General features: G+C 37.2%; 2 protein-coding genes, 2 long non-coding RNA genes and 1 other non-coding gene across 6 annotated transcripts; all 5 read left to right on the forward strand.

Annotated features, from left to right (window-relative positions):
- The first annotated feature begins 15066 nt into the window (after positions 1 to 15066).
- Positions 15067 to 32474, forward strand: SNURF (SNRPN upstream open reading frame). Its single transcript, XM_043921407.1, has 4 exons — positions 15067 to 15223; positions 21333 to 21428; positions 24711 to 24836; positions 32338 to 32474. Exons 1-3 carry the CDS (start codon positions 15210 to 15212, stop codon positions 24814 to 24816), a joined length of 216 nt encoding a protein of 71 aa, XP_043777342.1. The 5' UTR covers positions 15067 to 15209; the 3' UTR covers positions 24817 to 24836; positions 32338 to 32474.
- SNRPN (small nuclear ribonucleoprotein polypeptide N) lies at positions 24819 to 38508 on the forward strand. 2 transcript variants are annotated; one of them, XM_043921405.1, is made up of 8 exons: positions 24819 to 24836; positions 32415 to 32483; positions 33693 to 33844; positions 36455 to 36566; positions 37016 to 37168; positions 37614 to 37752; positions 38106 to 38231; positions 38338 to 38508. In XM_043921405.1, exons 2-8 carry the CDS (start codon positions 32481 to 32483, stop codon positions 38373 to 38375), a joined length of 723 nt encoding a protein of 240 aa, XP_043777340.1. In that variant the 5' UTR covers positions 24819 to 24836; positions 32415 to 32480; the 3' UTR covers positions 38376 to 38508. The 2 variants fall into 2 exon arrangements, with proteins under 2 accessions (XP_043777340.1, XP_043777339.1); XM_043921404.1 differs by lacking the exon at positions 24819 to 24836 and having other exon boundaries at positions 32345 to 32483.
- A 3285-nt stretch (positions 38509 to 41793) lies between these two features.
- On the forward strand, positions 41794 to 47441 carry LOC122706293. Its single transcript, XR_006344365.1, has 2 exons — positions 41794 to 42661; positions 44798 to 47441. It is a non-coding gene; the product is annotated as an uncharacterized LOC122706293 (long non-coding RNA).
- Positions 42140 to 42213, forward strand: LOC122707267. The gene has a single exon (XR_006344781.1). It is a non-coding gene; the product is annotated as a small nucleolar RNA SNORD107 (small nucleolar RNA).
- A 5398-nt stretch (positions 47442 to 52839) lies between the features above and the next one.
- LOC122706292 lies at positions 52840 to 59983 on the forward strand. The gene is made up of 4 exons (XR_006344364.1): positions 52840 to 55133; positions 55618 to 55833; positions 56587 to 56736; positions 58911 to 59983. It is a non-coding gene; the product is annotated as an uncharacterized LOC122706292 (long non-coding RNA).
- The last annotated feature ends 10799 nt before the right edge of the window (positions 59984 to 70782 follow it).

The following is a 70782-nucleotide window of genomic DNA, read 5'->3' on the forward strand; positions in this document are numbered from 1 at the left end:
GGCCATCTGCTCAGTGGCTCTATGGTGGGTCACACTGGGTGACCCAGTTCTGCTTCAGGAAGAGCCCCTGTCCCTGTGGCAGGCCACTGTTGATCCTTGCCTCCACAGGAGACACTCAAACACTCAAAGGCGGGCCTGGCTCAGTCTCTGTGGGGCCTCTGGATCCTGGAGCACCCAAGGTTTTGTTTGAGCCTGCCCAGAGTCTCTGGCAGTTATGGGATTTGATTCTTAAACATGATTTTGCCACTCCTGTCATCTTTTGGGGCTTCTCCTTTCCCCTTGGATGTGGAGTATCATTTTTTGGTGGGATCCAACATTCTCCTCTTGATAGTTGTTCAGCCATGAGTTGCAACTTTGGAGTTCTCACAGGAGAAGATGACTGCATATCCTTCTACTTTGCCATTTTGTGAGTTTGGCTCATAGTCTATGTGGTTGCAAAGAGTCAGACACGACTGAGCACTTGTGTATTGTATTGGCCTTTTCCACTATATGTAAATGTTTGGTTTTTTTTTTCTTATGACCAATCTGAAAGAAGGTTGCAAACATCATACCATATATACTTCCTAAGAACAGGAAGTACATTTAGGTAGTGATAATACAGTTGTTAATTCAGAAAATTTAACATTTATGCAATTCTTTAATCTATAGTCTATATTGCAATTTCTTCAGTGGTCTCAATAATTTCCTTTATAGTTTTTGTTTTTTCTTGTTACAGATCTAATTCAGGACTATAGATCCAATTAAGCTGCCATGCTTGCCATGATTACCAGGACCTTCACAATTAGTCTTGCTTGCACTTTGTTGCTTAGTTTTGTTTTTGGTTTGCTTGTTTATTTTTTTTCATTTATTTATTTGGCTGTGCTACATGGTTTACAGGATCTTAGTTCTCTGACTGGGTATCAAACCCAGTCCCCTGCAGTAAAAGCACTGAGTCTTAACCACTGTGCCACCAAGGAGGCCCCTGTTTTTGTTCTTCCTTATTCATTAACTCGACTGTGCCAGGTGTTACTTGTGGCATGTAGGCTCTTTGTTGCTGCATGTGGGCTCTTAGTTGTGGTATGTGGGATCTAGCTCCCCCACCAAGGATCACACCTGTCCCCCTGCATTAAGAGCTAGAAGTTTTAACCACTGGACCACTAGGGAAGTCTGTTTTTCTTTTTAAATTAGAGAGTTTTATTTACAGAAAACTCATGGAAGATTAATACAATTTTATGAACACACGAAATTAAAAGACGCTTACTCCTTGGAAGGAAAGTTATGACCAATTTAGGCAGCATATTAAAAAGCAGAGACATTACTTTGTCAACAAAGGTCCGTCTAGTCAAGGCTATGGTTTTCCCAGTGGTCATGTATGGATGTGAGAGTTGGACTATAAAGAAAGCTGAGTGCCGAAGAATTAATGTTTCTGAACTGTGGTGTTGGAGAAGACTATTGAGAGTCCCTTGGATACAGAGTGCAAGGTCCTGAGCAAAGGGACTCTGTCCCTGTGGAGAATGGGCCCAGCACTGCGGTGTATGAAATTTTTCTAGTTTACAAACCTGGAAGTTCTCCAAACCCCATCCTTTTGTTTTTAATGGAATCTTCATTACCTAGGTACAATTGATTAAATCCCTGGCCACTGAAGACTGATTTCATTTTCAGCCTTCTCTGCTCCTCAGAGGTCTGGGGATGGGATTGAAAGTGCCACCTCTCTTATCACTTGCTTATCTTGGCAACCAAGCCAGCCCTCATCCTTCCCTACCTTCTAAAATCACCTTATTAGCATAACAAAAAATACCATTTTTACTCTCAGCACAAGAAATTGCAAGGGTTTTAGGAGCTCTGCACCAGAAAAAGGGAGATATATTCTAAGTTGCAATATCACAAGTATCCAGTTCCCTAGTGACGCAGGAAAGAGAGTAGGACTGGAGAGCATGATCACATCCCAGGTTATGTCTAAGTCCCTGGGACAGCCGCCAAATGTGGGTTCTGGGCTTCTTACAGGAAAGAATTCAAGAGTGAGCCACAGTAGGGGGAAAGAAGATTTATTCAGGGAAATAAACACTCCATAGACCATGAAGTGTGGACCATCTTCAAAGGCAAGAGTCACCAGGGTATGGCGTTATGGGGCTATTAGTTTTTATAGGGTTGAGTAATTTTATAGGCTAATGAGTAAGAAGATTATTCTAACTATTTGGGGGAAGAGATGGGGATTTCTAGAAATTGGGGCACTATCCACTTTTTGGCCTTTTATAGTGTTGACTAAAAGAGATGCACAATGTGAGAGCTGCAAGTGTTGTTTGTTTTGATATATTTATTTCTAATTGATTGATGATTGCTTTACAATATTGCTTTGATTTCTTTCACACATCAATATGAATTAACCGTAGGTGTACATATGCCCCCTCCCTCTTGAATCCCCCTCCCACCTCATGCCCATTCCCACCCCTCTAGTTTACTGTAGAGTCCCAGTTTAAGTTCTCTGAGTAATACAGCAAATTCCCATTGGCTCTCTATTTACATATGTTAGTGTGTATGCACCCATGCTATTCTCTTCATTTATTGCACTCTCTCCCTCATGTCCTCCACCCTTGTCCATAAGACTGCTGCTCTCTGAAAAGTTTTGTCAGTAACATCCGTTTGGATTCCAAATACATGCATTAATATATGATACTTCTTTTCTCTTTCTGACTTACTTCACTCTGTATAATAGGCTCTAGGTTCATTCACCTCATTAGAACGGACTCAAATGTATTCATTTTTATGGCTGAGTACTATTTCATTGGATATATGTACCACATCTTCTTTATCCATTCATCTTCCCGGCCTTGGCTATTCTAAATAGTGTTGCAAAGATACCCCAATGCATCTTTTTCAGTTTTGCTTTCTTCAGGGTATATGCCTAGAAGTGGAATTGCTGGGTCATATGGTTTTATTTATAGTTTTTTAAGGAATCTCCATACTGTCTTCCATAGTGACTGTATCAACTTACATTCCTACCAGCAGTGTAGGAGAGTTCCCTTTTCTCCACACCCTCTCCAGCACTTGTTGTTTGTGGATTATTTGGTTATGCCCATTCTGCCTGGTGCAAGGATTCTTTAATATATGCAGATCAATCAGTGTGATATACCATATTAGCAACTTGAAAGATAAAAACCATACGATAATTTCAATAGATGCAGAAAAAGCTTTTGAAAAAATTCAGCATCTATTTATGATAAAAGCTCTTCAAAAAACTGGCATAGCATATGACCCAGCAATCCCACTCCTGGGCACACACACCGAGGAAACCAGATCTGAAAGAGACACATGCACCCCAATGTTCATTGCAGCACTGTTTATAATAGCCAAGACATGGAAGCAACCTAGATGCTCATCAGCAGACGAATGGATAAGGAAGCTATGGTACATATACACCATGGAATATTACTCAGCCATTAAAAAGAATTCATTTGAATCAGTTCTAATGAGATGGATGAAACTGGAGCCCATTATACAGAGTGAAGTAAGCCAGAAAGATAAACACCAATACAGTATACTGACGCATATATATGGAATTTAGAAAGATGGTAATGATAACCCTATATGCAAGACAGAAAAAGTGACTCAGATGTACAGAACAGACTTTTGGACTCTATGGGAGAAGGCAAGGGTGGGAGGATCTGAGAGAACAGCATCGAAACATGTATATTATCAAGTGTGAAACAGATTGCCAGTCCAGGTTGGATGCATGAGACAAGTGCTCGGGGCTGGTGCACTGGGATGACCCAGAGGGATGGGATGGGGAGGGAGGTAGAAGGGGGATTCAGGATGGGGAACACATGTACACCCATGGCTGATTCATGTCAATGTATGGCAAAAACCACTACAATATTATAAAGTAATTAGCCTCCAACTAATAAAAATAATTGGGAAACAAACAAACAAACAAACAAAAAACTGGCATAGAAGGAACCTACTTTAACATAATAAAAGCCATATACAACAAGCCCAGAGCAAATATTACTCTAAATGGTGAAAAACTGAAAACGTTCCCTCTAAGATCAGGAATAAGACAAGGGTACCCACTCTCACCACAATTATTCAATATAGTTTTGGAAGTCCTAGCTGTGGCAATCAGAGAAGAGAAAGAAATAAAAGGAATCCAGATTGAAAAGGAGGAAGTAGAACTCTCACTATTTGCAGATGACATGATATTTTGCTTAGAAAACCCTACAGATACTATCAGAAAATTGTGTTAAGTTTTGTTTGGGCCAAAATGAGGACTGCAGCTTAGGAGGCAACACCTCAGATAGCTCTGAGAGACTGCTCCAAAGAGGCAGTGGAAAGAAAGTCAATATGTAAGGTTTTGGTGAAGGTGGAGTTCAATACAATTAAGGCCTCACCTCATTTTACAAAAGTTTTTCTGCTAGTCATGAGGGTCTGATGTCACCATGAAGAGAATTAGTGCTTTTCTAGATATCAGTCAGTTCACCTGTGCAGTCGTGTCTGACTCTTTGTGACCCCATGGACTGCAACACGCCAGGTTTCCCTGTCCATCACCAACTCCCGGAATTTGCTCAAATTCATGTCCATTGAGTCAGTGATGCCATCCAACCATCTTACCCTCTATCATCCCCTTCTCTTCCTGCCTATAATGTTTTCCAGCATGAGGGTCTTTTCCAGTGAATCACTTCTTTGCATCAGCTGGCCAAAGTATTGAAGTTTCAGCTTCAGCATCAGTTCTTCCAATTAATATTCAGGACTGGTTGGATCTCCTTGCAATTCAAGGAACTCTGAGGAGTCTTCTCCAACACCACAGTTCAGAAGCATCAATTCTTTGGCACTCAGCTTTCTTTATAGTTCAACTCTCATGGCTACTGGAAAAACCAAATATGATGGTTTTTAGATGAACCTTTTCATCTAATAGATGAACCTTTGTTGACAGAGTGATATCTCTGCTTTTTAATATGCTGTCTAGGTTGGTCATAGCTTTTCTTCTAAGGAGCAAGCATCTTTTGATTTCACAGCTGCAGTCACCACCTGCAAAGATTTGGGAGTCAAAAAAACATAAAGTCTGTCACTGTTTCCATTGTTTCCCCATCTATTTGTCATGAAGAGATGGGACCAGATGCCATGATCTTAGTTTTTTGAATGTTGAGTTTTAAGCCAATTTTTTCACTCCAGTTTCATCAAGAGGCTCTTCAGTTCCTCTTTGCTTTCTGCCATAAGGGTGGTGTCATCTGTATATGTGATGTTACTGATATTTCTCCCGGCAATCTTGATTCTGGCTTGCACTTCATCCAACCTGGGATTTCTCATGATGTACTCTGCATATAAGTTAAATAAGCAGGGTGACAATAAGCAGGGTGACATACTCCTTTCCCAATTTGGAACGAGTCTGTTGTTCCATGTCCAGTTCTAACTGTCGCTTCTTGACCTGCATACAGACTTCTCAGGATGCAGGTCAGGTAGTCTGGTATTCCCATCTCTTTCAGAATTTTCCAGAATTTGTTGTGATCCCATAGTCAAAGGCTTTGGCATAGTCAATAAAGCAGAAGTAGATGTTTTTCTGGAACTCTCTTGGTTTGTCTATAATCCAACGGATGTTGGCAATTTGATCTCTGGTTCAGTGCAATGGTTTATTAGGTTTGTGGTATGGTGGCTCAGAGGTTAAAGCATCTGCCTGCAATGCAGGAGACCCGGGTTCAATCCCTGGGTCGGGAAGATCCCCTGGAGAAGGAAATGGCAACCCACTCCAGTATTCTTGCATGGAGAATCCCATTGAGAGAGGAAACTGGTAGGCTACAGTCCACGGGGTTGAAAAGAGTCGGACATGACTGAGTGACTTCACTTTCACTTTCAGTGCAGTGGTATCTGAAAATTTGCCCCCAAATAAGGTTAGGTATTAGAAAGCTCATTTTGCTTTTGAGAAAAGTATACTATGAGTTTTCACTCTTTGGGACTAAGGCAAAGATATATTATAAATTGTGTGGTTTATATTCTTTCTCCCTTTTGCACTCTTCCTGCTCTTTCCCACTCAAGATTCTCATCGGTAGACTCTAAGTTGTGTAATTAATGAACATTTTGCTGAAAGATACATTTACTTATATTCTATGATTTTGCGTGAAACGTCTCTAGGAATCAGGTACAACTTAATATGCCTTTTGGCATCAAGATCTTGGAGGCCAAGTTTGGTGCCTTATAAATTAGACCCCTGGAGGAAGGAATGGAAGCCCAGTCCAGTATTCTTTCCTGATGAATCCCATGGACAGAGGAACCTAGCGGATGATGGTCCTTAGGGTTGCAAAGAGTCAGACATGACTGAAGTTACTTGGCACAGCCCAGCACAAACTTTCAGGAGCTCTGATTCTTGATATCTGGTAAGAATGTGGTGCTGAACTTGTGAAGGTGTCGAGAATCAGTGTCTCAATTGAGGGGAGATGAATTTGCTGATAGTGCAAGTTTGGACCAACGGAGTAATGATGGTTGGTGCCACGGTAGTTCAGCTCAGTTGCTCAGTCGTGTCTGACTCTTTGCAACCCCATGAATCGCCACAGTAGTAGAGACCAAAGAAATATTTTACTTACTTTAAATTATCAACAGAATTTATTGTTGATGTAAAAATTATTTAAATGTATTTTGCAAATAACTTATAAAGCAATTAACAGAACCAAAACAATTTCCCTGGAAACCTATAATATATAGACATTTTTGGTATTTTTAAAAAATTTGCATCTGGGCTTTCTTTTCATGAACCTAATAATTTGCTTAGTCATCATAGTGCTTTGTACTGTTTTTTTGTACTGTGGTAAAATTCGTGTTAAGTAAAATTCACCATTTTAAACATACAGCTCAGTGGCATTTTCTGTCACACTGTTCTGCAACCATCAGCCATGCATCTCCAGAACTCATTTCATTTTGAGTAACTGAAACAGTGCCCACTAAACAACAGTTCCCCATTTCTCCCTACTCCCAGCCCCTAGCAATGACCATTCTACTTTATGTCTCTGTGAATCTGACTACTCCAGGTATCTCATGTAAGTAGAATCATATAATATTTGTCCTTTGCTGTCTGCCATACTTCTTTCACATAATGCCCTGAAATTTCATCCATGTTGTTGCTATATGTCAGCATGATGGTTTCATTTACATATATTGTAAAAGGAAGATTGTTAATCACACTATTCTGACTAGGAATTCCTGACAACTTTTGTGATAAAAGTGACTAAGATAGAGATCAGCAAACTTTTTCTCTAAAGGGCCAATTTGTTGGACAAATAGAGATTTATTTTTAGAAACTGACTTATGTGAGCCTGGTAGGCTGCAGTCCATGGGGTCTCTAAGAGTCGGACATTACTGGGCGACTTCATTTTCACTTTTCACTTTCATGCATTGGAGAAGGAAATGGCCACCCACTCCAGTGTTCTTGCCTGGAGAATCCCAGGAACAGGGGAACCTGGTGGGCTGCCATCTATGGGGTTGTGCAGAGTTGGACACGACTGAACAGATTTAGCAGCAGCTGCAGCAGCATGTCCTAGTCAATTTGACACATAAAATCACCATCACAGTCAGATAGTAAATGTTTTTGGCTTTGTGAACCAAATAGTTTCTGCTGTTTAGTGCAGGAAAAAACTCTCCTCAACCCTTTCCTGGCGGGGTTTGAAAATTGAACTTACAAAGATAAACAAATTTATTTATGACTTTTTTTCTTTTGCCAGCTCTGGGTGGCTGGTGGGGTCCAATTCCCCAACCAAGGATCACACCCTGGATCCTCAGCAGTGAGCACATGGAGTCCTAACCACTGTACCACTGAGGAATTCCCCATGCAAATTTAATTAATGTGAGTTGTATGTGACATAAAAGCCTTCATTCCTAAGGAAAATTAGAATTCCTAAGTTCTATATTTAGAATTCTAAATTCTATAGAATTCTAAATTCCTATAGAAGCAGACCTTGAGTATTTTTATGCCAAGTTTGTACAGAAATGTCAGAGAGGATGAGGTTAGTGAAGAAAACTGGATGAAATTTATTAAAACTTATTTTTCTTATTCTTCTTGGCATCCTTTGTCTTTGGAAATAAGAATGATCTTTCCCCCTGGGTATAGGACAGGCACCTCTCACAGGAGACTTTTATGACTTATCTCAGAGGAGGGTTGGGAGAAGATCACAGTGACCTTCCTGCTTCTTCTATTTTCTCCTAACTTTCAGCTTAAAATATTCAATGAAGCATATGTTGGGATGCAGGCATGAGTGTGTGCGTGCGTGTGTGCTCAGTCCTGTCCAACTCCTTTGTGACCTCATGGACTTTAGCTTGCCAGACTCCAGTGTCCATGAAATTCTCAGGCAAGAATACTCGAGCAGTTTGCCATTTTCTTCTCCAGGGGATCTTCCTGAGTTAGGGATGGAACCCACGTCTCTTGAGTCTCCTGCACTGGTAGGAGAGTTCTTCACCACCTGAGTCATTGGGGAAGCCCCTATGTTGGGGCTATGTGTGTTAGTCCCTCAGTAGTGTGTGACTCTTTTTGACCTGATGGACTGTAGCTCACCAGGCACCTCTGTCCTTGGGATTTCCAGGCAAGAATACTGGAATGAGTCACTATTCCCTTCTCCAAGGGATCATCCCAACCTAGGGATTGAACCCAGGCCTCCCACCTTGCAGGCAGATTCTTTACCATCTGAGCCACCAGAGGCAGTATGTCTTTAACCCTGTCAGTTGTAACTACTCAGCTCTGCAGTTGTAACCATAGATAATATATAAGCAAATGTACAAAGCTATTGTGAGATAACAGGAAAAAAAATTATATGCCAGTCTCTGCTCCCAGTTCCAGCCACAGAGTTCCTAAAACCTTATAAATTCCTAAGTAATAAGAACACTTGTCTTAAAACTCAACATTCAAAAAACTAAGATCATGGCATCCAGTCCCATCACTTCATGGCAAATAGATGGGGAAACAGTGGAAACAGTGACAGATGTTATTCTCTTGGGAGCCAAAATCACTGCAGATAGTGACTGTAGCCATGAAATTAAAACATGCTTCCTCCTTGGAAGAAAAGGTTTGACCAACCTAGACAGCATATTAAAAAGCAGAGACATTACTTTGCCAACAAAGGTCCATCTAGTCAAAGCTGTGGTTTTTCCAGGAGTCATGTATGAATGTGAGAATTGGATCATAAGAAGGCTGAGTGCCAAGGAATTGATGCTTTTGAACTGCGGTGTTGGAGAAGACTCTTGAGAGTCCCTTGAACTGCAAGGAGATCAAACCATTCAATCCTAAAGGAAATCAACCCTGGATATTCACTGGAAGGACTGATGCTGAAGCTCCAACACTTTGGCCATCTTTTGCGAAGAACTCACTCATTGGGAAAGACCCTGATCCTGGGAAGGATTGAAGGCAGGAGGAGAAGGGGATGACTGAGGATAAGATGGTTGGATGGCATCACCAACTCAATGGACATGAGTTTGAGCAAGCTCCAGGAGATGGTGATGGACAGGGAAGCCTGGTGTACTGCAGCCCATGGGGTCTCAAAAAGTTAAACACAATGGAGTGACTGAAAAATAAGAACACTAGCGGCATCTCTGGTTTAATATTTGTATCTGACCTCATCCTTAACACAGGGCTCCTAAATCTTTTGTAAGTTGCGAAGTGAGAAGAATATTTGGAGCATCTTCTGTTCTAATGAGGTGACTGGGTGGGCTACTCAATGACTCTTGAACATCAGAAAGACAGAGCCATGCTTAGAAGCCTGGAATTTTTCAGTTCCACCCGTCACTTTTCTAGAGAGGATAGAGGGGCTGTAAATGGAGTTAATAATTGAACATGCCTATATGAGGAAGGCTGCACAAAAATTCCCAAAATATGACATTTAGGAAAATTGTAGGTTGGTGATCTATCTGTGTACTGGGAGGATATTGATGCACCCCAGGTTCACAGGACAAAACCTCCTATGCTTGTTCACAGGACAACTCTCCCAGACCTCACCCTAAGCATCACTTCAGGCTGTTCAGCTGTTTCATTTATCATATCCTTTAATAAGCTAGGAAATGTAGGTAAAGGTTTCCCTAAATTCTGTGAGTTGCTGTAGCAAATAAGTTGAGGAGATCATAGGAGCCTCCAAACTGCAGAGAAGTGTTGACTGGGGGAAAAAAAGCACAACCTAAAAGTTGATAATTCAGTTTTATTTGGCAGATTTTCTGAGGACTGAAGCCCATGAGATAACCCCTCAGTCCTGAGGGACTGTTTCCCAGAGGTAAAGAAGGAGCCAAGATATTTAGGAGCTTTTACAAAAAAACAATCAACCAACGTCCCACCCAACAGCCAGGTGGTGGGAACATTAAAAGTCTGCTGTTAACTAGAGAAAAACCAGGTATCTCGTTAATGAACTTACCACTTTTTCTATGTTTGGGAAGATGCGAGAGTCTGGGCTCACTGAAATCATTCCTTTGATGTGCACCTTTACCATATAGGGTCAACATCCTGTTTTTCTCCATCCTGAATCCCCTCAGGGTGCATAGCTGGGGGTGGCTGCAGAGGGTGATGGCTTGATGGTGGCGACCTCCTTTGTTTACTGCTATGGCAGGCTACACTCTTTGTCCACAGAAGTTACGGGTAACGTGGCGAGTATTCCTTGCACTTGGCATCTGACGCAGGGCAGGAGTAGTCTCGTAGAACTGAGCTGTGGCCTCTGACCTGTGTTATCTGACACTATATCCAGGTAGATAATATTAGAATTGAGTTAAATTGTAAGACATTCAGCTGGTGTAATGGATAATTGCTTGGTTTAGAGAAAACCCAACACATATTTGGTGATGGAAATGTCGAAGTGAAATATTCTATGTGAGGGTGATAATTGTGTAAGGCTAAAGGGACCTGTATTTTTCCTTACTTGGGAAAAGTCTGGGTTTTTCTATTCAGCTATGTTCTGCATGCACTTTATTCCTGGATACTGAAATTTGAACTTCATATAATTTTTGTATCACAAAATATTCTTTCTTTTGATTCCCCAACCATTAAAAAATGCATAAGTTGTAGGTGGGATGTGATGTGGTCATTTGACCACATCAAGAGAATTCTTGCCCCCAAATCTGGAGATACAGTGAGAATGTATATAGAATCTGTGGGTGGAAAAGTATCTTTTTATTGTGTGTGTTTTGTTTCTAAACAAGTAGGTACTTTCTTCCCCTGATCAGCCTCTTCCTGAGTTGGTCCCGGGACTTTCCAAGAAGGCTGCTAGTAGGAGACTCTCCCTCCTGCTGTTCCCAAGGTGGGGGAGGGGGCCTGCAGCAAATATTTCTCTCTCCTGTTGAGCTTCTTGTGAACCAGCTGTGCCTGTAGTGAAAGACTGCCACCCAGTGCCTTCAGTTCAGTTCAGTCACTCAGACGTGTCCGACTCTGTGACCCCACGCACTGCAGCACGCCAGGCTTCCCTGTCCATCACCAACTCCTGGAGCCTACTCAGACTCATGTCCATCGCATCAGTGATGCCATCCAACCATTTCATCCTCTGTCATCCCCTTCAGTTCAGCTCAGTTCAGTTCAGTCACTCAATCTTGTCTGACTCTTTACAACCCCATGGACTGTGGCATGCCAGGCCTCCCTCCCAGTGCCTTAAGTAAGGAGAATAAGGGGGCACTTTTGGGTTTTTCTGTTGTTTTCTCTTTTCACCCAGCTTTCTGCTTGAGCTTAAGGGTCTTATATGTGGATTTGTGCACATCAGTTGTGGAATTAAAATTATAATGAACAGAGCCATTACCCCTACAAGATGGTTAGGCCATTACAGATGGTTAAGAGTAGTGGTTAAGAGCACAGGGGTATTGGAGCCAGGGTGCTGGGCTTGAATCTGAGCTCAACCACCTATGAGTTGGATGACTTTGCGTGTGGATTTTTGCTGCTCTGTGTCTCAATTTCCTAACTTGTAAAAGAGATGGAGATTTGAAATTTGTCATATGGTTGTTATCTGAACTAGTGTTAAAGTACCTGGAAGATACTTCATAATGATTGGGCATCCTTGCACTTTTTTCTTTGAGGTTCCCTTTTCCTTATTGATTTCTATACATTCTGGCTGTAGTGATAACTAATGACAATTAATGATTCATTAATGACACAGAATTAATGATAATTCATTATCTAAGTATATAGTAAACGAGTTCTCTTGTGTTTTCCCTTTTAACTTTATTGTCTTTTGCCAGACAAGTTTCTTTGAACAACTTTTTCTGTTCCCTTTACTTTTTACTTCATATAGTTCATAAATTCAAATTACAGAAAAAACTTTCAAATTAGAGAGTTTTTTTTTCAGTAGAAAATCTCCCTTCTTCCCTTGTATGTGAGCCTACTTCTCCTTTATAGGTGACCATGTTAGAACATTTTTGCATATCATTTTCTGATCAGGTTTATTCCCTTAACCAAATTTAACTTCAGAATACTTTTATATTTACATAATTATTTTGAAGGTAGAACAGAGAGTTCCCCTATATCTCATACATATATTCCCCTATTATCAATATGTTACATTTGTATGGTACATTCATTACAATAATGAACCAATATTGGTACATTATTATTAACAGAAGTTTATGGTTTATTCAGATGTCCTCAGTTTCTCCATAATGTCCAAGATCTCATTCAGGATGATATATTACATTTAGTACTCCTGTCTCAAGGCTCTTCTTGGTTAAGATAAGACTCAGAAAGTTTCTCAGCCTTTGTTTTTGATGCTCTTGACAGTTTTGGTGATTACTAGTCAGGTATTTTGTAGACTGTCCCTCAATTGGGATTAAAAAGAAATTAATTTATAATGCACATACAAGAAAATCTTTTAAAAATTGCACAATTCAGTGCTTTTTAATGTATTCACAATGTTTTAAAAACCCTCCCAACTATCCAAATCCAGAACATTTCATCATTCTGTAAAGAAACACTTTAACAATTAGCAGTCCATCTCCATTTTTTTCTTTCATTTCCTGGCAATCACTAATTAGTTTTCCAACGTTATGGATTTTGCTATTTTGAACAATTCATTTAATGGACACATAAAAGAATGCAGCCTTTCACTTAACATATTCAGGGTTCATCAATTTTGTAGCATGAATCAATACTTCATTCCTTTTAATGACCAAATGCTATTCTTTTGTACAGTTACACCATACCATATATTTTGCTTATCCATTCACCAGTTGATAGACATTTGGGTTATTTCCACTTCTGACTATTATAGCAGGGTTGCTATGAAAATTCATGTACAACTTTTTGCAGATGTGTGTTTTCATTTATTTTGGGTTACATACTTAGGAACAGAACTCTAGAGGGGAACATAGGGTAACTTCATGGTTAAAATTTTAGGTACTCCCAAACTCTTCCTAAGTGACTACACTATTTTACATTCCTATGAGCTGTGTTGAAAGGTTCCAATTTCTCCACATCCTCCTTAACACTTGTTATTGTCTTTCTGATTATAGCCCTCCTAGTGAGTGTGAATTCATATTTCAGGAAGCCATTCATTTGCATTTCTCTAAGAATTAATGATTCTGAGCATCCTTTCATGTGGTGATTGGCCATTTGTTTGCCAGTTTGGGTAAATTATCAAATTCAAATCCTTTGCCCATTAAACTTTTTGTCTTTTTTAGTTTTGAATTGTAAGTCTTCCTTTATCAGATAGCATTATGATTTGCAAATTTTTTTTTTACTATTATGCTGGCTGTCTTTTCATTTTTTTAATCTTTCAAATAAAATGTACTTGTGATGAAGTCCAATTTATTTATTTATTTATTAATTTATTTATTTATTTAGGGTGCTTGTGCATTTGGTGTATCTAAGAAACGATTCCTTCAGTCAGAATCACAGATTTACGTCTTCGTTTCCTCCTAAGAAATTTGCATTTTACTCTTACAAACGAACTTTCATCCATATTCATTTTGAGTTCATTTTTGTATATTGTGTGATGTAGGAGCTCTGATCACTTTTTGCAGACTCCAGTTTCAGTTGCATAGAGAATAATTATAGTCTAGATTTGATGTCTTTTAAGTTCATATCTGAGTGTTTGAATTGTGATGCCTACACTTAAAAAAAAAAAGGGTTGTTTGGGCGACATCATTTTGCTGGAAAGTCTCCTTTTCTGTATATTCAGTTGCTAATTGCAGGACATGATCACCCCTACAAAGTGATTTTAAATATTCTCTTTCAATAAATGAGTGAGCCAAAATGGCCACTCTCTCTGTGTCACTTGTAATGTCGGGATCCTATCATGCCTTTCCCGCCATCCAAAGCCAGGTTCTTAACTATAGTACTTAGTTGCTCAGTCATGTCCGACTCTTTGTGACCCCCATGGACTGTATCCAGCTAGGCTCTCTATCCATGGGATTCTCCAGGCAAGAATACTGGAGTAGGTTGTATGCCCTCCTCCAGGAGAACCTCCCAACCCAGGGATCAAACCCAGGTCTCCAGCATTGCAGGCAGATTCTTTACTGTCTTAGCCACCAGGGAATATTGAGCAGCCACAAAATTAGGAGTCTGGGCAGACTGGCAGAAAGAGCAGGCTAGAAAACGGTGAAGATGGGTCAAGGAAATTGACAGCAAGTACATTAGAGCTTAGAATTAAGGTTAATTTTGTTTTATCTTAGTAATACTTTAATTCTGAAAGTTTGTAAAAATACACAGTAAAAAATTTTTAAATAGATTAAAATCTAAAATGTCACAGTAAAGAATTTAACGAAATCATGACTTGCTTTATATGTGTATATAAGACATATAAATGTAACATAATATCTGTGTTACCTTGCAACAGGATAAGCTCACCAGAGGAAAACCTGAGGAAACCTGAATAAGGTACGGACTTTACAAATGTTCATAAAAAGGAAATACCCAGTTTCCACTCCACTGGGAGGTACCACTCTGGGTCGAAATACTACTGTTAACATTTGGTGCGATTGGAAGAGCCATTAACTGTCGGTTCGTGGTGGTCCCTAGAGCTCCCCCACCCCAAAGGCCGTAGGACTTTGACCACCGGGGTGGGGTAGACACCAACCCCGATCTCCCTGCCTGGGAAGGCCCGCGTCACCTGCAGTGCCGCAGAGCCTCGCCACTGCGGCAAACAGACTGCGCAGGCGCGGCAGAGTCTGGCCGCGGGGAGCGGAGCGGCTTGCCGCGCCAGCGCAGGCGGAGTCCGCGGAGCGGTGCCGTGGCGGCAGAGGAGCGCAGCGCTGTCTGCCAGCCGGAGATGCGTGACGTTCTGTTCTGAGGAGCGGCCAGCGGCGCAATGGAGCGGGCCAGGTCAGCCGTGTGGTGGGCAACAATTTTTTTTTTAATCATCCTGAGCTTCCAGAACGAGAAGTATTTTGGTATTTACTAGAGATCTGGGCCCTCAAGTTCTTTGTCCAGTGGCTGGATGGAGCAACTTCTGGAGGCTTGGGGCTGGAGTGACTCTCCCGACCGTGTCTTATCAGGTCTCGGGGGTATCTGCACCGTCATGTTGCGCCCCCTCAGATTCTCTGGGGTGGCCCTTTGTTCCTGTGGTTGAGGCCGTGACCACGATGCGACAGTCAGGGGAGGGCGGGGTCAGCGGTATCCACAGCGGCCGTGAGGCGGCAGCAGGTGCCATGTCCGCAGAGGCGCTGATGTGTGGCATCCGCGGGAGGGAGTGGTTGGCGTGGTCCCCGCGGCAGTGATGAGGAGGGGGGACGGGGTGGCCGTGGTGGCGGCTATTGAGGGGGCGGCCGAGAGACCGCGCTGCTCGTGGGGGGTGAAGTGGGCCACGAGAGTGTGGTGGGGTCCCTCTGTGGCCTCGGTATGTGGGGGTGGTGGGGTGCCAGCGTCATTGGGGGCGCGAGAAAGCAGTCTTGCGGCGTGGTCGTCTTGGACACTGCTAAGAGAGAGGGTGAGCAGGTGCGGGCACGCGGGTAGAGGAGGCCATCTGTTTGAAGACAAGGGAGAAAACTGTTCAGTGTTCTCGTGACCAGCAGTGCTTTATTTATTTATTTATTTTTTATTTTTTTAATTTCTTTTTTTCTTTCCTTTTTTTTTTTTTTTTAAATTAGTTGGAGGCTAATTACTTCACAACATTTCAGTGGGTTTTGTCATACATTGACATGAATCAGCCATGGAGTTACATGTATTCCCCATCCCGATCCCCCCTCCCACCTCCGTCTCCACCCGATTCCTCTCGGTCTTCCCAGTGCACCAGGCAGTGCCTTTACAGTTTGAATAGCATGGCAAAACTACCCAGTCCCTAAATTGAAGGGGTGGCTGCAAAAATGTCTAGTCCTTATGTACTTGATTCCTTTAACTATCTCACATTTGTGAGCTTGGTGTAAGAGGAGGGATGTGTTATTCACAGCCCATCTAATGCATCTTTTGGGGGACCTGCCAGGTTCTGGTATGTGACAGCCAGAGGCGTTTCTCGTTCACATGCATGTTCACATGCGTTTTCCCTGCGTTTGGAATGAGTTTCGAAGGCCAGCTCAGGAGCGTGGCGGTCGGTGTCGCGTCACAACCTTTGTGCGGCTCTGTGAAGATGGCGGCCGCCGCAGCTGTGCGGTTCTGGGCAGGCGCGGAGTGGGAGCGCGGCCCTCCCCGCGGTACCGCAGTGGGGGAGGAGCGGTCCTGCCGACTCCAGGCGGGGGGTCGGCCGCGCCCTGGAGAGCTGTGCGCCAAGGGGGAGAGGCGGACCGGGGAGTCGGGGGCGGCTGCCGCACCCCGGTGCTGCAGTACGGAAGGTGTGGGCTCGGGGTGCGCAGGCGCGTCAGTGATGACACCGCCTCTGACGTGCACTAGGGGAGGGGATTTGTGCAGTTGCCACTGGGCGGGGCGGCCCTCCACCGCCTACACTTATGTGCCCGGTCCCTGTCCCTTCCCTGCTCTGCTGGAGTGAACTCGGGAGAGGAAGGACACAGGTTTGCGCAGCCTCTGGCTTGTAAGTCACCCCTTCCCTGTAGTGCTGTGATGGAGTGGAGCAGGTAGGCCAGAGAGTTGCACAATTTTTCCATCCTGTGCCTGCCTGAAATGTCAGGGCAGCTGCACTGTGTCCTTGGCCTTCTCCTACCTCTTAAGGGAGAGGTGAGGGCTTGGAGGCCAAGAGAGGTGAGTGCATTTCAGGATTCACTACGCTACTTAAAAGACAGCCTCCATCACTGGTGCAGGAGCTTTTTCAGTTTTGCTCATTTGCCCTAGGTGGTGCTGTGAGCAGTCTTAATTATTTGCTGTATTAAGTGGATTCAGTTAGCCTTTTAGACAACTCTCATTCCTTTAATCTCTGATTTCAGTTTTCTAGATTATATAATTCTATAGCTACATTTTCCTTACCTGTCTGTCCTATTTCTTGATCGCTAGATAATCCATTGGTGATGTTACCTTTATAATTTCCTTAAATCAGGGGATCAAGGCTCCTCTAAGACTCTTTGGAACTGAGGTCTATGAGTTGTTTGTTCAAGGAGAACGGCAGAGAAAAATGTAGAATGTGAGTCCTAGGTTTATCTGGGATTAGTGAATTCTTGCCCTTGATTGGACTTTTAAAAATTTGGAATATATTTGCTTTATAATACTGTGCTAGTTTCTGCTGTACAGCAACTTCACAGTTGCTCATGTGTACAGCTATATGTGTGCATATCTCCTTCCTCTTGATTTTTTAATTATTATTTTTGTTCCATTATTTTTTTGAAGTTGGAGCTGCTATGAATATTCGCTGAGAAGGGGTAATTAACAAAGTAACTATTCCTGTATCATGATTATTGTATTACTATTCCCATACTTTGATTTTGGGGGACATTTTTAAGGATTTTCCTTGCAGAATTTTGATGTGCTTGCCTTTTTTACTCATTTATCATAAACAGTACGCCTGCTTGTGTGCCCAGTTAGAATGTAATTAAGGGAAATGTAAATTAAGCTTTGGAAGCTTTGTTCTGGAATTGTTTATTTTCTAGTAGCTTGAAAAATAGCAGGACTCTGGTATTTTGTGATACTTATGATTTGCATTTTTTTTTTTTCTGCTTGTAGGAAGATACTGCTTCAAATATGAACATCTGATCATTTGGCCCTTTGCGAGATGAGAGTGCATCATCCTGGTCCGCCATTTTGTAGTCTTGCCCTCTGACTTAGGACCTCAATATGGCGGACCCTGTGGAAAGACCTGAAGTTTGAAGGTCTCTGTCCTGCCTTGTGGAATATTTGGCATAGTACCACAGCTTTTTAAGAATGGGAAAGGAATATGAGCCCTGTCTGAAGTTTAGAGCAAGGACTATGTGTTGTTTTCTAAGGCAAGGTACTTTGAACAGGAGTTGTTGATGGTTAAGGCATCATACTTCACTAATAAAGGTGGGCAGAGAAGTTTTATTTTCTGGTTCCTGGGTGCTGGCTGGCTCAGAATTCTCTTTGATTCTAAAGGTTTTGTTTTTGGAGGCACTGATTTGCATGTTAGTGGGGAATTCATACCCTGGGATTACCTCACACTATCTTTTTATTTCTCATTCTTGAGGTCTTAGTCATTGAATTATTACTTTTTGCAGGAGTAGGGGGGGGCCTGTGTAAGGAATCCTGAATATTTGATAGAATATTATACAGGAAAAAACCCTATCATATCTCATCATCATTTGCTTTTTCAGTATATTTTCAAATTTGTTGTTGTTTTAGTTGCTAACTCATGTCTTGACTTTTTTGGGACTCCACGGATGATAGCCAGGCTCCTCTGTCCATGGGATTTATTAGGCAAGAATACTGGAGTTGGTTGCCATTTTCTTCTCCTGGGGATCTTCTCAGGGATTGAACCAGAGTCTCCTGCTTGACAGGTGGCCTCTTTACCATGGAGCCATCTGAGAAGCCCATATTTCCAGATTAGTATTAATTTTTTAGTGAAAGGGATTTTGGAGTGAAAAATTAACATTGTGTACATGTAACATTTTTTTCTCCTTAAGTGCTGGATTTTCTGAAATGTTGGCTTCTGAGTTGGAAATGCAGTTAGGGACATTACAAATGTACATATGTGTGTTTAGAACAAAGTTCAAAATAAAGCTACTCATCACTGATTTTGCATGTAGCTTTAAAAATCTTTGAAAATTAAAAAAAAATACCTTTATATACTGATTCTTTTCTCAATTGAACACAGACCTTCAGGTTACATAAAGGAACTGAAGATTTTTTCCGAGGGGTGGGATGGATAATGGGGTGTTCTCAGTTGAGCTTCCATTAATCATAATGGGTGGTCTATGATAAAGCAGAGGTCTATGGCAAAGCAGAGATTTATAATTCCTTTTACTGTATTAATGTATTAGTAACTATATTTGAAACTACCATCTTGTGTATCAGTATTTCATCCTTTTTTATGACTGAATGGCATTCCATTGTGTGATATACCATACCACACCATATTTTGTTTATGCATTCATCATTTATACTTTGGGTTATTTCTATTTTTGGCTATTACAACTAACACTGCTAGGAACTTTCATGTTCAAGTTTGAGTTTTTATTTCACTCCAAGCTTGGAGTGGAAATACTGGGTCACATGTTAATATGCTCAACATTTTTAAGAAGTGCCAGGGTTGTATAATTTTTCATTTCTCCAGTTTCTCCACATCCTACTCCTGTGGTGTGAAGTGGTGTTTGTGGTTTTGATTTGTGTTTTCCTAATGGCCCTCATATTGAGCATCTTTTCTTGTGTTAAGGGAAATTTTTATGCTTTTGGAAAGCGATCTGTTTGAACCCTTTACTCATTTTATGTTTTTGTAATTCATTTATTTATTTTATAGCTGTGCTGGGTCTTCGTTGTTGCACAGGCTTTTCTCTACTTGTGGTGAGCTGGGGCTGTTCTCTTAAGTTGCAGTGAAAGGTCTTCTCTTTCCTGTGGCTTCTCTTGTTGTGGAGGCTGGCTCTAGGGCATCTGGGCTTCAGTTGTTTCTGTTCCTAGGCTCTAAAGCACAGGCTCAAAAGTTGTGGTGTAGGGACTTAGCAGCTTCATGGTCTGTATGTGGGATCTTCCCATACCAAGTATGGAACTTGTGTTTTCTGCATTGGTGGATTCTTTACCACTGAGCCATCAGTGACGCCCCCTTTACTCATTTTAAAGTTGAGTTTTGTTACTATATTATTGAGTTGTAACAGTTCTTTATATCTCTCTAGAGTTCTTTATATCTGGAGGAGGAAATGGCGACCCACTCCAGTATTTTTGCCTAGAGAATCCCATGGACAGAGGAGCCTGGTGGGCTACATGTAGTCCATGGGGTCACAAAAAATCGAACACGACTGAGTGACTTAATACTAATACTTGACATATTCTGGATAAAAGACTTTCATCCCATATATAATTTGCATATATTTTCTCCCATGCTTCTAATTGTTTTTCTAAGTGTCTTTTGAAGCAGACTTTTCACTTTTGGTGAAATCCTATGAATTCCTTTCTCCATTAGGTACTTTAGGTGTCATAATCTAAGAAAGTATTACCTAATCAAAGGTCCAAAGGTCAAGGAGATTAGCAAAGGTATTTTTTTTTAAATGACCTTTTCTACTGCTTGATTAGAACATTAAAGTTTTGGAAGCAAATCAGGATTATTGGTAAACTATTTTGTTTATTTTGCATAATCTAATATGAAACATAAAATAGCATGGGTTCAGGAAATAATCTTTTGGAATGTGTCCTTTGAAATCTGCCTGTGAATTATTATATTGCTTGAGCTGTGTAAAATGCATTTCCTTATCTCTGTTTTGAGTTGACATTTTGAAATTTCAGTTCCTGTAGTTTCTAATCTGTGACCCAAGTGCTGAACAGATTTCCTGTTCAGATCCCTTGAGCAGCCATTTTGTGAGCTATTCTGCAGATTATACTGTCAGTGGCTATGTTTTTTTTTTTCTTAAGCATTTTAAAATATTTCTTGTTTCTCATGCTAAGAAGGAAGCATTCACACAAGAGATTCCTTAAATAGACATTTTGTAATTTAAATTTTATACTTTATTCCACTATATAGAAGGATAATAAAATATTTTTCAAATCATTTTTGTCATTTTTTCAGGGGTATGTATATTTATTTGTATGTAAATATATATGTAAATATATAGTGTTATATCTATATATGTGAGTATATGTAGGAATACACAGATTTGCTTACTTTTTTGATATTTTTCCTTTGAAGTTTTCTGATGTCAAGGGGAATCTAAAGGGAGAAAGTAGTTTGGGGCTAGATTCTGATCATTGATGGATAAAGATCTTCTAATATTTAATTCTACCTTTGTCTGTTTTATTGATTTGTAATTGACATATATCACCATACCTTGCTTTAATTAGATTAGATTAGATGGAGTTTAAAAATTCCATTTTACTAGATATATGTATAATCTTTAAGTAAGTGGTATTTCAGAAATTGATGAAGTCTGTAAAACAAATCCTCTTTGTACCTCAGGGACCGTTTACACTTGAGACGGACTACAGAACAGCACGTGCCAGAGGTGGAAGTCCAAGTCAAACGTAGAAGGACAGCCTCACTGAGCAACCAGGAGTGAGTACAGTCAGGCCCTGAGAACCAATTTAGGGTGTTTTCAAATTGGAACAAAATATGCTGCCACAGGGAATTTAAATGAATTTAATTAATGAAAGAAGCTTGTGCATGTTATATTGATACAGTAAAAAAGCAATTAAATCATCCATAACCATGTTGTCCTAACTTAACTTTTGCTAAAATTTTAGTGACATGTATTTCCTTTTTTCTATGCATGTGTAGGTAACATGGTATGTTCATAAAGTTCTACCTCCTTCAACATATTTATATTAAAATGTTTCTGCTTTATTATCTGTTACACTTTTGTTGTGCTTGCCAAATGTTCTATGCTTTGAAGAGATGTAAATTTATGTGTTCATGTTTGCTCTGCAATCTTTAGAATTTTTTTAGTTAGTGCATTTGAAATGTATACATTTTCCTCTTAATTTAGGATATGAATGTGTTTCTAGAAGGAGCATTTCAATTAAAACTATATTAACATTTCTAAATAGTCACAACTTAGCAGCTAAAACAATAACAACAACATGACACATACTGAATCTACATTGGGTCTTGTGCGTTTTGTTGTTACTACAAATCTTGATAGTTATCAGTGGTAAAATTGTTTTTCTTTCCTAAAGCAGTAATTTTTCAAATTGTATTGCTGTTACTAATATATGAATATAATTTTCTCATAAAACATGTAATTTTGAGATACACAGTGAGTATCAAATATCACTAGTCCATTCCCCTCCCTGTGTCTCTTCAAAGATAAATCCTCAGGTACTTTGATCTATTATCATTTCAGACCTTTTAATATGCATTCATGTCTACATATATGGAGTGTGTGTATGTGTGGGGAGGCATGTTTGTTTATATACATAAGATTTATTCTGTAACAATATGCCTTAGGAGTCTTTCCATGTCAGGTGTTCTATAATAACATTTATCATTATCTTACTAATGGGTAGTTAGGTTGTTTTCTTAGTTATTGCTGTGAAGAAAGGAGCGGTCAATCTGAAAATTAATATTACCGTTGTCTCTTGAATAATGAAGGAGTTAGGTTGCAATCCCCCACATAGGCAAAAATCCCCATGTATCTTTTGAGTCCCCCCAAATTGAACTATAAATGGCCTCTTGTTGACTAGAAGTCTATATTGACAGTTGACTGACAACATTTTTATATTAAATGTATATCTGCATATATTTTATGTGTTCATGACATACCTAACTTTGTTTCTTTGATATTTCTAGGCTCTGGTTTGTCTGCAAGTTTTTCCAAATTGTCAAAAATTTCCAAAAAAAAAAAATCCCTAATATATTTATTGGGGAAAAAAACACATATAAGTAGACCCACACAATTCAAACTTTTGTTTAAGGGTCAACTGTTACTAATATTTATTTGTATTTTATTTCACTTCTTCAAATATGAAGTTTTTTACAGAAATTATTATACAACGTGGGTAGCATTTTATATCTTATTTTTGTTATTTGCTCGTTTAATATATGGAAAAATTTCAGTATTTTGCATATTTAAAATTATTGGCAAGGCAAAAGATTTCTCCATTTTCCCATGTCTGTTTTACTTTACTTATTCTGCAGAGTTCATTATTCTTTCCTTTGTTAAATTTTGAAAAGGAATACTTTGAATGAATATTTTATATAATTTATCATTTATGATAGGCATTTGCCTGTCTTCTTTTATATGGTAATGCCATTTTTTTTCCTTCCCAGAATCTGTAGAAATAACTTGAAATAGATTAGAGACTGTGGCAGAGGTACGGGTGGAGGAGATTTCTTGGAAGAGGATCTTTGTTAGTGAGTGAAGGTTCTATTACATTTGTTATATTTTATTAGAGCCTTTATCCAGTGTAACATCAGTGTGAATCATCAGTATAACAGGTGGTCATATGCTAATATTCTAAAAGCCTGCTTTAGGTTTCATTAATTTGTCCATATCTATGGAAATATTTTATTGCTTTTGAAGAAGAGACAACTTCATTTTCCTGATGTCTGTTGTATATGTTATCTATAAATACTAGGAGGTGCTGAACTAGAATCTGAGGGTAATTTTGAGTTAGAAAAATAATATAATTTCCCCAACCACCTTTGTCCACTTTGATAATAGTTGGATTATAGGAACAGGTAAGCAGTATAAATATTCTGTTCTCTAAGCCCAGCTTTTAACCTGAGCCATCTAGTTATCTTTAACTCTGGTGTGATCCCAGAGGCCCACCAAGAATAACAAAGACACTCCTATCACTTGTTAAACTCAAAGGATTAGAGATTACCTCCTAGGAACCATGAACAAAGTCTAGCCTGATTCTTTATGTTGTTGTTCAGTTGCTTAGTCATGCCCCACTCTTTGCAACCCCATGAACTGCAGTTAAAAATCTTATTTTAAAAGTATAGAAATAGTGGAAAACCATTTATCACAGTCCCATTTTCAATTCTAGCTGTTACTGAATATTTTCATACATATGTACTTATCAACTGCCTGCTAGTGTAGTAAGAGAAGTGGATTCCATCCCTGGAAGATCCCTTGGAGGAGGACACGGCAACCCACTCCAGTATTCTTGCCTGGAGAATCCCATGAACAGAGGAGCCTGGTGGGCTGAGGTCCACAGGGTCACAAAAAGTTGAACACAACTAGTGACTTAGCATGCAAGCACATACTTAGCAACGAAGGCAGTTTGTTGGCTGGTGATTTATTTATGCTTGTCTTGTTAGCCAGCAACCCTGTGTAATTTCCTGTATCTCATCCTCAGGATGAGATTCACGGCCAGATAGAGTCCTACTCATAGGTAGGAATATGTTGAGTATTTTTCTAGAATTCCCTGATAACTAAAGGATGGTAGATTTACATAGTCTGAGAACCTAAGTAGCTTGGAAATTCTTTGTTTCAGTTAGTAACTTCTTGTCAGCATAAATAACTATATTAAAATGTCTCACTGGAAATGCCTTAACCCTTCCTACCCCCTACCTCCCTAGGGGTTAAAGAGTTGTTTCCAGATTAGAAATGGTTATTATACTGTTGGTTCTTTTATAAGGCATTTTAAACCAGAAGAACTCTTTTTTTTTTCTTTTTTTAAGTTCCTTGGTAATATCACCAAAGAGGGTAAGTATCCATCAGTTCTTATACATTCCTATGTGCAGAGAGTCTCCTCTTTTATAATTTATTCATAATGTAATGGTATGCTCTGAACCTTGATGAGGATTAAATGTAAGGGTATTTTTATGTTCACATTGTTAACTATTTAGGCAAATGTCTTTTCATTTATGTGTTTTGTGCTCTTGTTTTAGGTGTCACCTGTACCTGAGGCGATCTCAGCAGCAGCAAGTACCTGTGGTGGATTTCCAGGCAGAACTGAGACAGGCATTCTTAGCTGAGACACCAAGAGGTGGTTAAAGCAGTATTGGAACACCAAGGTAGCTGATTTCAAGAGAAAAATAAAAACAGGTTATAGCTGATGAAATCATGATCAGGGTTAAACAACTAATTAAAGGGTAGGATGTTTGGAGGTCATTTAATTATTTTGGATATATTCAATTATTTTTCCTTAAAGGCTTCATACAAATATAAACACATAGCAGAATGTTTAAAAAAGTAAAGGCAGTACCTTAATGCTTTCACTCTGAAAGACTTTTGTCGTGAGTTACTTTCTAGACAATGTAGTCTTTGCTTTTTAGTTAGTTTTATTCATATTTAACTTGTACTGCATTTCACCTTAACATAAGAAAAGTATTTCATTATAAATAGTTGCTGAATATCCTGCTAATATGTTTTATAATTCCTTTCTGAGAGAACTTTATTTTTTCTGCTGGTAGTTTGAAATGAAGCTTCAGTGAATTGCTTTTTGTAAAACATTAGATAGGATCATTTCCTTGGATATGCAGATGTAAAAATAAGTCAAGGAATTTGAATTAAGGTTCATGTTCTAAATTACATTACGAATTATTTGTCTTTATTGCCATGAGAAAGTATAGTGCTAGGTACACTTTCATCTGCGTTAATTATGTCAATTACATATAATTTATTTCTATTAAATTAGAAATACACATCACATCCATTAACAGATGAGAAGCTAAATACTTTCCCAGGCTTATTTACTAGTTATTTTTTGTTTTCTTTTCTCATATTTTGTTACTCATTTGTTTGAATCATCTGACAGTGTAACAAAACTATTAACCCATGATTTGTCAGTGTTACGTAGATTTATTTACAGTGTCTTTTTGTGTTAGTTGCTTAGATTTTTAGGAAATTGCAATTAGTTTTGATTAAATACTTTATTTTTCCTTTCTTTTTTTTAAGTTTAAGATTTGAATGACCTAAATTCAAAGGGTTTAATATGTACTTTTCAGAAGCTAAGAGAGGAAAGAAGTTTATAGATGAGTTTTCTTCTAGATTTTCTTTATTTCTATTTCAAAGTATAACCCCGCAACTCAAATTTATTAGGCTTGTTTATGGCCATCATTTCAAAAGGAAAAATCCTCCCCTACTGAATTCTTTACCCAGCATTCTCCAGTAATTGCCTGGACTTGATTGTAAGATAGTAGAATTGATTTCAGACAGTGGAATCTGGCAATTATCCTCAGCTGTCCCCCAGAGTAAGAACATTTTTACATGAATAAGTGTGCATCATTGATCTTTTAACCAAGAATTTTTTGGCCCTTATAGTTTAGATACTCTTGAAAGTTCCTGTATAGTATTATTTAAATCATAATTATGATCTGCAAGTAGAGTAATCTAATTTTCTAAGTTTTAAGTGCTAGTTTCATCTAAATAGTACTAGTTACTAGAATTATTTTACAGCAGGAGTTGATTGCCAGTCTTTGTAAATAAAATATTGTTAGCACAGAGCCATATCCATTTATTTACATATGACCTGTGGATATTATTGACAGTACAGTGGCAGATGGGAGTATTCATGACAGATTGAATGGCAGGCAAAGCCTACAATATTTATTATCTTTCCCTTTAAAAGAAGAAGTCTGCTAGTCTCTTAGAGAACCACTTTCAAAGATGAAAACATAAGGTGGAGCCAGTAGTGGAGTGTTGGTACCTTAGAATGTGGCAAAGGGAAAGGCATGATAAGGAGAGGAGATGAAGTAACAGTGCAGAGTGGAGAATCCGATGAATTTGGCGATAAGGGTCTTGTTCAAGTCTGCTATACATGTAAGTGGGTAAAGACATTTAAACAATTAATATGTTTTCTTTTTCATTATAAAAATGTAAAGCATATGAGTGATATCCTAGAAAAATGGGAAAGTAAACCACAGATTTTAAATAGCCATGTTGGAACCATAGTGGCCTTTTTTAGAATTTTCTTTCATTTTACCCATTTGCTTTTCTTTTGAAAACATAGTTGTAATCATGCTTTTAAACTATTCTACTTATGTATACCATTAATGTTCCTTCATTTTATTACATAATCCTCAATAGCATTTGTAATGAATAAATGATGGTCCCTTCATGATTTACTTTTCCTTTGTATTTGTGTTTTTTTTCCCCCTAGTTTGCTATGCTATTATGAATATTCTGCATTTTTAAGATACTGTATATTAGGTATTTTAAAGTTATTAGGATGATGATTCAGTTTGGGTATGCAGGGTATAAAAATTAGTAAGTTCTTAAATGTTTTGTTATGTTCCTTTCTAATAACATCATAAGCAGTATTGATTACCATCGAGAATAATTCAGTTCAGTTCAGTCACTCAGTGATGTCTTGACTCTTTGCGACCCTGTGGATTGCAGCACGCCAGGCTTACCTGTCCACCAACTCCGGGAGTCCACTCAAACTCAGGTCCGTTGAGTCAGTGATGCCATATAACCATCTCATCCTCTGTCATCTCCTTCTCCTGCCTTCAATCTTTCCCAGCAGCAGGGTCTTTTCCAATAAGTCAGTTCTTCTCATCAGGTGACCAAAGTATTGGAGTTTCAGCTTCAGCATCAGTCCTTCCATTGAATATTCAGGACTGATTTCCTTTAGGATTGACTGGTTGGATCTCCTTACAGTCCAAGGGACTCTCAAGAGTCTTCTCCAACACCACAGTTCAAAAGTTCAAGAATAATTACTACAGTGGTAATTTCTTAGTACCACCTTTGATGTCTCTTTTCGCCCCTTTGATAAGTAAACACTTTCCAAAATGGAAAAATTGTTTTCCTCTGGTTTAACTGGCATTGCTTTGTGGTTAATAGTGTCCACTTACTTGTGTTTCTCATGTTAGACTTTTTGCATTTTTTTTTTTTCTGTGAAAGGTCTATTTTACCAGGTGAATGGGAACTAATACTATACCATTATTCTGTGACTTCTCATTTTTTGTATGTTATTTGGCCAAGTCTGACCATCAGATCTTTTGATTTAAGGAAGCTTTACATATTTACGTAGTTTAATCATTTCAAAGTCCACCGTTTTCAAAAGTTTGAGAACGCTTCTTCCTGAGAAGTCCCAGGATATAGTCAGGCCCCCGGACCATTTATTTGTTTATGTACACTTTCACCAGGAAATTTATGGTAACTGCTAATTCCTTAGTGAATTGTAACATTGCTGCTCTTGTTTTTTTCCCTCTTAAAGCATTTTGTTCTTCTTTGCTATGGAGATAACATTTGATCATTCTACAAAGTAATATATCTCCTTTCCCTCACAAGGATTCATAATTATAGTATGCTGAATTTAGGAATGAGAGAAATTTCAAGGCCATCTCATTAAGAGAAGCCCATTCTTAACCTCTCCAATTAGTCAACCCCTATTCTGAGTGAAATGTTATCTCCTATTTATATGGATTATTTTATACATATTACATATTTATGTCCCCAGTTCTTTAGTCCATGACTCAAATCCCCAGATGCATTTTTATACATGGTAACAACATAGTGGGTGTGGGAGGAGTTTGGAACCTCAGGCAGGTTAGATGGACAGATACAGGCCTGACTGGCTTCCTTTTGTGTTCTGATCCACTATACCAGGAAATCTTTGTTTGCATTTGTTGATCTATAGCTAAGCTGTATGAACCTGGTTTGGTATGTGTTCACTGAAATGCCAAGCAGGATAAAACATTTGGAATGGGTCTGATTGGGAAATCTGGACTCTGAAGTCTTTTGGCATTGAAGGTAAAATCCCTGTCTCTGAATTATAAAGTTTCATTGGAGAGGTGACTGACTACAAATTTCCACCTTAAATGCACATTTGATACTGATTCCCACTGAAAAGTGAAAGCATTAGTTGCTCAGTCATGTATGACTCTGCGACCCCATGGACTGTTGCCCACTGAGCTGCTATATCCATGGAATTCTTCAGTCAAGAATACTGGAATGGGTAGTGATTCCCTTCTCCAGGGGATCTTCCCGATGCAGGGATCGAACTGAGGCCTCCTGCATTGCAGGCAGATTCTTTACTGTCTGAACCGCCAGGAAAGCCTATTATATTAATCTTTATTTCAGAAACCTTTCTGTGATTACATTTCTTTCCTTTAAGTGAAATTTTGAAAAGTCATATACAGTCCTGTTTTTTTTCCCCTGGTAATCACTGTCTGTGGCTCATTGTCTAGTAGCATATCTCCATTTGGGAATAAGCTCCAGGAATACTGTCTTATTGAACATTCAGCTGCTTTTGTTCTTTGGAGGCACTAATGGCAATATTAAATGTAATCTTAGAAACTCTGAAGATTATTTGACGGTTCAGACAATTTATTGTATAAGAACAGCTTTATTGGTGTATGTTTTATATACCATAGAATTTGCCCAGTTATAAGCAGGTTGCCGTTACAGCCATTGCACACGTCCTTTTAGGGTTTTCAGTTGCCCGAATAAGATCCCTTCGTGCCATTTAATGCATTCCCCAACTCCACCCCCTATTTCAGATAACCACTTAACTTACTTTCTGTCTCCATGGATTGCTGAAGATCTTAAATCTTAGCTATACCATCATAAAAATGGAAATTGCTAGTGGTTCAAACATATACCAAGGTTTCCTGAATTTACAGACTGCTTTTATATAGAGAATCCTGTCAGAATTCAGAACATTTAAATTATAGGCCTGAAACTTTTCATGTGAATTTAGATTAAAAGTTCATTTATTTGGGAGTTTTCCTTCCTCTGCAATTTTCTGGAAGAGTTTGAGCAGGATAGGTGTTCTCTAAACTTTTGATAGAATTTGCCTGAGAAGCCATCTGGCCTTGGGCTTTTGTTTGTTGGAAGATTGTTTATTACAGTTTCAATTTACATGCTTGTGATTGGTCTGTTCATATTTTCTATTTCTTCTTGGTTTGGGTTTGGAAGGTTATACTTTTCCAAGAATTGGTTCCATTTCTTCCAACTTGTTCATTTTATTGGCATGTAATTGCTCATACTATTCTCTTATGATCCTTTGTATTTCTGTGTTGTCATAACTTCTCCTTTTTCATTTTTAATTTTATTGATTTGAGTCTTCTCCCTTTTGTTCTTGATGGGATCATCAGTTTTATCTTCTCACATAACCAGCTTTGCAATGAATTTTGCTATAGTCTCTATTTCTTTTTCATTTGTTTCTTCTCTGATCTTTGTGACTTCTTTCCTTCTACTAGCTTTGGGTTTTTTTTGTTGTTGTTCTTTTTCTAGTTGACTTTAGGTGTAACGTTAGGTTGTTTATTTGATGTCTCTTTTTTCTTGAGGTAGGCTTGTATATCTATAGATTTCCCTCTTAGTACTGCTTTTATTGCATCCAATAGATTTTGAGTTGTGCTTTCATTGTCATTTGTTTCTAGATATATTTTGATTTCCTTTTTGATTTCTTTAGTGATCTATTGGTTATTCAGAAGCATGTTGTTATGTTTGTGTTTTTTATAGTACTTTTCATGTAGTTGATACCTAATCTTACAGCCTTATCAGAAAAGATGCTTGAAATGATTTCAACTTTTTAAAATTTACCAAGGGTTTGATTTCTGGCCCAGGATGTGATCTATCCTGGAGAATGTTCCATGTGCACTTGAGAAAAAAGTGAAGTCTATTTTTTTTGGATGAAATGCTGTAGATATCAATTAGGTCCAAGTGATCCATTGTATCAGTTAAAACTTGTGTTTCCTTATTGATATTCTGTCTGGATGATATGTCCATTGGTGTGAGTAGGATATTTTAAGTCCCCTACCATCACCCTGTTACCAAAATCAGACAAAGATGCCACAAAAAAGGAAATTACAGGCCAATTACTGATGAACATAGATGAAAAAATCCTCAACTATGTGCTAGCAAACAGAATCCAACAGTGGGCTTTATCTAGGGATGTAAGGATTCTTCAGTATACAGAAATCAGTCAATATGATTCACCATACTAACAAATTGAAAGATAAAAACCACATGATCATCTCAGTAGATGCAGAGAAAGCCTTTTACAAAATTAAACACCCATTTATGATAAAAACTCACCAAAGGGTAGGCATAGAGGGAACATACCTCAACAAAATAAAGGCCATATATGACCAACTCAGAGCAAACGTTATCATCAGTGGTGAAAAACTGAAAGCATTTCCTTTAAATTCAGGAATAAGATGAGTCCACGCTCACCACTATTATTCACTCTTAGCACTCTTATCACTATCATTCAACATAGTTTTGAAAGACCTAGCCATAGCAGTCCGAGAAGAAAAAGGAATGAATCCAGATTGGAAAAGAAGAAACTACATTTATTGAGGGTAGGATTGACTTACAGAAAAAGCTGCACAAAGGATACATGACAGTCTGCATGTGGAAAACAAAGCTTGGGAGAGAGATTCTGAGTAATGGTCATTTTATTTTATTTTTTATTTAGAAAACCTAATACCCTCCAAGTTCTCTTTAAAATGTATTGAACTGACACCAAATTTTGCTAATTGTAGGGAAATACTGCCTCTACATTTTACCATCCTTACTGAATTATTTGTATAATTTCATTAAACTCTCTTCTAATCTATTATAGTTTTACACACCATTCTTTTTTTGATGATGCCATAGATCTTAACCACTATTTAAATGATGTTATTTTCACATAAGAAAACAGATGATTGTAAATTACTTAACCAGCTTACTGTTTGTAAATCTTCTGTACTGAAAACAATGGAGACAACAATCTTACTTGAAATGTTTGCATTGTTGAAAGTACAATTATACTAGATTTTGTTTATGATACTGAGTTACTTTTATATGTAAAACCAAATTCCCACTCATAAAGAACATAATGTGTGTGTTTACTTTTTAAATATAATTAGCAGTTTGAGACCACTTACTAGTTTTGGCTGGGTTTGGTTCATACTTATTAGAAGCATTTTCTTAAGAATATCAGGGGGACATAGTATTCTAATGCTTGTTTCTTTGATTACTAAGAAAGTTGACTGTACATACATATAAGCATTCAGTAGTTGTATGTCGCCTTTTAACAAGGGACATCTTAAGCAGGTACGTGATAATATATTACATTATTAGTGAAGAGAGATTTCCTAGCATTATTCTGAAGGGACTTTGGCTTGGTGTGGGGAGGTAACATTGAGGTTGAAAGCATTTAGGTGGTTTAGCCAAGGAGCAAAATCTGGGCTAACTCAGGAGGAATTCAAATGGAGAAACTTAGGAATACCAAAATGTTGAGGTTACTTGGTATTAATTTGTGACCAGAGAATCAAACACCTTAAAATAAGGATGGAAAAAGAGAATACTACATTTTGGGAATATTAATAGAAAATTAAGCTTATTTTTGAAACTTTTAAGAATTTCTGTGTAAAATTATATTCAACAAACTGGTAACTTATAGGTGTGCAAAAAATGGGTGATAAGGTGATCAAATAGTGAAGTTTGGTGTTTAATTGGTGGGTATAAGAGTGAAAGGGGGTGATTTTGACTATGTCAAATAGTACTTTTCATGCAAGATTTTCTGCCTGTTTAAACCATGGTAGATGTGGTGCAGCTTGATCGTGCTTTCCTCTGCAGGCTCCATCTACTATTTGAAGCTTCTGCCTCAGCTTGCATTGTTTGTAAGAGAACCTGCGTCATACCTTTATCTGTAGCCTTCCCTTAGGTCTTAAGGATCCTGAAACTTTCCTGTGGACATTGAATTTGGTGGAACAGCAATCATGGTAAGATGTTCATTAGGGTCGAGGGGAGAGAAGCTACTCTCTCAATATATTGGATTTCCAGAGTGTGGGGTGTTGGGTTTTTAATAAGGAATTAATCTATAGTGATGATACCTCATTGCATTGAATAAAAACTGGAGAAAACCTATGTATGTTGTCCTGTTATAGAGATCTTGCATTGTGAAGAAAAACAAAAGAGAATTTTTGGTCATATTTACAGTGGTGAGGGATCACCTGCAGATGAGGGACTCAAGAGGTCATATTTCAATAGATTGAAAAGTCTACTTTGAAAATGGATGGTCCAGCAAAACCACAGCCGAGGAACAGGCTTGGAATCAGTGGGGAAGAAAAATGGAGGTCTTTAAGGCTTGATTGGTACAAAGGAAAGCAGTCTAGAGAGATACAGCATCCTGATCCATTTTGTGGTTCTGTTTAGGTAACCAAGAACATACATTCTTAATGGGAAGGATATCCAAAGGAACTGAAAATTAGTTTTTGAGGAATGAGAAAGAATCTTAGATTTTTACAGTGGTTTGGGGTCTTCCAGAGGTCCACAGTATGTAAATAGTATTTCTGCATATTAAAATTTCAGTGGAGTGGTCACTTGGGATGAAAATCTTTTTAAAAGATGCCTTAGTAGCACCTTTTAAAAAAAATTAAAAGATTGAGGAACACTGATGAAAGTTCTGAATGATACAAGAGGTGGGGTGTAAGCTAGGATAGAGGCCTTTAAAAGAGAACTGAAAAATAATACATTGTGTTTACATTGGGTTGATAGAAACTGCAAAGTTTTTGATGGAGATAAGAATTTCCCACCAATTGTCTGGGTGTCTAGTGGGAAAAGAAATAGTCCTCAGGATCAAGTACTCTGTAGGAGAGTGAGATTTGGGATTCAAATTGGGAAAGGACAGAGTTTAGAATGATGGTATGCTAAAAGGGAGAACTGGGTTTGGCATTCTATTGGGGATGTCATATATTTAGGGCAGTGGAAAACTACATAGGGATTCTGAAAAGTAGACCATTCTATAGGAGAGTATAAGTGGTCCTGGGTCCAAATTTAGTATCCTAAAGGTAAGAAAAGATTGACTGCATGATGTTTTTCTTAAGAAAGCAGCCAAATTTGGATTGGTATAGGAGTAGGGAAGAAATAGGAAAGGGTTAGAAAGTAGCTGCAGACAAAGTGATGACTGACTCTTTTTTTACTCCTTCCAGACTGTGGGAAAGAGTAGCAAGATGCTGCAGCACATTGACTATAGGATGAGATGTATTCTGCAAGATGGTCGTATCTTCATTGGCACCTTTAAGGCTTTTGACAAGCATATGAACTTGATCCTCTGTGATTGTGATGAGTTCAGGAAGATCAAGTAAGGCCGCTTTGGGTTTGGGCAGTGGGGTCCTGAGGGAGAGGCAGAACAGTAAATGAGGGTAAAGTAAGTAGTTAGGGTACCTGCTGAAGGAGGCAGGAAAAATGGCAGTCCTGTCCTGGTCTTATCTCTGAATTGGATGAATCTCCCAGTATTAGAGTCACTGTATCCACACTACTATTTTAATTTTGAAACTACAATTATGAACTAAAACTGAGAAAAAAAGCTGAATGCTACTCTTTGAATAACAATTTATATTTATTTAGAAAATTGAGATCGAAGGAATCGTAAGAGTCACAATTACTCTTCATGGTTGAGGAGTTGAAATGAGAACAGAATAGTTCAGACCTGGTCTAGCAGTTGTTCAGCCAGCCTCTTTGCCTGCCCCTTGTTTTGTCTGAACTCGCGTGGTCAGTGTTGATTTGGCATCAGCCTCTAACCTCCCTTGCTTATTTGTTCTGGAGGTCTGTCCATGCTCTTTCTCCAGAAATAACTTCCATGTGCTTGTGCCTTACCTACGCCACTACCCTCTTTGCACCTGTGTTTGAAGAACTTCCTTTAACAATAAGAGCATGGCACTTGGGAGATCCCAGAGGCATTAAACTTTATTGACTTTTCATTCAGAGTATTTGGGGCAGTGCTTGTAGTAGCTCTAGATGTTCAGAATGGTTTTGTTTCAAGCTCTTATCTAGGGGCAGAATTTACATTGACCATTGGCTTGATTTTCTTCTGTTCCCACAGTTGATGATACATTGTCCAAAAATTTAATTTGACCACTTCACTTAGAATTTTCTGTATGAAGAGAAAGGTGATGATGAGCTTTGCCTGCCTGCTATACATGTCTGTTCTTCTCAAATCTTAATAGAATCCATAACATATTCCTTGTCCTTCCATTTTTATTTATTCTTAATTTTCATCCCGCACATGAAGTTGCATTATTTCAGAAATTCGAGATGATGAATGCTGTTAATGATGAATGTTAAGGTTTTGTTTAAATAATCTACATTTTTACTGAAAAGGATTTTAAATTACAACTTTGATAAATACTAAAGATAATTGAGAGTGCTTTAGGTATATCCTTAGTTTATGTCTCATTCTTCAGTAAGTTTTAGGGGTAATTTCACCTAAATAAGGCACTATCTATATTATATGGTAGAAGCTGTATGAATATATGAATTTTGCTGCCGACACATGAGGAAATAAGACTAACAGAGGTTCAAAAAGTTTTCGAAAGGATTGCCCCTGATTATATGCATGCATACTCAGTCACTTTGGTTGTGTCCAACTCTTTGCCACCTCATGGACTATAGCCTGCCAGGCTGCTCTGTACATGAGACTCTCCTGACAAGAACACGAGTGGGTTGCCATCTTCCAGGACTCAGACCCACGTCTCTTATGTCTCCTGCATTGACAGATGGGTTCTTTACCACTAGCACGACCTGGGAAGCCACTTCCCATGGTAATATAGCATGTGGTAAGTCTAGGAATAAGCAGGTGTCTGCTATTAGGCTGTCCATTGCCTGTTGCTGTTCTTATCCTTATTTCAGTTGTCTGTCATCAATATTTACTTATTTAGTTAAAAATGATTTAAATCCTATCTTAACATGAAAATTTTCAATGTTGCCTATCTTCAAAGTCTTAGCCAGTGTTGATCACTTTATAATGATCTCTTTATAATAGAAATAATTGAATTACTATGCAGTGCATTAGAAAATAATGTAGTGTCAATTATACTTCAAAAACAAACTCAGAAAAAGAGATCAAATTTGTGGGTGCCAGAGGCAGGACGTGGTGGGGTGAATTGGATGAAAGTGGTTAAAAATTATGAACTTCCATTTTTAAGATAATTAGGTACAAGGGATGTAATGCACAGCATGAGAAATGAGATTAACAGTGCTGTATGTTATATATGAACATTGTTAAAAGAGTTTCATCACAAGGAAAAACATTTTTTTCTTTTGTATCTGTAAGACATGTTGGAGGTCCACTGAAATTATTGTGGCAGTCATTTCATGAAGTAAGTCAGTCATTATGCTATACACCTTAAACTTAACACAGTACGCTTTGTCAATTATATGTCAGTGAAACTGGAAGGAAAAAGATAAAATTCCAAGTTTTGCTATCAGTAAAGACCCTTATGCTGGAAAAGACTTGAGGGCAGGAGGAGAAGGAGGTGACAGGATGAGATGACTGGATGACATCACTGACTCAATGGACATGAGTTTGAACAGACTCTGGGAGACAGTGAAAGATAGGAAAGCATGCTGTGCTGCAGTTCCTGGGGTCGCAGTGTCGGACATGACTTACCAGCTGAACAATAGCAACAACTATTAAAAGAATCTTAGCAATGTTATTTGCATCTGTGTTTCACAAAGAAGAAATTAGTTTTGCTATAGTATAACATTGAGGGAATATTCTGGAAGTTTGATGTATGGTAGGAAAAGAGCTCACCTTTATATATCGAGTCCAGTTTTCTTTGTTTTTGTCACAACTCAGTAACTGAGCATGAGTATCTGGGCATGGATTAATGTCTTGATACATAATGATCTATAAAAATGTTAGTGAGTCTATCCATAACTTATCATACTAAAATTTTGTTCCTATTTATAGGCCAAAGAATGCTAAGCAGCCAGAGCGTGAAGAAAAGCGAGTTTTGGGTCTGGTGTTGTTGCGTGGGGAGAACTTGGTTTCCATGACTGTGGAGGGACCACCCCCTAAAGATGTAAGAAGGATGTAGGACAGGACAGAACATTAATGTGGGAGGGAATCCCATTATTTGAATTATTTGCTAAATGAGTGTACAACAGAGACAAAGTACATTATACCTTTGTCAAAATGTTCCTGGCACTTGATATAAGTTCTTGTTTATCTATAATGGGAGATTAAGCAATTCTAATGAGTGATTCTATGTGCTGACTACAATTTAGTTATGGGTAGGAGTTACTAATTTGTTTTCTCTTGATAGGATCATGAAAATATATGGACTTCCAATTTGACTAGTGTACATCTAATCTGTAGGATGCTTCTGTTGATGCTATTTTGAATATAGAACCTCATATAAGATAGGTGATATGGGAAAATGTTGGAAAGAAGTAATTATTTAGGAATGATTTTTGATAGATGGCTTTCATAAATTGGATTTCAAGCTATATATGTATTTTTTTGTTTCAGACTGGCATTGCTCGGGTACCACTTGCTGGAGCTGCAGGGGGCCCTGGGGTTGGCAGGGCAGCTGGCAGAGGCGTTCCAGCTGGTGTTCCGATTCCCCAGGCTCCTGCTGGATTAGCAGGCCCTGTCCGAGGGGTTGGGGGGCCATCACAACAGGTGAGGAGCCAGGAGAAATTTTTGTTATTGAGAGAAAGTGCCTGGAATCTGATACTGAGGAGATTGAAAAAACTGAGTGAACATCCTGTACTGTGTAAAGCAGTATATGCTGAGAGGGAAGAGAGGGACAAATACACATTATGAAACCACCACGATGGCTGTAACTCAGCACTGTTGATGAGCGGAGAGGAATACGGATGGATAAACCAGAGTTGAGAATGCAGAGGGCTGCTGAGGCTGAAAGCGGGCGTGTTCACTTTAAAGGCGAGTGTGACAGTGGTGGTAGTGTGCCAGGATACTTTTAAATGAGAAAAACGGGAGAAGTGCAGACTTGCTGTAATTACCTTGTGTTTAATAGATAATGCATGGTCAGCCTTTTGTTTTCTATTTTGAATGCTGTGAGGAAGTGTTTACATTTGCTGCCTGCCTGTGCGTTCTTTCTCAGGTAATGACCCCCCAGGGAAGAGGCACTGTAGCAGCTGCTGCAGTCGCTGCCACTGCCAGCATCGCCGGAGCCCCAACTCAGTATCCACCAGGACGGGGGACTGCACCTACACCTGTTGGTCGAGCAACCCCACCTCCAGGTGAGCAATCGATGGAGAATGTGGTTCTAAAAAGAACTGTGAAATAATTTGGTTCTTAGACACAGACGTGGATCTGTGAAAAAAAGTCACGACCAAAAGCACTCTTTAAGAAGATACTGTATTAAGGCCCAGCCTAACTCCCTACCTAGGCACTTGGAGTATGTTTTCACTTTGGCCATTGATTTTTAATGAAAAGCATGAATTGGGATGGTCTGCTGTAGCAATGGTCAAGGAGAAATTTGTTCAGCTCTTTACCTAGTACCTGACTTATTTCTTTAACTGTTATCTTGTGCTTTATGCTACCATCTTAGCTGATTATGTGCCTTTTTTTTCCCTGCGATTTTTCTTTCTAGGAATTATGGCTCCTCCACCTGGTATGAGACCACCCATGGGCCCACCAATTGGGCTTCCTCCTACTCGTGGGACGCCAATAGGCATGCCCCCTCCAGGAATGAGACCCCCTCCACCAGGGATAAGAGGTGAGTGAGTATTAATAATTTTCTCAGTGGTACTAGCCAGGCCCCTGAATATTTATGTTTGTCTATTTTTTTATGACCTCATGGAATTTTGCTTTTTCTTTTCAAGGTCCACCTCCCCCAGGAATGCGTCCACCAAGACCCTAGGATACTGTTGATCCTTCTTAGTCACTTTTTGTCCTGCAATGCAGCTTGTGAAATGTGTGAAATGTTTGTGAGCTTTTGTCCCCTCTGTTCCATTAATATTAGCTAATAAATGCATAGAGCAATTAAACTGTGAGGTACTGTTGTACATTTTTTGCCTTTTGATGTTTAGGTGAGAGTTAAGATTGGGATTTTTCTAGTCTTGAAGTTATTATGGATGAGGTAAATCCTGTAACCAACTCATTTAAATAATTTTGTCTTTATATCTTACAGTAAAATGGTTGTGATACGTGTTTTAGCTTCACAACTTTGACTTTGTACACTGGCTGGTATCACATAATAAACTTTATACTGTCCCCTCTACTTTACTGTGCCACATATACTTGAAGGAAAGTAGGGATGTGGTGCCTTGTACAGCCATCTATAGAAGGAAATTGATACTGAATTAGATTTTGGTTTCTTCAATCAAAGTGTTTGAAATAGGAAAGTTCTACCTTCCTTGCAAGCTTGCTTCAGTTGATGAGCTTTTTGGACATAGTGCCCTTGTGCCTGTCTGGTCAGAGAGATGACATGATCCTGGAGTAATCATCCTTCCCTACCAGTGAGTAAGTATTTACAAATTTTTAAATGAGTGGTAGAGTATGGGTCCTGGGAACTGGGGAGATTGAATATTGAAATCAGTTGTGTTACTGAAGATATGACTGACACTTCCTTTAAATTTTCCTTTTTGGCTGCACTGTGCAGCATATAGGATCTTAGTTCCCTGACCAAGGATCAGATGCACACCCCCTACATTGGAAGCATGGTGTCTTAACCACTGGACTGCCAGGGAAGAACCTAGTTGACTCTGTTAGATACCAGTTACAATCATATCCAGCTGCATCATTTAGTGAGTATGGGAAGTTCAGAGAAGTAGACAACATCTTCCAGTTAAATAATTAACAAATGTCAAAATATCTAGGTCTAGTTAGAGTTGATATGGAACAGTGAAATCTCTTAAAAAGAAGAGGTTGGAGGTTTTAGGTTTTACGGCTAATGTTTCAACTAGACAATAAATGAGTCCTTATTGATTGTAGGAATTTAGCTTGTAAAACACCACAGTTCAAGATTGGTAATAACTCCTTAATAATTTAAGACTTGTAGACTAATTTGTCTTCTGCTTTGATTTTATCAGCAGAGATTATATCTGTGTCACCTTTTCCAGCTTTTAAATCATGGCCTTTCAAGTAACAGTCTCTGGAAGAAGAAGGGCATTCAAAATGACTACAAGTGCTGGCCCCAGCTTTATATGGTCTATCCCAAAGTAATTTTTAAGATTAATGGCCGCTTTCAGGTAAGGAACAAAAGCAGCCAAGCCTTCCTTGGTTTATGAGATTTTATAATATGTGTGATAATTTTTTTAGAGTTTGTGAATGTTACAAAGAAACTTTGTGATTAACAGAGCCCCAGGCATTTGGATCGCTGCAGTCAAAACCATTCTCTTAGGAGAAAATTGACCCTGATATATATGACAGATATACAACCCTCATTTTTTAGAAGAAAAAGTATGTAAAGAGTCTTATTTTCTGAGAAGCCTGCTCTCTGGATCAGCTTTAAATAATTTGTGGTACTTTTTTATGTCTTTGGAAGGAAAATACTCATCCTTGTATAGATCTGCTGGTGTGCATAGCCTTTCGATATGCATATTTGAAGATGACTTGTTCTCTCATATTAACTAAAGGTGGCCTCTTTTGAAAGTTAGAAGTGAATGGCAAGAACCCTAGATTATGCAAAAAGCTTAGTTCCATTATTTTTGCTTGGTGATAATAGTATTTTTCTCTGCTTAGAACTTGAATTGTTTTTTTGAAAACTCTTCATTGTAGAATACATACTAAGAAAACTTGGTGTAAAAGAAGTATGGATATTTTGTTGTGGATTGCTAGATCTGCTTCTACAGAGTTCTTTTGCGGTCACATACTAATACCAACATAGTCAGTTTTCAGACACTCATGGAAGTAAATACTTGGTGTCCCTAAGAGTTTCTCCAACATACCTGCATTTGAATGAGTGCATGTTTCACCTAAAACATAGTTGGACAACAACTTCTTGATTTCCTGTTCACATTTACTGTAATTTAATGTAATTTAATGTTCACATTACATTCACTGTGGCTCCGTAAAGATATACATATTGTATGGCAATATATATTTTTATTGTGGTTTACAGTTTTCAGTAGAATTCTGGGACTTTTTAAAATTGAAGTACGAATTTGGAATATAATAATTATACTGCCTTTCTGGTTTTGAGTTGTTTGTGGTATTCTGTGCTTATGTGATAGGGAAACTGGACGTGGTATAGAAGCATGTCAGATGTGACATAGTTCCCTGCTTCCATAGACTCATTGGTACTCACTCGTGTAATTATGTCTAATTTTAGAAGTCTTGTAATTTTTCCCAACTTCATTGATATATTAGTAATAAATAGCATTGTATAATTTTAAAGTACACAGCATGATGTCTTGTAAAATGTATATACTGTGAGAAGATTACCACAGTAAGATGAGTTAGCACATCTATTGCCTTACGGAGTTACTTTTTTGGTAGTAAGAACATTTAAGATCTATATGTAAAATTTGTCATAGCAGATTTTAAGTGTATCATATATTAACTGTAGTCACCATGCTGTAGATTAGATCCTTAGAATTTATTCATCATATAATTTAAAGTTTATTACCTTTGATCAGCATCTCCTCATTTCTTCTACCCGCTAAGCCCCTGGCAGCAATCACCATTCTAGTCTTCAGATTCTTTAGATTCCACATTTAAGTGAGATAAAAAATTTTTAACTTTTGTAAACAAAACTCATGGTTTTTTTTTTTTGAACTGAGCTGAATTAAAAAAAGTGTTTTTTTCATATATTTTTATTAGTTGGAGGCTAATTATTTTACAATATTATAGTGGATTTTTGCCATACATTGACGTGAATCAGCCATGGATTTCCATGTGTTCCCCATCCTATCCCCCCTCCCGCCTCCCTCCCCATCCCATCCCTCTGGGTCTTCCCAGTGCAACAGCCCTGAGCATTTGTCTCATGCATCCAGCCTGGGCTGGTGATCTGTTTCACCCTTGATAGTATACTTGTTTCAATGCTATTCTCTCAGAACATCCCACCCTCGCCTTCTCCCACAGGATCCAAAAGTCTGTTCTGTACATCTGTGTCTCTTTTTCTGTTTTGCATATAGGGTTTTCATCTTTACTTACAGGAGTAACTTATGGGATTATGTGAAAATGATAGAATTTTCAAAATCCTGCAAAGACCAGAAAAAAACACAATATCAAAAAAGACTTATTAATCATTTCAGCAAGTATTCAGTTACAAACCTCTATTGTATTATGAAGTGTTCAGATACATGTTATTGAGTTTATAATATATTGCCAGATTCTGTTTTATTCATCTTTGCATTCTAACTCCCTTGGGATGGACCATAAATATAAAAATGTCCAGAATTTGAATTTTCTTAGATAAAGTAAATCATCTTATCATGGATTTTTTTTTCTTGAACCTTTTTCAGTCATATGCAGTGCCTTTTTGCACACATAATTGATGACTCTGAAAGAAAGAGAGAATGTGGTTACTGAATTTTCTGATGTGTCAATGTGGATCCTACCCAGTAATGCTGCAACAAGGCTGAAAATCTTACTTAACTACATTTAGGAAAGAAACAAACCACACCAGGTAAAATAATCTTGTTTTTTTAAAAAAAGATCATATTGCAGAGGCCTTGGCTAGGTTTATGATGACATAGGACCTTGTCTGAACATGGTGATTTCAAACTTTGAGCTTAAAAGGACACTCTGAAATCTAGTCAATGTGCCTCAGTAGACTTTTCAGAGAACGTTACTCTTGGCAGAAGATGCTGTCTTGACACGCGGAAACCAAATAGCTGGAGTTGGCGGGGGCGTACTGCGCTTTGTGCTGGTTCTCCAGGCTTCCCTTGTTTCCTTCTCATAGATTTTTGTAATTATTTTCTTTTTTCTTCCTTTTTCATATGTGCACACACATATATATATATACATATATGTATATATGTGTGTGTGTGTGTGTGTATACCACACACACTGTTCAAAGCAAAAATGGAAGCTCATCTGTGGATCTCAGAATGTGACAAGGTGGAAACAAAGACAGAAGCAAGATTGAAATAAAGGAAACTACCACATCTTGGATCAAACATTGGAAACCAGTTCTAGATGTCTAAGTGATGTCCAGAAAGAGTGTTTATGGAACATATTTTATGAAATGCAGTGAGTGTGGTAAGTAATGTCACATGGATGTTGGTGTTTAAGGACAGTTTATTTCTCTTCAGTTGTCTGCAGTTGATCAATGGGATCCAAGCCTATCACAGTGTAAATGCTTAAGAAAGATGCCATTACTGGTTTTTAAAAATTTTATTAGATACTTGGTGAATATTAACTTGTATTAGTGACAGATTAGAATCTAGGGCTATTTGATATCTAATGTTATGCTCTTAATACTCAGTAAGTTAGTTTGGCTCCTCTCTGGGAATAGCTGTTTAGTAAATATCAGGATTTATTGTAGAGAAGCTAAGTACTTTGTCATGAAGTTTGCAGGGTACCCATTGGGATACATTTTAGTCATTTTTTGTCAAAAATGGAAATAAGTGCAATTTGAGTTCATAGGAGTGAGCATACCTTTGTTGCTTAGTAAGATGATGAGGTTCACTTGAAGAGCATTATTTGAAATCTAGGTTAGCTTGTTCTACATTTGAATGTTGATAAGTAACATCAGGTATTCACACAGCCAGTATATCTGTGCAAACAGTGCATGGGGCAGTTAGTACAGGAGAGCTGCTGGTTTATTGCTACAGAATACTTATTTCAGCTTCTTAATTGGTAGATGAAGAAGTCTTATTTCTGTGACTTCTGCTCTTCAGTCATACAAATGACTAATAAATAAAAATTTCAAACAAATGGTAGGTGTTTTAAGAAATATTTCTAATAATAGAAATGATATCAGTGAGTAGTATGTTTTCTTAGACATGGTAATTTCTACCTACTACTTAACATTTTTATTGTAAGATTTACCCTATCTGGACACTGGCTTTGAATTTTAAATAGACTGAGCGGTTTTTCTGACCAAGACAGTGAATTGTGGCCCTAAGTGATGTCAAAGTAACAATACAAATATTCCCTCCCTCAAAATTGCTGAAGTCACAAAGAAGAAACTTATGAAAGTCTTGTTACAGAATAATATTTTTGTTGTCTAAGATTATAACATGGCAGGTTTTGGAAAGATGGTTTTTTTGATATTGGAAATATTTCTAATATAGGAAAGATAAATTTTTCTAATATTATTCCTTTATTAGAATGAAACATTAATGGTTCACTGGAGGCCTTGGTGTCATTATGACTTTTCTCTCACCAAAGCCTATAATAAAAATTGGCATCTAATAGGTTTTTGATAGTAATTTTTGTTACACTATTGTCTTAATTATTGGTAAGTACAAAAAGTGGCCTTATAGGCAAAATTTGGCTTTCAGTTTAACATTTATTTTCTGATTATTTTTTTTTTGTAAGGATTCAGTTAAGCAGTAAGAAAATTTATTGTGCCAGCCAGAATCTAAGATCAGGGAATTGTGTAGTACAGTTTCCCGCTGCCCCTGGCTGCGCCTTGTATCTTATGGGATCTTAGTTCCCAGACCAGAGATTGAACCCAGGCCCTCAGTAGTGAAGTGTGGACTCCCAAGTGCTGGACTGCCAGGGAATTCCCTGGGTAATACTGTACTATCTTAAGCTCACTTATGTGAGAGTTCCAAATTCTGATTTGGGGCTTTGGTGAAGAGAAAAGTGTGTATCTCTTACTGAATGCCTTTACCTGTTTCAGTCTAGCTCACTGGAGAATAAAACTTCTGTGTTTAAAAAAAAAAAGCCTTTTTTTTAAGATCTGTTATTTATGGCTGCACTGGGTCTTTGGTGCTGTGCCTGGGCTTTCTCCAGTTGTGGCGAGCAGGGGCTGCTCTTGTGGTGCTTGGGCTTCTCATTGCAGTGGTTTCCCTTATTGCAGAGCACAGGCTTTAGGTGTGTGAAGGCTGGAATTGCCCCTCATGAGCTCTAGAGCACTGTCTCAGTAGCTGTGGTACAACAGAGTTTATTTATTAGTGGCTAACAGAGTAACTTGAACACATAAAGATATGTGAAAATGCATCTGTTATATTTAGGTTAGCAGAATATATTGATTATTCTCTTGGTTTTTATAATGTGCCATAAACATCATCCTACAACTCATTGTAAAAGAAAAGACTTTGAATAGTTGTTTTTAAAATTGCAAACACGTGTACAGATAATTCAAAGAAAATAGTGGCAAATAAGCAGGAAATAATTCATAAACATTCTTTTAAAATCATTGAATAATGTATATTTAACTATCAGTTTTACAGAGATTTGAAACATGATGTCAACTTGAAGGTGATTGGCTGTCATTCATGGACATGAATGGAGCCTAAGAAAGATGGACAAGGATTTCATCCAGAAACTTAGAATCTTTTTTGCACAATAGCTACTGTGTTATATAGATGGCTGTTTTGGAGCTGCTTTTCATACTGAAACTTCTAACTGGTCCCCTAACTGCCAGCTTCAGATTCTCTAATTTATCTGTTGGCCAGAACAATCTTTGAGAAAGATGATGAAACCACATCGTGTTCTTCATAAATCTGCAATTGACATGTTTCAGAAGTTTTAGAAATAAGCAATAATCGGAGAAGAGGACAAAGATTTCTATAAACTGATAATATTTTGAGTATTTTTTGCCTCTGTGAAAGTTGGAAATTTTCCACTTCTAGTTACTGAACATTTGGATTCATAAATTTCAAACTCCTTTTCTCTTACCCTTTGGTCCACAAGAATCTCAAGATATTTTGCACAGCAAGATACAGTGTGCAACTCAGGATGGATATAGGGTAGTTGTGCAAACTTTTTTTTTTTTAACATAGATGAGCAGATTTTTCTGGAGTATCTGAGCAGTTTTACTTATGGACTGATAAGGAATTCTACACCTCTTGCCAATTTAAAGCATCTTTGGCCAGGGCACGTCTGTATAGACACTTTCTAGATCTTTAACTCTGTATTTTTTTTTTCATTTATTTTTATTAGTTGGAGGCTATTTACTTTACAATATTGTAGTGGTTTTTGTCATACATTGACATGAATCAGCTTGATTTGCCTGATCCAACACCATCAGGACAGCAACTCTCATTCCAGATTTCTCTTCAAGATTCAAGTATGTGAAGGATGTCTACTGAATTGAAAATTATTTCAACTGGGTAAAACTTCAAGTATTGGCTAGTCTGCACAATCTGAAGTACACGTAAGCTAACCCTATAGGAATATGAGACTAGGAAGGGAAGGACAGTGCTTCTTGATTTCAGTTAGAAGCTTTACCATCTACAGAATTATAGACAAAATAAGTTTAATACTGGCCTGAACTTCATCTTGGTTCTGAAATATTTATATTTCATTAGCAGTCTTTGGATTGGTGAGGAAGAGTAATTTCCTTGCTGTGGATTATCACAGTTACCAGTGAAACCCCTATATATATGGCATTTGTGTACATTTATGATAAACAAATCTTACTTGGATTTTAAAGCAACTCTAAATCTAATTCCATTAATTAATTTGACATTTGTAGCTTATGAATGTTTTTAAATACTTAGGAAAATTGTGTTTGGGTAATGATATTGAGATATAAAATACTTTGAATGATGAATTGTTCATTGAATGTTAGGAGATGAAGAGAATGAAATTCAGCATGTAAGAGCTTATTGTATTCTTTCTTTACTTAATCTTTTGGAATCTAATATTCAAGTACATAGGTCTACATTTATAATCATCACTATATTATTTTTATATAAGATAATGCAGCTTGTTTCCTAAAGTTTCTAAAAATATGTGGTAAAATTGTCTTCTGGAAAAGACTTAGAAAGGGATTCTGAGGACATTTTGTAAGCTGTATAGAATTCTGTATTTATGGCAGGCAAAAAGAGAAAGACACGAAAATGTCTAATATTACTATATCATAAAAGCAAAGGAAGGCACAGTTATTGTTTATATGCATTTTAAAAATACTGTGTATGACATAACCAAATATAATTGCTTCGTGACATTTCTCAGTGTGTTGCAAATATTAACAGTTTGTTAATATATATAGAAGAATTATTTTTAATACATGATTATAGAAATAAGGATTGTTAGAATACCTCTGAATGATGTATACATTTGAAATCATTTGATTGGATTATTGCAATGGCTTTTTGGGGTGAGAGAGATTGTTCTGTATTCAACTGTCACCTAAGAAATTCTGTTAAGGGTGCTCTATCTGGATGTCGACATTATCCTGTAAATGGCTTTTGTGTTACAGGTTTTTATGGTATGAGATTGCCTTATCATGATGGAATTTTTGCACAAGAGAAGAGCCTCTCAACGGTTACATAATCAGGGTTGAGTGGGTTTTTTTTTTTTTTTTTTTTTTTTATAGCTTTCTACATGATAGAAAAAGTACTGTGCTTTACCATCCTATCATGCATAGAGATGGCTGACATTTTGGGCATTTCAGTTACTAGAATATCATGTTGGTTACTGAGGAGTTTCGAGACCACTTTGTGTTAGGCAAATAAAAGCTTAATTTAGGAGACAGAGAATAGGGAGTTTTGGAAGATTGTGTGTGTATATGCATAGGCATGAAGAGCTTAAACAGCATCTAGACTTTGCTCCATGATCAGATGTTGGGAATCTAAATATATTTGATAAATATTCTAACTGCCCATCAGCATTAGTTCATTTCTGGTAGAAGTTGTTAAACGGTTTGTTATAAGCGATGTTAAATTTTTTGTCTAACTTGTGATTGTGTATATCATTGTAAATGCATATCAGCCAAATAGGGTAGAAATACTTTTGTTTTTGCCAAAAGAAGTGTTCTCTCCAGCCTCTCAGTATGGTCATTGGACCGTTAGACACAACTTTTAGGTTGTGAGAAATACATGGTGTGGAGTATCCAATGTAAATATATCATTTTATGACAGGATTCATCATGGTCGAAACATCACTGGACTGCTTTTATGCTTTTCAGATATATTTGTATAGAAAAGAACACAACCCTTTATATAACTTAGAGAAATCTTCACATTTGGTAAAACAGCATAGGTTAGAAAAGTTTTCATTTGCCAGTGGCATTTGACTTTTAATGAAAATAGTGAATTGTTTTAAAGTACTTACTTACAGTTATATAGACATTATGTAAGTTTTTATGGGTGATGTTAGTGATAGTATGTATATCAGACCTGAGTTCATTAAATAGTTGGTTGATCAAAGGAATGTTTTTATATTATGTATATATAATAGCATTGTTATATGTTTTTAGGCATGTGAGCTATAATTTATGCATGTTTTATAAAATATTAACTATGCAGAGAGTGAAAATTTTGCCTAGTTTTCAGACTATCTGAGTAAATAATTGGGCAGTTAAGGGATGTTTTTAGATGGTGGTTAATAAAATAGAATATGTAGTCATTTGCTCTAAACATTTAGTCCTCGATTTGCAAGGATGTTTTTACATACATCTCTATGTAGACATATAAACACATATGAATACATGCACATATGTGTGTATAATACTAGTGATACTGAAAGTAATAGAATGGAAATATTTTGGGGGCCAGTTATCATTTGGCTTTAGTCTTAGGTTCTTTGGGTTGTTAGAGGACAGATGATATAGCAAGCTTTAGTTTATGAGCTTTATTTATTGCTGGAGAATATTGTGCCGCTGCTAGATATGTGGTAGACAAGTGTTAGTTTTTTAAAATGATGTCTACATAGGATTTGCCTGGTAGGCATGTATTTTGTGAGAACCAAACTGATAGACAAAAGTAAAAACACTATTTTGACAAATTGAATTGCTAAACTACTTGTATTTGGGATATACTTGGTTGCTAGGGATTGATTTGTTACTTTGCTTTCTATATTGCAGATACATGCTATTTCATAAAATATTTTTAACTTCTGTCAATAATTTTGGAATACCTTTTCATTGAAACGTTAAAGTTACGGTCATTGTTTGATCTTAAAGTAGAGTGAGCATCTTGATGAATTAGGCTAGAATTTTGAGTTTTATTATTATTTATAAATAATGTTTATTATTTTTTATTATTATTCTTGAGGTTTTTCTCATTAGACATTATTTGTTAAGAGTGTAGAAATCATCATTCATATTTTTAAATACATAGACTTGTATATTTTTTCTTTCCATCTAAATTTCGAGTTTTAAATATTGGAACAGAGTAAGGACACATTCTACACTTGTCTAACAGGCAAGCTCTTCTTTAATAAGTTCCTATGTGTTCTAAAACCACACACACACACACACACACACACACACGGAATCAATATATTAATGTTAAACTAATGGTGAAAAATATATATTATGAATAGAAGTGTTGCATGACCATTATGTGCTTATACCTAGTCTGTATTGGGGGGGGGGACAGTATTATTAGGTGGTTGTGTGCCTGTGATCAGATTTTTGTTTTTTATACCATGTAATGTTAGATGTTCAGAAATTTCTGTCATGGTTTTGAATATATATTTACCTAAAAGTCATAGCACATAAGCTTTATGCTTGTAGAAATGTAATGGTACATTAAGTCTCACTGTTCTTGAGTGACTTTTAGAATGCTGTGTATGCAGTTAAAAACATGTGTTCTTTCTAGATACAGACATTTCTTATATAATTTTACCTCTAATTGTGGGACATGTAGGTGTAACATATTTTCCCAGATGTGCTAAGGTTCCTGATGCAATTCAGTTTCCTAAAGAAAATTTTATAGAAATGTTTGTGTTCACTTGCTAACATGGCAATAGCCAAAACAATTTTGTAAATAAGGAGCAAGAGTAATATTTAGTTTTAAACGTGTAATATTTCTAAATATACTGAGAATCTAAAAAGTTTAATTTTATAACTATTTCATTATAAATGTGTTAGTACTATTGTCTTTTAAAATCAACATAGCAATGAAGTTGACAAACTGGCCTTTGGAGCTATGCAAAATTTATCATACGTTAGTTTGGTTGCTAAGTGGAAACACTGACAACATTACACATTTATCCTGTTATCATATAGAAGGAGAATTGGCCGTTGTATCAAGTACGTATATTTAAAACTTACACCATGTAAATTCTTTTGGTATATCTAATTCAAACCAAGATTCCTGACATATTTCATTTATATTATTTTTATTAAGAGCAGTTTCAGGTTCACAGAAAAATTGAGAGGAAGGCACAGATTTCCCATGTACCCTCTGCCTGAACACTTGCATAATTCCCCCCATTATCAACCTAGTACTTGTGTGAAAATCCACCTCCATTATCAAATCCCCTATGAGAGTTGGACATTTGTTAAAATTGATGACCCCACATTGACACAATCACCCAGTGTCAGTAGTTTATACACATTATGATTAACTCTTGCTCTTGTACATTCTTGGGTTTGGAAAAATATATTAATCATCATCATATTGTAATGGCCCTAAAAAGCCTCTGTGCTCTAACTACTCACCCTTCTTATATTTTTTGTCTTTAGTTTTTTCTTCTTAACATTCAGATTAATAAATGACTTTGTCAAAGAAATTTTATACTACCTCTTGGAACTATATACAGTTCTGTATGTGTTCCCTCAGTTGCATGACAATATTCAAGACAATTTTGTAAATAGGCAGGTTTTAATATATAGTATACGGTTTTAATTTTTAACATCTAGACTTTCTAGATGTGTAGAGTCTCACAAAGTATAATTTTGTAAATAATTCATTGTAAAGTTCCATTGTTTTCTTTAGAAATCTCAGCAGTGAAATTGATGCTGTTGTGGATTTCTTGAGCTGTTTAGGGTTCTGCTTTCTGAACTATGGAAAAGCAAGAGTTAAAATGGCACTTTTTCATTTTTGGATTCTCATCTAAGAGAAAGTTTTATATTTTAATCATTGTTTAGTCCTTAGATTTTTGTACATTAAAAAAGTCAAGTAATAATTTGTAGTTGTACTGTTGATAGGGTATTATATATTTTAATCAAAGGAAATGTGTCTTATAAGATTTTATTGCCTTTGAATTATACAGTGTTGTACTTAATTGGAATGCATGACAACATACAAGACAACATTGTAAATAGCAGTAAAGGAATCATTAAAAAATCTAGTTTTTCTAGATGCATGGGATTTCACTAAGTATAAATTTGTAAATATCTTGTAAAATATCATGAGGTGGCTTCTATGAATGTATTAGCAGTGTAATAACTCATAATTGGCTTTTAGGACTGTGTAATATTTTGGTGTTTAGTTCAGTTGCTCAGTCATGTCCAACTCTTTGTGATCCCATAGACTCTAGCATGCCAGGCTTCCCTGTCCAATAATAACTCCTGGAGCTTGCTCAAACTCATGTCCATTGAGTTGGTGATGCCATCCAACAGTCTCATCCTCGATCATCCCTTGCTCCTTCTGCCTTCAATCTTCCCCAGCATCAGGGTCTTTTCAAATGAGTCAGCTCTTCACATCAGGTGGCCAAAGTATTGGAGTTTCAGCTTTAGCATCTTTCCTTCCAATGAACGTTCAGGACTGATTTCCTTTAGGCTGGATTGGTTGAATCTCCTTGGAGTCCAAGGGACTCTTCAAGAGTCTCCTCCAACACCACAGTACTAAAGCATCAATTCTTTGGTCCTCAGCTTTCTTTATAGTCCAACTCTCACATCCATACATGACTACTGGAAAAACCATAGCTTTGACTAGAAAGGACTTTTGTTGGCCAAGTAATGTCTTTGCTTTTTAATATGCTGTCTTGGTTGGTCATAACTTTTCTTCCAAGGAGCAAGCGTCTTTTAACTTCATGACTGCAGTCACCATCTGCAGTGAATTTGGAGCCCGAAAAAGTAAACTCTCCTTGTTTCCATTGTTTCCCCATCTATGCCATGAAGTGATGGGACCAGATGCCATGATCGTAGTTTTCTGAATGTTCAGTTTAAAGCAAACTTTTTCACTCTCCTCTTAAACATTCATCAAAAGGCTCTTTAGTTCTTCTTTCCTTTCTGCCATAAGGGTGGTGTCATCTGCATATCTGAGGTTATTGATGTTTCTCCCAGCAGTCTTGATTCCAGCTTGTGCTTCATCCAGCCTGGCATTTCTCATGATGTACTCCACATGTAAGTTAAATAAGCAGAGTGACAATATACTGCCTTGACGTACTCCTTTCCCGATTTGGAACCAGTCTGTCATTCCATGCCCAGTTCTAACTGTTGCTTCTTGACCTGCATACAGATTTCTCAGGAGGTAGGTAGGTCAGGTCATCTGGTATTCCCGTCTTTTGAAGAATTTGACATAGTCAGTAAAGCAGAAATAGATGTTTTTCTGGAACTCTCTTGCTTTTTCAATGATCCAACAGATGTCAGTAATTTGATCTGTGGTTCCTCTGCCTTTTCTAAATCTAGCTTGAACATCTGGAACTTCACGGTTCACATACTGTTAAACTAGGTGTCTCTTTGCTCCCTACTTTTGCATTCCAGTCCCCTATAATGAAAAGGACATCTTTTTTGGGTGTTAGTTCTAAAAGGTCTTCATAGAACTATTCAGCTTCAGCTTCTTCAGCATTACTGGTGGGGCATAGAGTTAGATTAGTGTGATATTGAATGGTTTGCCTTGGAAATGAACAGAGATCATTCTGTCATTTTTGAGATTGCAACCAAGTACTGCATTTCTGACTCTCTTATTAACTATGAGGGCTACTCCCATTTCTTTTAAGGGATTCTTAATGACAGTAGTAGATACAGTCTTCATCTGAATTAAATCACTATTACAGTCCATTTTAGTTCACTGATTGCTAAAATGTCCATGTTCACTGTTGCCATCTCCTATTTGACCACTTCCAATTTGCCTTGATTCATGGACCTAACATTCCAGGTTCCTGTGCAATACTGCTCTTTACAGCTTCGGACTCTACTTCCATCACCAGTCACATCCACAACTCGGTGGTGGTTTTGCTTTGGCTCTGTCTCTTCATTCTTTTTTGAGCTTTTTCTCCACTGATCTCTAGTAGCATATTGGGGACCTACTGACCTGGGGAGTTAATCATTTTGTGATGAACACAAAATAAACACAAGAAAGTGTTTTGGGGGTTCTCAAGGCAAGACTGAAGTGGTTTGCAATTTCCTTCTCCAGTGGAGCACGTTTTTCTATAACTCTCCACCATGACCCGTTTATGTTGGGTGGCCCTATACAGCATGGCTCGTAGTTTCATTGAGTTAGACAAGGCTGTGGTCCATGTGATTAGTTTTCTATGATTGTGGTTTTCATTCTGCTTGCCCTCTGATGGAGAAGGATAAGAGGGTTATGGAGTTTCCTGATGGGAGAGACTGACTGAGGGGGAAACTGGGTCTTGTTCTGATGGGCTGGGCCATACCCAGTACATCTTTAATCCAATTTCCTGTTGATGGGTAGGGCTGTGTTGTTTGACCTGAGGCCAAACCATGGTGGAGGCAATGAAGATAATGGCGACCTCCTTCAGAAGGTCCTGTGCACACACTGGTTTGCTCAGTGCCCCGACCCTGCAGCAAGCCGCCACCAACCCAGGCATCCGCTGGAGATGACTGGGCACTCACCAGCAAGTCTGAGTCAGTCTCTTCTGGGGCCACTGCTCTTTCTCTTGGGTCCCGGTGCACACAAGGTTTTCTTTGTGCCCTCCAAGAGTCTGTTTCCCCAGTTTTGTGTAAGTTCTGGTGGCTCTATTGTGGGGTTAATAGTGACCTCTTCCAGGAATGCTTATGCTATACCCAGGTCTGCTGCATCCAGAACCCCTGCCCCAGCAGCAGGCCCCTGATGATCCATTCCTCCACTGGAGACACACTCAAAGGCAGGTCTAGCTCAGACTCTGTGGCATCCCTGGTGAGCCCAAGGTTTTGTTTGAGCCCTTCCAGCATCTGGCGGGTATGGGGTTTGATTCTAAATGTGATTTTGCCCCTCCAGCCATCTTGCTGGGGCTTCTTCTTTGCCCTTGGATGTGGAGTATTCTTTTTTGGTGGGATCCTTCATTCTCCTGTCAACAATTGTCCAGCAGCAAGTTGTAATTTTGGAGTTCAGAGGAGAAGATGAGCGCCTGACCTTCTGCTCTTCCATCTTGCAGTGAGTTTTTGGGCATAGTGATGTGTAGATTGTCTCCATGTCTGCAGATTGTTAGATTCTCATAGGAAAAGATTAGATTGCATACTTTTAACAAAGAAAAATGACCAAAGGATTTTATTTTTATCGTTAGGAAGAAAGGAAGACATTAAAAGGAAATTGTCATTTAAGTCCTAGCTATTTTCATAGCTAACATAAAGTAATGGTTATTTTGCTGTACTATATAAATGTACTGGTTGAAAATTTATATGCATATACAAATATACTGTAAATGTATATACACATACATATGTAACATTATTTTTAGGGATATAGATAGGATAATTTCTTTTTAAACATCTATTCATTGCTTTACTTTTTTTCTTTTTGGAAAAAAATGGAAATTGAATTTCAGTTATAAGCTTAAATGTGTAGAAACCTGTTTCATTTATATCTAAATGTTAATTTTTATATAAAATGTTTAAGTGGCTATGTATTTTTTTAATGTTTCCATATATACTTCTGTCGGAACAGAATTTCTGTGATTTTGAGTTTGTTTTTTTTTTTTCTGAGAGCTTTTGAAAATTTTCTGGTGGGTAGTTAAATTTGTATATTATAATCAGTAACTAATGTCAGGAGTATTCTCAGTTGCCTATAATGTAAATAATGAAAATTTGTTAGAAGTATCATTAGTATATCTTACTTTGTGTAGCAGTTTGGCAATGACAATCAAAATTTGAATATGTAAAACTTTTGAAATGATAAAATGCTGATGGGATTTTACCTATTACTGTTCTCAAATTCATGAAGAAAATATGTTAGAGATTGTAACATAATTTGAATGTCTGAAATATGCATCATTAAAAGAATTGTAATGATAGCTTATTTGTATGACTGTCATTCAAACACTGAAAAAATATTCTGATGTTGAAGAACGTTCTAAGTTGATTCTTTCAATTGTCATTTCTGAACAGATAATAGCTAAATGTGTATGCTGAGGTGTGTCCATATGCCTCTTTTTTCTATTTGAAATATTAATGGTTAGTATTCCTAGGGAATGGGTTTATTCTGACATGATGATAGAGTTAAGTAATGCTTACTCAGTAGTGTTAAGTATAATGGTGATTGTTTTAGCATTCTTTTTGAAACTTTTGCACATGTGTAAGTTCAGTACTAAAACATGTTGCTACAGGACAATGTTAAAATACAAATGTGGATTATGGAATAGAAAGTTGTCTGGAAAATCATAGCAAAAATTTAACATTATTATATAAATATACCAGGAAAAAAGGAACAGCTGCTATTTACTGCCTTTAAAATTTTAAATGTATTTCAAAAGCAACATCTAACAAACGAAGGACCTTGAAAGATACAGCCAATTTGTGCTTGTCTTCATCGTTACCTGTTGACATTTTGGGAGTGTTGGGCTGTTAAATCCAGCTTTGGATTCCCAGTGACTGTTACGCATAGCTTTTGAGTGATCATGAAGAGCATGGACTTAGATACTAGTGCGGCAGAGAGTTTTAAACAGTGAAACAAAGAGTATTTGATTACCCTCGGAAAGGAGGGAGAAGATGGGATTTGAGGTAGGTGCTATACAATTATATTTGGGTTGACAAACACATGAATGATAAAAGTAGTCATGGAAAGTTTCTATAAAGGGTAATTTTATAAGACGGTGCCATATTTGTGGCATATTGTTGAAAGTCTCTTGGAATAGCTTGGGAATTACTCTTAATTAATGGGCCTAATTGGAGAATGGATTATTTTCTTTTACAGTAGTTTGAGTCTGTCGAATGGGTTGATCATAGGTCTTTATGGCTTTTTAGATTATTCAGAATTGGTATGAAAAATTTCAGTAGTCTCAACATTCATACTGAAAGTACTCTGAGAAGGTGTAAAGTAGAAAAAAAAAAAAAAAACAACAACAAATTCTGTTTGGGCCAGTCATGTTTGCTAGTTTTTTAGTTTGCATTCACTATTCCTGTCACTTCTAAAGTTATCATAATTAGTGTCTCCTGGAGTTTTATTTTTATCTGACCTTGGCTTTATTGTATACTTGCTTCTCAGGTAAATATGGTGAAAGAAAACATACAGATAATCTGAGGATATCTGACCTCATCAGGAACATTCTTCCTATGGAGTTCCTTAATTTGTAAGTCTCAACTGTAAACCACTAGTAAGAAGGTTCTGGATCAAGAAATGCTTTATTTTGGCTAGACTCAGGAAAATAGCACTGGTGCAGACTTTGTGCACTTTGGAATTATCAGATATTCCTGAGAATCAGTAAGTAAGACAGTTATTTAAAAATATAATTGCATTAAAGATGGAGTCAATGAATAATGTAGGCGATGGCCTGCCTTCAGTTAATTTACTTAACACCAAATATGATAACATAACTAATATTGCAAAACAAATGATGATCAATATTTTACTAATTATAAATTAGGGAATAGACCGGCTATTTTTGCATGTATAGTTTGGTGGTGTGATAATGGTAGAGGTTCATGGCAGCCTAAGAGAGGTGCTGATACAGAATAATAGTAGTAAAGTCATGTTGGAGAGTTGAATCAGCTATAGGATTGATTGATTAATGAGGAACTGTTTCTAAGTGTTAGTTCCACATTAGCCTCCACTTACCTGCTGCTTCAGTGTTTGGTCAGAATGCTATGTGTTTTACCTTATTATGTTCTTTTTCCCTGTAGGGGGGCGGTAGTTTAAGAAAAGATACTTTTGCCGTCTTTGTTTTAGTGTCAGTAATTGTTGTCACCAGACCAGTTGCACTATTGCTCATTCCAGTTCTCTCCACTTCCGTCTCTGTGCTTAGGAGAACCCCTTGGCGACAGTGATTGTAAGGGCACTCTGAGTGCTCATTTGATTCAAGGCAGGGCACTTTGGTTTGACAGGAACTGGTATTCTGCTTTTCTTAAGTTTGATGGAATTTTGGTGGCAGCTAGTGTTTATTGTTCAGATAACATATAGGTAACAAATTATCCTAAACTTAGTAATATATAATACATTATTGTGCTATTTCTACAGATTCTGTGGGTGAAGATTTCTGAGAGTGCCAGAATGTATGTGGAATCAACTGGGAAGACCTAGTCCGATGGTTGAGAGTGATTCAAACCACTCGAGTGTTCTGGATACTTCTTCACTCACATCTGGCACTGGTTTTAGATGACTTGGAAGGTGGGCTTAGCTAAAAGGCTTTTAACCATCACACAGTCAGGTTCTCACTTGAATCATAAAAATAAGTGTTTGAAGTGGTGGCCTTTTTTGGTCTAGTTTCAGAGGTTATGTAGCATCATTTCTGCCATATTCTGTTGGCTAACCTTGTCATATGGCCAACCAGAATTTCATAGCATGGTGGGATAGTGTCAAGGTGACTGCAGGCACAGATAGCTTGTAAGACCAGATGGAAGACATTACAATAGGTTAAGAGCTACAAATGTGGAGCTTCAGTAGTTTTTTTGTTTTTGAAGGGGTCCTTGATTTTCAGAATTCCACTTTTCTCACACTGAGAAGAGATAATTTTTGGCAAATATCTTACTCATTGCCTGACATAAAGTCATACTGAATTGTTTTGTGGTTTGGGGAGTTAATTAGGCAAAAGATAAGAAATTAGGGAAAAGGTACATGATTTTTGGATTAAGTCACTTGGGAAATGCAAAATGGAAAAGATTCAGGTCCAGTATGATACCAAAATGTAGAATCTTAGAATTCCTGAAACTGTGGAACTATAGGAAGAATGAGAGGGGACAGCTGTTGATGAAGTCAGTAATGTAACAGATGCTGAATTCCTGCACTTGATACCCTAGGAGCTTTTCCTTCATTCCCCATTCTACCTTGCTGTAGGATTACTTCATGGAATGTGCTGGCAAGAACTGAATACTGACAACTTCCTTAAACATTCTTTCTCAGAGAGCCTTATTGCCCACCTGCTGTCCATGGGATAATCTTGAAAGTAAAAGTTTTACCTTTAATCAGAAAATGTTTCCTTTTTCCTCAGGGATAAATCATAACTAAAGAGAAGATTACAGGCTTCCCTCATAGCTCAGTTGGTAAAGAATCTGCCTGCAGTGCTGGAGACCCCAGTTTGATTGCTGGGTCAGGAAGATTCACTGTAGAAGGGATAGGCTACCCCCTCCAGTATTCTTGGCCTTCCCTTGTGGCCCAGCTGGTAAAGAATCTGCCTGCACTGCAGGAGACGTGTGTTCGATACCTGGGCTGGGAAGATCCTCTGGAGAAAGGGATAGGCTACCCACTTAAGTATTCTTGGGCTTCCCTTGTGGCTCAGCTGGTAATGAATCCACCTGCAATGCAGGAGACCTGAGTTCAATCTCTGGGTTGGGAAGATCCTCTGGAGAGAGAGAGGCTACCCACTCCAGTATTCTGGCCTGGAGAATTCCATGGACTGTATAGTCCATGGGATCACAGAGTCAGACATGGCAGAGCCATTGTCCTTTCACTTTCTTTTCACTTTTTCAAAGACAAGATTAATGGTTTTTTGAGAGGTACCTGCTCAGCAATTTTGATAGGGCCTAGAGTAATGGATTTGGAGAAGGCAGTGGCACCCCACTCCAGTACTCTTGCCTGGAAAATCCCATGGGCGGAGGAGCCTGGTAGGCTGCAGTCCATGGGGTCACTAAGAGTCAGACACGACTGAGTGACTTCACTTTCACTTTTCACTGTCATGCATTGGAGAAGGAAATGGCAACCCACTCCAGTGTTCTTGCCTGGAGAATCCCAGGGATGGGGGAGCCTGGTGGGCTGCCATCTACGGGGTCGCACAGAGTCGGACACCACTGAAGTGACTTAGCAGTAGCAGCAGCAAAGAAATGGATTAGGAACTAAATGTTTTCCTAAGTTCCCTTGTAGCCTTTATATCTTTTTTTTTTTTTTCCATTTATTTTTATTAGTTGGAGGCTAATTACTTTACAATATTGTAGTGGTTTTTGTCATACATTGACATGAATCAGCCATGGATTTACATGTATTCCCCATCCTGATTAGTTACTATTTTTCTTATCAAATGGACTAAGCTTCTTGGATATTTTCATTGAAATGTTTAGGTATTGGTATGTTTCTTATACAGAAAGTCATGTAGATTGCAGGATATCATGAGTGAGTGATCTGGAGATAAAAGAGTAATAAAAAGGAGACGTAGACAATGTGAGGAGAAAGTTCAAAGGATCAGTCCAGAAGATATAAGAAGCAAGATATAAGACTACCAATACCTGACTTTCTCATTGTTAAAAGAATTCCAAAGCAAATTTTGATTCACCTGTTGTTTTTTCATATTTATTGCATTTCATTTTATGTAATGACGTGTGCTACTAACCTTTACCTATTTTTTTCCCCAGTGTGTCCTCTCAAGTGATGACAACATAGGAAAACTGATGCTGCTGATTCTGCCACCATCTTCCATAAAACCAAAAAATAATCTTCATAATGTATGGCAATTCCTCATTATTGTATTGCAACACACAGTCCCTGTAGATCAGAAAAACTGGCTGAGAAGGCTCAAATTTGAAAGTGACCCAAAGGGTAATTGGAGAGAATTGTAACCAGGCATGTGGACTGTTTTCATTGTTGCTATTGGACTGAATCTCAGGAGCTTGAATGATGGAGACATTGTTACACAAAGAGGCCCAGGACCTTGTAATGTCAAAGCTTCATTTCAATGCTCCCAAAAGTATTAGTGCGTATATTTAAAATTTTCATTTATCACAGGGAAATTTAAAATTGATTAATAAAAAAAATCACAATTTTCAAGATTTCAAAGGATATGGAAAATTTTAAGTGTAACATTTTACTTTTTAAATGCTGTTTTTCCTCCTCTGATTCTGCCACCTCTGTCTGTGTTACCTAATTATTGTTGAAATTTGGTGCACATCGTGTGGGTTTATTGATCAGTTAACACAGCATTTTAGGGGATCTGTATATACTAGCTATAAATTTTTCTAATCAGTAAACATTGTTTATATATAAATTGCAAATTTATCCAACTAATTTGTTGAGATAATTCCAGTGAAACTGTGAAGACTGAGGATACCCAACATTTATAGTTTCGAGTCCAAAGTAAAATAGATTTTCCTCTATTATGTAGACAGGATTTCATCAATCTTATCTACAAGTGTTTATGTGGATATATTTGCTAAAACTGTATAAATGTTACATTTTTATTCTTTGGCAAGATGATGTTACAAAGAAATTGGCCTTTTCTTCTGTTAACTGTTCAGTTCTGTCATCTCATATTTGCTTAGTCCTTACCAATCTCTTGCGTTATTTCATTTTGCTCTGTTTTTTTTTTTCCTTTCATTTTCCTTGCTACATCATTGTCTTAGTGTAGTGCAAATGAAATACCATATTTTATTGCTGTCAATTTTCTGTGGTGTTTTGTATTTTGGTTGTGTATTAAAATATAATCATGCTATGTTTTATACCTTTTGAGTTTTGTGTTTTTCTTTAAAACATGTTTGTATTAGTATCATTTCTTCTCTTGTTTTTTTTCCTCAGATGTTTTGCCATTTTATTTCTCTTTCCTTTTATCCTTACTGTGGTTTTACATATTCAAATTGTTTACCTCGACTTAGGTAGTTACCACTCATCTTCACTTCTGCCATAATCATAGAAATTCTGACATATAATTGATTGAATTTCTATTTATTTGTCTGCCTTACTTTCTATTGTTATTTTAAAATTACTGATGAATCTTTTCTATTCCATTGAGCTCTATCTCATTTCTGTTCTTTTTCAGAATATTCCTTGTCTACACTTGCATTTTTTCTCTCAGTTGATGCTTAAAATTACATTGCAAGTTGGAAAAAATAATGCAGTTTTTATTTCATTTGTTACAATTTAATAGATTAATTAGGAGACTAGACCTCTTTAAAATTGAGAGTTCCTGGCAAACCACAAGGTATGTCTTTCTATTTTTCTAATCAAATTGTTATGTTGGAATACTGCTAGTTTAGCTTTCTTTTTAAAATTCATTCCCAAGCATTTCATAGTTTTGTTAATGTAGTGATGGGGATTACATAACTAGTTTTTTTCATGTTAATATATGTAAATCAGCTTTCATATTTTTCAAATACAATTTCATTGAAACTCTATGATTTTCTTTATGTACTTAAGTACTTATGGGTCATCTTAGGAACTTTTTCTCCTTTAAGAAATTTTCATCACATTTGGTGACAGGTTTAATAAAATGTCTTGTTTTCAAGTTGATCATACTTGCCATTTTAATTATTGATTAATTAAGATAAAATAACTGAATTTTTCTAAAAATGAATATTTTTGTATCCAATGAATATGTGAACTACAATTTGTTTATTTTTATATTATCTCTCCCCTATTAGAGCCATCATTATTTTATTGACACTTTCTGAGAAGATAGTCCTAAACACAGAACTTTATTTTGTGCTTGCTTTACTAGCTCTGTCAAAACTGTTTTGAATGTTTTTTCACTGGACTGGAAACAGGAAATATTAGCCTTATTTCATTTTTAATTCTATTAAAATTTTTTATAGACTTTATTCCTCCACGAATGTTGCAAGGTACTACATAGGCTTTTGTTGTTGTTCATTTGTGTTTTTAATATTTTCCAACTACTTATGTAAACATCTTTCATTTGCAGTATACAGTTATATAAAACAGGAAATGTCTATTGATGTGCTGTTATCAACTGATAATTTTATACATCTAAAGTGGTATCCAACATTGCATGTAGTTGTCAAAGTCTGCTTGATTTCTTATTTGGGACGGCTGTTCAGTTTGCTTTGATTTTCTTGATTTTTAACACTTGGAGAATCTACAAAATACCTGAACCACGCACATCTCTCTGTATGAGTTTGTGTGCTTTTTTTTTTCCTTTGAGTTTGAAATTATACACTTTTGTCACAATTACTACAGAAGTAATGTAGTTCTCAGTTTATCACTAGGGATCACATAATGTTGACAGTGGGCTTCCCTTGTGGCTCAGTGGTAAAGAATCCGCCTGCCAAGCAGGAGACTTGGGTTGAATTCCTGGGTCTGAAAGACCGCCTGGAGGAGGGCATGGCACCCCACTCCAGTATTCTTGCTGAGGAAGTCCGATGGACAGGAGCCTGGGGGGCTACAGTCCATGGAGTCATAAGTGAGTCCCGACGTTCTAACCAACAACATATGTTGATAGTGCCTTATGACTAGTGATGTAGCTTTGCTTACTTAGTATTGTAATTAATAAGTATCTTTTGTAAAAGATAATGTCAGTACTCTTATCATACTTTGATATGCTAATTTTAGTGTATTGAAGTTTCTTGTCAAATCACAATTTTAAGAAAATCTTTCAAGTCTACATTTTATTTTTATTTTTTAAATTTATTTATTTTAATTGGAGGCTAACTACTTTACAGTATTATAGTGGTTTTTGCCATACGTTGACATGAATCAGCCATGGGTGTACATGTGTTCCCCATCCAGAACCCCCCTCCCACCTCCCTCCCCATCCCATCCCTCAGGTCATCCCAGTGCACCAGCCCTGGACCAGCGATCCACTTCACATATGATAATATACGATCCACTTCACATATGATAATATACACGTTTCAACGCTACCCTCTCAAATCATCCCACCCTCACCTTCTCCCAGAGTCCAAAAGACTGTTCTTTACATCTCTGTGTCTTGCTGTCTCGCATATAGGGTCATTGCTGCCATATTTCTAAATTCCATATATATGTGTTAGTATACTGTATTAATGCTTTTCTTTCTGACTTACTTCACTCTGTATAGTAGGCTCCAGTTTCATCCACCTCATTAGAACTGATTCAAATGCATTCTTTTTAATAGCTTAGTAATATTTCATTGTGTATACATACCACAGCTTTCTTATCCATTCATCTGCCAATGGACATCTAGGTTGCTTCCATATCCTGGCTATTGTAAACAGTGCTGCGATGAACATAGGGGTACACGTGTCTCTTTCAATTCTGATTTCCTCGGTGCCTGCATTTTATTATATGAAGTTGTCCAATTGGGAGTTGTCCACTCTCCCCCATTCAGTTTTTCAGTTATTCATTTCAGTGTAGACTCATGGATATTTTCTTTACTCTATAGATAAAGATGGATATCCACTACATTACTTTTTTTTTTCTGAATTATCCCACATTTGGCCTCTGTCTTTTCAACATGTCCCTATCCTTTCTCCAGTAACTGTATACAGGTTCATTTTGTTCTTATCTTAACCCCAGTTGTGAAACCCACCATTTCTCCTAGGATCCCTGGTTCCTTAAGGGAAATAAGATTTGAAAAGCAAGATATGTATCAGAATTTCATTTTTCTTTTTATAGCTTTCTATGTGTAAACCACATTTTTTCTGTTGATGAACACTTGGGTATTTCCGCTCTTTTACTTTGAATAACAGGGCTAATGGCTATCCACATTGAATAATGATTCTATGAACACTGGTATAGAAATGTCTGAGACTCTGTTTTCATATCTTTTAGGTAGATACTTAGAACTAAAGTTGCTAGGAGTCATGGTAATTCCCTGTGTAGGTTTTTGAGAACTATCCAGTTTTTGTTATGAAAAGTTTCAAAGACAGAAGAGAGCATAATAAACTTTCACATATTTAGCAACTAGAACTAATAGTTATCAGAACTTTGCCATATTTTGAAAATTAGAAATACAGCAATACTTTGGTCCTATATTTGTATGTGTACAGATCACATTTTAAATAACTACAATTTCATATCCCTAGTATTAACTAGAATCCCTAAATATATCTTAGAATAAATCCCCATGTAAATTTGTTAGTTGTTCCAAAGATATCTATGATAGTTGGAAGAAATCTGAATCCAAGCTGGGAATGCATTTTTATCTAGGCTACTTTTATCTTGGTTTGGCAAATGTATTAATTTATTTATCACGTGCTTAATTTCTTAATTTATTTTAATATAGGATATTTCCCTTTTTATGTGTATGTTAAATGCTTTTAATATTTGATCTGTTTAAATTTATTTCATTTTGGAGGAATTTGATTCTCTTGTTTTTTACATTCTTAATGATTTTACTCATTAGTTTTTGGGCTTTCCAGGTGGTGCTAGTGATAAAGAATTTGTCTGTCAGTGTGGGAGACATAAGAGACACAGGTTCAATCCCTGGGTTGGGAAAATCCTCTGGAGGAGGAAATGGCAACCCACTCCAGTATACTTGCCTGGAGAATCCCATGGACAGAGGAGCGTGTTGGGCTACAGTCCATAAGGTCACAAAGAGTTGAGTATGACTGAAGCGACTTGGCACACAAGCATCCATGCGCTAGTTTTTAGTGTATTGAATGCATTGTGGTGAGTTAATTGGTTTAGATTATTTCTACCTTGAGATTTTGTATTGTCTCTATCTCATATATTCTCTTTCCCATTCTGTGTGTGTGTATATACATATGTATATAGACTATATAAATACCTTTATGAATAATATATGATTTATGTTTATATAGGTTATTAAAGAAGTACAGTTACATATTTGTAACTATGTTAGTGTTGGTAGGTGGAGAAGGCAATGGCACCCCACTCCAGTACTCTTGCCTGGAAAATTCCATGGATGGGGGAACCTGGTAGGTTCCACGGGGTTGCTAAGAGTCAGACATGACTGAGCGACTTCACTTTCACTTTTTACTGTCATGCATTTGAGAAGGAAATGGCAACTCACTCCAGTGTTCTTGCCTGGAGAACCCCAGGGTCGGGGGAGCCTGGTGGGCTGCTGTCTATGGGATCACACAGAGTCAGACACAACTGAAGTGACTTAGAGCAGCAGCAGTGTTGCTATGAAAGATGTGTATTGTCCAGTGTAGGATTCTAAGTAGCTGTATAAGCTTCTAAGAGATCTATATCTCTATCATTCTGTTAAACATGATTTTAGTCTTACTAAGTTGACATGCTGTTGATTAGTTGCTGACCTTTATTCTTTTTTTGTTTTATTTCATGTAGGAAGTTTGACAATGTTTTCAGTTTTCTGTGAACTCTTGGCTAATGGAATGTCTTAAAATATGCCCCAGATGAGACTCTGATAATGCATCTTCCATTTTTCCATCTTTTCATTCAAAAAATAACATCTGAGATTTAGTTTTATTTTTTCTGAATGTATTTTGTTACCTCAAGATTTGGGGACACTAACATTTTTAAGATATACCATCATACTACATCTAGAAAAATATAAAATGTAATTATTCCTTATATCATAGTGGGATACCTAGTCCCACCTATGAAATATTTCTTGATAAAAATTCTTATTTAAACTTATTTTATGTTTTTAAAATTGTTGTATTGTTCAACTCCACAATTGAAGAATTATGCCTTTTGTTTCTTTTGGTTTGTTAATCATGGTTCTACAGCAACCCTGGATTTTTAAGATTTTCATGTCATTTCTCTTTGGAGGCAGTCAGGCCATTTTCCCTTCAAACTTTTGAACTTTTGTATTCTTGACATGGTACCTCTGGTGGTATTTGCTATTTTCATTTTTCTGTGGCATTTAGATTTTAAATGCCTTATCAGACTGGTTTTATTCATTCCTTAATGATGTATTTTAGAAATGTTTCTAATTGCAACACACCACAATTCATTATAAGGATATTATTACATCATAGTGTTTGTATATCTTTCTATAATGTGAAGAATCTTTTGGTATTTAATTTTGGCATCAGCTGCTCAGTTAAAAAATCATGGCCTTATTCATTATTTCATTAATAGTTGCACATTGCTCTAAGTTAAAAAGAATTTCTTGATTTAAATAGGAGCTTTCTACAACTATGTTGATTCTTAATTCAGCTGAAAACAAAAGATGAATCCTTGGTTATTTCCATTTCATTATCAGTGTAAAATAACTAGCAAGTCTCCAAAGGTGGTTAGTATAAATTCATGTACTGTAGTCTAAAGACAGAAAGAACTGCAAATAAACTTGAGTATTTAACAGTTGTATTGCTAATATTATATTGCTGATACTGTGTTAGGAATCTTGTGTACACATAGAGATGTAAGAGAATTCTGAGTATTCAAATGTGTATTCATTCTACAGAATTCACTTGTGTAGCTTATAATTAGGATATTTTTCCTTCACCTTTATAAAATTCATTTTTATTCTATTTAGATTTATATAGCAAATAATGCTTGGTTTTTATTTACCTTTTAAATGCTTTATTTACCTTTTTGTGTTTCCTTTCCACTTTACAAAGTGTTTTATTATGTTCCATTTGTTACATTCTTTTCACTATCTAATTTTGGAATGATGCACAGTATTGTCTTCATCTAGCTCATATACTTTAAAATAGTCTAAATATATGTTTAATGTTCAAACCATTTATGAGTATGTTACTTTTGACACTTTTTGCTTGAAGGTTGAATATAATAAAATGTTCTGTCTTACCACACAGAAAAATGAGGTGACTTGGCAGCAGTCCTATAAAGGACAGCTATGTGAGGTTTCCATTTTAGCTTACTATTGGCCCAGAGCTGAACTTAAATTTATCAGTAACTTGCTTCCAAATGTACAGCTACAGACCAAGGACAAGGCAACTGCAATAAGAACTACAAAATGCAAAGTGTTGAATGTGAGACATATAGCAATCATTGTTCTTTAGAAATTTTAAAATTGCACTGGGAAGATCCTGTGAGTACCCTCAGTCTTGGGCGGGTGAAGCATGTTTAAGTCTTGAGAGATACTCATTTGTTCTTTGTGATCCTGTCTTGGTCTCTGCCACACTGTTCCACTACTGTTATCCTGCTTATTTATTTCTGTGATAGGCAATGTGACAAATACTGTACTGCTTTCTGTACTCTGAGAGGAAGTTTCTTGGATAGTATAACTCACTGTAAAATGTAGCATGCCAGTGTTGCTTATTTTCCAAGTGTTTACACATTTTCCTGTTGTCTTTCTGTGTTGATTTCTCATTTGAATCCACTGTCAGAGAATATACCCTTTCTGGTTTCTTTTATTTTAAATTTGTTTAGATTTGCTTGTTTTATGGCTTGAGCTGTGGCCTATCTTGGTATATGTTCCTTGGGGAAATCTATGTTTTCATGGAGCACTCTGTTGATTATGTTGTTCAGTTTTGTATATTCTAGCTGATTTTTAGCATAGTAGCCTATTAGTTGCTCAAAGTGGGCCATGTAAGTCTCCCAACTTGTGGATATACATGAGCATTTCTGTACTAGTTTGTTTCAAAAATCGGTTCATATTACACATAGGCTGCATCATATTCTTCCCATCCAGCAATACCTCGTGAAAATCTCTTCCAGTCAATCATAATAAAACTCTTAACTTTTTAAAGAAAAAGCAGCATACCTGAAATGTGTCATGTGTAGAAGACTTCAGTAGGTTGTGTGCAATTCTCCTTCATCTCTTACCTGTACTGATCATATAATCAAGTGTTAAAGTAGAGCTGCTGCAAAAGGAGAATATCCTGGAAGACTAAACCGTAGCATGAAAAGTAATTGTTTTGTTAAGGCTGTGAGACTTTGAAATTTCTTTGAGTTTGACTAATATAGATGGATAAATTGCAGAAAGGAATTCAAGACTTGGTGCATAGAATGGTATTCAAGAATTTTTGCATGAGTGCATAGAATGGAGAGTTGGATTGATGGTTTAAAACTTGGTTGTATGAGTGGATAAATGGAAAGAAGGATGTAATGATGAGATTTTATACATAATCAAGCTTATGTAGATTTAATAATTAGTAGGTGAAAGAATGCAAGATTGGAAAGAAAGAGGAGTGGGAGAGATAGATGCAATAATCTATTGCTTTATGGGATTTAGGGTACAGTAATGGATTGCTAAGTCACTTCAGTCATGTCCGACTCTGTGCGACCCCGTCCCTGGGATTCTCCAGGCAAGAACACTGGAGTGGGTTTCCATTTCCTTCTCCAATGCATAAAAGTGAAAAGTGAAAGTGAAGTCGCTCAGTCATGTCTGACTCTTCGCAACCCCATGGACTGCAGCCTACCAGGCTCCTCCATCCATGGGATTTTCCAGGCAAGAGTACTGGAGTGAGGTGCCATTGCCTTCTCCGAAAGTAATGGATAAATGATGCAAATTTGACTGAAGGTAAGACTGGATGAAAACTAGAATATATATGGATGGATGACTGGGTGTAAGAATCAATGTTTTAGAAACAAGCAGTTGTATATATGAATTGATGGACTTAATATTCAGTGAAAGTGTAGATAGATACCTAGACATTAGAATTTAATTAGATTCCAGAATGGAATGTTAGATGTAGAGATAATATGGGTGTTTAGATTGTTAGGTGCAGATGTGTCTGGCTAGAATAATGGATGAATATAGGAATCAGTGCATATAGATGGACTGATTGCCTGAGCATCACTGATGGTTTCAGGGTGGCCTTCTGAATGGATTGATGCATGGATAGATTGGTTTAAGAAAGGACAGTGGAAGAAGTTTTACTATTGAAATAATAGACCGATACGGTAATAAAATAAGTTGGAGACTTACTACAAGTGCCAACTTTACCTTCTGTGTTTTGTGTTGGTATGGTATATATCACAATTTTCCCATATTTCCCAGTTTGCCTTTTAGTTGGGTCACTACCTGACATTTCTATAATCAGTGAAAATATTTGTACTTGTTTATAATTTCTATGAATTTAATTAGGCATATTCTTTATTCATTGTTTCATTAGTTTAAAGTTCAATCCATTAGTATTATTTTTAAATTCTAAAATATGTGAATTCCAAAAAACATAGATTGTCAGATTGTGGAGTGGTTGCCAGTTAGATGCAACAGAAGAGGCTCTTGAGATAAAAAGGCTCTTGAAAATAGTATTGATTCATAGATCTTAGGGTTTTGATTTACTACTCTTACCTCCTCTTACCATAGAATATATATTTAGACAAAGGCTATAATCTCTGTACCCTCAATAATTTTTACATTTATTTAAGTATTAAATGTTTTGGAATAAATGCATTAATGGTAGCTGTATAGAGGGAAGGAAGGATGCCAAGCAGCTGAGAAAAAATGAAACAGGTATAAAGAGACATCACAAAGCGAAGTTACTAGGAAGTAGAATTTGCTGCAGATAATGTGGATCTTAATAATAGCAAGAGGTGAATTTCTGTTCCTAGATGTATGATTTACAGTATTACTAACATTATTAGTGGGGAGGTATGGTAGATAGAGAGGACGAGTGAAGGAATATCCCAATATCAGTGTGATGGAAGGAGGTTCTAACACCCTCTCACTTGCAGAGTGAATGGAGATTCTTCACATATTTTCAAACTTCTCTTTTCCCCCTCTTTTCTTTTCTTCCTTTCCTTTTCTTTCTTTCACAAGCATCTTTCATAATCAAAGGACCAAAGAAATTTGGGCTGTAGGTAAGAGCATTAAGGGCTATATTCTTATTTTTAAGAGAGTCTTGTTATGTTTCTTTTCATCAAATGTTATGTGGTCTTCGTGATTATTTGAGTTTAATCTCAGATTTTTGAGTTGTCTCTTGTTAGTGAAAAACACATAATGAAGTCAGTAGTTAAAATACAAAGAGTTTTCTTGCAGTTATGACCATCAGAAATTGCACCAGCGGGGAGAAGTGGATATTGTGATAATGGGTTTTGATTTTGGAAAGATTTCCATGAAATACTAAGGAATTCATAGTGCACATTATTACCTTTTGGTTGTGCTGTTGTCTTTTTATTTTATTTTTAACTCTGAACTGGTCTATAAGTTAGCAGTAAGAAGTTACATTGGAAATGATATTTCAAAGAATGCATGTGTGGTTGAATGGCTTGGAAATAATTTTGAATACAAGATGGGTACCAAGGTCTCAGTAAATGAGCTGAGGAAATAAAATTACAGTTTCATCATTTTTGTACTTACACCTGGTGTTTGTAGCCAGAAGATAGATTTTTGTAGTCAGGATGGTGAGAGTTGTTTTCCATGGAGTTAAATCTTGACATAAAGATGATATCCATCTGTCATAAGGCCTGGCTATGTGATAACCTGATGTTTATTTTCATTTGCAATCTCTCCCTCTGTACTCTCCCAGGTGGTGAACATGTGGACAAGAGGATCATAGATATCTTCTGCAGTGGTTCCATCCACAACACTCAAATGTTGTCATTATTTCCCCCTTTTGGACATTATTGCATCTTTGTATCCCAAAGGGCACAACTTTTATATATGTATACTCAGGAATAGAATTGGCATGCTTTTGAGAAGTAATTGACTGAAATGTTGTTTGTACTTCTCTGTGCCCTGAATATATCTTGTGTTTTTCTTTATCGTTGTATTTACCATTGCATTTTTTTTATCCATGTTTTGCTTTACAAATGTGAGATTTGTGTCTGATAAATGTAATTAATGAAACCCTATGGACACCTTAGTCTTGTCCCAGGTAATAGCCAGGCTTTCTCACGAGCTCAGTGCCTCCCATGTGCCAGTTTTGGTATACTTTGTAAGATACTTTGTTCCTGATTTGAATCAGGAGCTCATCATTTTTAGAGGGGTCCCAAACGAGATGTTGTTAAAATACTTGTATTATCTGCAACAGACCTCTCCAGTTTTCCTCTTTATTGTGTCTACTAGGTCTCGTCTAGAACAGGATCTGATTCTTGATTATAGTTGTCATCTTTTCCATACATGAGTTTAACATCTTGATCCCATCACAACCCTGGTTGTGTAAGGAGAGCCAGATCCTTGTGTTGATATTTTATGCCATGATAATGCAATCTTGTAGAAAAATAGTTCCATAATTTTCTTGGCTATACTGGCATTTTCTTCTTTGGGACTGGAGTAGAAAAAAACACGTGAGGTTTTCCTTTAAGTCCACATTACTCTGATGTTCACCTAAGTGGGCTTAATATAGATGGTTGTGTTTACTGAAAGTTTTGTCTACTTCTGGAACATCAGATGCACTGTCTTATCAGGGAACTACTAACTGCATTGACAAACCTCTGTCACTATACAAGCCTGATACCTAGTACATTGAAACTGGGCAACCAAGAATGAAGGGTTAGTAAACAACTTAGACTGTAGTCATTTATCCTTCATCCTACATTCCTGCTATTTAGGAGTGACAAGAGTTGACTTTTTGTGGTATAGAGGTCAGTAATTTGTCTAAATTTATTTAAGTTTATGTTGCGTTTATTTTACAAGTATGCCATCATTATGATATTTGTTGTTTTACAACTTTACTTTTTCTTTAATATTTTCCAGAAATTTTCCAAACCAATAAATAGAGCTTATCTGCA

This window comes from Cervus elaphus, chromosome 13 (genome assembly GCF_910594005.1).
Source record: "Cervus elaphus chromosome 13, mCerEla1.1, whole genome shotgun sequence".
NCBI classification, from domain to species: Eukaryota; Metazoa; Chordata; class Mammalia; order Artiodactyla; family Cervidae; genus Cervus; species Cervus elaphus.

What these genes read in the sequence shown, in the direction of transcription:
- SNURF (XM_043921407.1), top strand. An exon ending in GCCTCACTGAGCAACCAGGA is followed by an intron (nt 21,429 to 24,710) that starts GTGAGTACAGTC and finishes CTCTTGTTTTAG; the next exon opens with GTGTCACCTGTACCTGAGGC.
- SNRPN (XM_043921405.1), top strand. An exon ending in GATGAGTTCAGGAAGATCAA is followed by an intron (nt 33,845 to 36,454) that starts GTAAGGCCGCTT and finishes TCCTATTTATAG; the next exon opens with GCCAAAGAATGCTAAGCAGC. An exon ending in AGGGACCACCCCCTAAAGAT is followed by an intron (nt 36,567 to 37,015) that starts GTAAGAAGGATG and finishes TTTTTGTTTCAG; the next exon opens with ACTGGCATTGCTCGGGTACC.